Source organism: Saccopteryx bilineata, chromosome 1 (genome assembly GCF_036850765.1).
Source record: "Saccopteryx bilineata isolate mSacBil1 chromosome 1, mSacBil1_pri_phased_curated, whole genome shotgun sequence".
Lineage (NCBI taxonomy): Eukaryota > Metazoa > Chordata > Mammalia > Chiroptera > Emballonuridae > Saccopteryx > Saccopteryx bilineata.
This window is the reverse complement of record NC_089490.1, coordinates 382,259,053-382,331,141: the sequence shown is the minus strand read 5'-3', so window position 1 is coordinate 382,331,141 and position 72,089 is coordinate 382,259,053. Positions and strand designations below refer to the sequence as shown.

Sequence of the window (72,089 nt, the reverse complement as noted above, 5' to 3'; positions counted from 1 at the left end):
CCACATCTACCCCTTCTCTTTTAATTAAGGCCAATTGGACTTGATGAATGACAACTTGCTGTCCTTGTAGCTTCTGAATTCTATGCATTATGCAATGGAACCCTAGTAGAACTAAAACAACTATAATACCTACTATACTATATGCTAATAGATTAGCTGGATTAAACAATGAAGCAAGCTTCTATAATGTTTGACTAGTTAGGAAATACAACAGGGGTCTTAACAGGGGATTCCTCCTAGGGGTCGTGATGTCATTATCCTCCCATTGTGTTACAGAGAACTTCTGGGTACTGTTAAACACAGTTCCATTTCGGTTGTAAAAAATGGACGTAGGTCAATGCACATCCCCTTCCCACAAAGGTCCCAGCATCCAAACACAGAACAGATGGCTTGTCATGGGCTGCGTATTGCATATGGTTGCAAGGCACATTACACAAATTACAACATGACAAGTCATACAATTTCAACAATTACAAAGGTACACTTCACCAGTCTCTGAGCACTTTGCCAAAAGCACAAAATGTCCTCAGCCTTCTTTCTAGCCATGGGAAAAGCTTCCTAGGGCAGGGGATGGCCTTTAGCTAAGCTGCTCCCCACCCCCATCAGGATATTTCACATTGTCCAAAATCTGTAAGTCCATCCAACAAAGGACCAGTGCTCAGTTGGGTCGTAGTCCAGGAAATCAGTCCATGCACATAAGGCCTCAGCCACCCCCCTCATTCCTGCCATCTTGGCAGGTCTTACACTGTCCCAAAGAGGAACATGTGGTGATGGCAGTCAGCATTTTCATCTCTTCTCCGGAGAGCATGATGGCTTCCACCTTTAAGTCCCACAATGTCAGTGAACCCACCATCAGTTTAGCATGCACTCCCTGCTGTTCCAGCAGCCACTCAGCAATGCAAGCCTGGCTTCCGTTCATCCTCCCACCACAGCTGCCACCGTTTACCTTCTGGAGTCTGTGAATCGCAACTCTGGCCCTATTCCCCTCATCCTCCAAAGATGAACTGAAAACACCAGCTCGCACTGCTGGGCTTGAGCCCCGGGCTGCTGCCGCCTGCATCTGGGAGTCAGCAGTTACTATAGCACACATAAGCAAGAACACAGCACCAGGGCCTGGGGTCTCCTCAGGAGCAATTCTCTGGGCCTGCCCTACCAAAGCCTCCACATCCCCCCAGGTGATGGGGCATGCATGCTGGCCACTAGGTCTTCTTCTGGAATGCTGAGGACCTCCTCCCTTCAGGCATAGTCGGTGTGGAGAAGGCCAGGGCTGTGGCTTTGGAAGAGTGAAGACTGAACCATTCAGTGGGTGCCCAAGAAACCCTGTCAAGCAGGTTGGCTAAAAAACACAAGCATAACCTCTCTCTTGCATTGTCAAACTTGGAAGCTAAACTACTTTCCTCCTCAGTGGAGGGAGATGAATAGGGAGCTAGGGGCTCCTCTGAAAGAGGAGTAGCCTCTAGTACCTTAGGGACCAGTGGAGGGTCCCCAGCAGGAACACCGGTCAAGCAGGTGTGTATTGCCAATAAGGCAGGAGTGAGGCCAAGAGAGAAGGCCCATCCCTCATGTACCTCGGCCGAACAAATGCGTAAAAGAGCTCCAGCCCAAATACCCAGGTCCCAGAGGGGCGTGTCCTCAATCCAGGGATTGAGACTAGAAAGAATCTCCCAGTAAGTACAGAGATCCTTTTCACAAACTTCAACTTGCCTACTCTGCACTAGGGCATGCAAGGCTTGAGCCTGCAGGGCTCGAGAGTGGGGGAAAAGGTTTCCCATTGCAGAGGGTGACTCACCCGTCCCTTGGATGCTGGTTAGGTCCCTGACCCACGTTGGGCACCAGTTGTGGACAAGTCGTGCCAGGGGTGAGGACAATGGAGACGCAAAGACCCGACTCCGGGGACCAGGTTCAGTGACACAGATCCACTTTATTCAGGAAGTACGCAAGCTTATATAGATGAGTTCAGCCTATAGGGTGTTACAGTGTGTTCCTCAAAGCCAATGGCTGAAAAGATCAGGGAGCTGCGTGGCTGGCACTAAGTCATTTTCTTATAGCGGGCGAGCTTCCTTCCTAGGTATGCCCAGGAGGCTTCTGAGAGCTGGAGTATTCTCACAGCATTGCATCAGCCACAGCTACTAGGCATGTGCTCTACGCTCCACCCACACATATTGTGGAATGTCCATGAGAGAATATTTTATTTATCCAAAAAAGAATAAACTATGATATGAACGATGACATGGATGGATCCAGTTATCACTGGGATGAATGAAAGGTATCAGACTCAAAATAGTAAAAGCTATATGCTTTCCTTATTTGAAACTCTGAAGAATACATATCAATTCTATAATGGCATGAAAACTTAGATTAGATTAATGGTTACATGGATAGGGTGGGATTTGGGAAGCAGGGATGTCATTAAATATGAAATTCACAGATAAACATTTTAGTGTGGAAAAAATATTTTGTATCTTGTTATGTGATAACTGCTAAACAATTGTACAAATTTTCAACACTGTCAAAAGTGTTTATATTTGCTTTAACTGTATCTGAGTGAAGTTGACTAAAAATAAAATATAAATAACATGCATCTAAAAAGAGAGTGTGTCATTTAACCGTTAATTATGGAATATTTTAGTTCCCTTAGCATTAGAGAACATGTGTTTTGTGACTCAAGTCATTGTACTTCCTTTTCTCTTCAAACAGTGCAATTTGATATATTCTGCCCATTGAACTCATTGCCATTTTAGTGGAGCCACATTCTCCAAATGAAAAATTAAGCAACAGCTTTTTCCCTCCTACTTTATTTGTATCACAAAAGTAAAATAGTATACTTGAAGTGCACATAGTATTTTTAGTAATCATTAAGAGCAGAATTAACTTGTCCATCAGAACAGTTAGTTCTTTAAGAGCATAATGTACCAGAACTTAACATCAGTAAAAGCCAAATAACACACTCACCTGTGTATCAGCCAAGATTATATTTCTTATAATTATATACAGATTATGTTTGTGAAATGTCTAGGGTATACCTATTAGACTCTCACATTATAATTTTGATTATTTTCCCTTAGTTTGAGATATACAGCTTGTTTTCTTTTTTTAATGTGACTGTCACCTCATGTTTATATCATTTCTGTTATTTTATAATTTTAGTAGCATTTTTCTTAAAATGGAAGGATAGAAAGTCAATTCATAGGCAAATGAAAAGGAAAAAAGATAATTACAATTTGAGTGGAATAAACTAAAAAAATATGATTATTTTATAGCTAATTCTAAAATCACAATGTTCTGATAGAGTTTGCCCCAAGCTGTCATCCATTTTAAAGCCAATTTACTAACAGTCTATCCAAATGGATGCATCAACCCACTATAAATATCTTATGTTCACAACATGTAAACTTTTTTAGGTGAGAGGAAGGGAGATAGTGAGGCAGACTTCCACTTATGCCCCAATCAGTATCCACCCAGCAACCCCATGTGGGGCTGATGCTCGAGTACTGAGCTATTTTTAGCACCTGAGGTTAATTTGCCTCAATGACTGGAGCAATGCTCAGACAAATTAAGCCACTGGCTGTGAGAGAGGAAGAGGGAGAGATGGAGAGACAGAGACAGGAAGAAGCAGAGGGTTGATTCTCCTGTGTTCCCACCTTTTCTTCTCTTTTTTTTTCTTTTTTTATTTATTTATTCATTTTAGAGAGGAGAGAGAGAGAGAGGAGAGAGAGAGAGGAGAGAGAGACAGGGGGGAGGAGCTGGAAGCATCAACTCCCATATGTGCCTGACCAGGCAAGCCCAGGGTTTCGAACCTGCGACCTCAGCATTTCCAGGTTGATGCTTTATCCACTGCGCCACCACAGGTCAGGCTCCTGTGTTCCCTGACTGGGCATCAAACCCCAGATGTCCATACACCCAACTGATGCTCTGTCCACTGAACAACCTGACAGAGCCTGAAATTTTTTATTAACATGTTCCCTCCACTATTGAAAAACTTACTTACACTTGCTTAGGCTGACTAACTTTCTGACTACCTCTTCCCCATTTTATGTATTTAATTTTCTAGTCTTATAGTCACAGAACACTAGTGTCTGGTGGAATGCAGTTGGGTGTTTGTTAAGTACCGTATTTCCCATGTATAAGATGCACCTTAATTTGGGGGCTTAAAATTTGAAAAAAAATGTATACATAAAGTTATTGAACTCAATTTTACTCATCATAGATTTCATACAACTTCTCAACAAGAGCAAAAAAGGGGGAAATTCAAATCAAAAATAATCTACAGCCCTGGCCGGTTGGCTCAGTAGTAGAGCATCAGCCTGGCATGAGGAGTCCTGGGTTCGATTCCTAGCCAGGGCACACAAGAGAAGTGCCCATCTGCTTCTCCACCCCTCCCCCTCTGTTTTCTCTCTGTCTCTCTCTTCCCCTCCATCAGTCAGGGCTCCATTGGAGCAAAGTTGGCCCGGGCTTTGAGATGGCTCTATGGCCTCTGCCTCAGGTGCTAGAATGGCTCTGGTTGCAACAGAGCAATGCCCCAGAGGGGCAGAGCATCGCCCCCTGGTGGGCATGCTGGGTGGATCCCGGTCGGGTGCATGTGGAGTCTGTCTGACTGCCTCCCGTTTCCAACTTCAGAAAAAAAAAAATAATAATAATAATCTACAGCCACTGTATAAAACATCCGGTTTTTAGACCCCAAAGTTTTCCAAAAAGGGTGTGTCTTATACATGAGGAAATATGGTAGTAGTCATGATGAAACAATTGGGATATTTAAAATAGTACTAATGGTAAACAAGTTTCTTTGTATCACAGATTCTTACTTTTTTTTTCATGCTTCTGTACATTATAAAACTTTCAAGTGAGAGATATTACATAAAGCTATACTTTTCAAATGCTAATTTAGATATGAATCAGTAGGCAATTTTGTTAAAATGTAGACTTTTTCATTATCCTATGGAAACTGATGAATGTCCTCATCATTTCTGTTAGCCAGGCTATTAGGTGGAAGGAGTGAACCGTTCCTGAAATCCAGGAGATGGTGAAGATGAGGTGTTAAAATAGTGAACAAGATATTAGATAGCTCTACTTTAACAAATTAAAAAGTGAACCTTTTGGTCTTTCAATTTTTTTTCTAAGTCTGGACCTTTAAGAAACTAGATATACTTGTGAAAGCTCCAGGTTGGTGTAGTATGGTAGCCTTTGATAAATGGAGCAAGCCAGAAGCTAGACAGAAGGGAAAAAAATTTTTTTAATAAGAATTAGAAAATATACTAACAAGTATGCACAAGCTCTGGAATTATTTCTCTATTTTTACCCCCAGCCCTTCCATTGACAAAATCTTTTGATATATAATAAAGAATTAAATAATTATTTCTTTTCTTCATTGGGATAGTCTTTTTAATAAGTGAGAGAATTATAATTTTTGGTGTTGAAATTAGTAGTTAATGGAAGAGTTCCAAAGGATAAGAAATATGGAGTGGACAGAAACTTTCTAGATACAACCAAGCTACCAAACCTGCTTTATATTTTTATATGTACAGTGGACTCTTTAACAAGTCAAGGGTTAGGGGGTACTGACCTACCTCCCCTCGCCACTCTGTTGCTGTTGAAAATCTAAATATAATTTTTGATTCTCCCAAAACTTAGTTTCCCCATGTTATGAGTGGGTGATTGGTTACAAAAACTCCCATGAATATCAAAATCCAAATATGCTCAAGTCCCCTCTATAAAATGGCATAGATTTTATGTGCATATGGTCAATTTTCCTAATTTGCAGATGGAATACAGTAAGGGTATTTATTTAAAAAACAAAACAAAACAGATATTGAAACTGGTTCTGATGCTGGTGGAAATGTGGTTCTGTTACATTGCCAAGAGAAAGGGATTTCAAAAGACCCATATTTAGAGGAGCTTAGGCTATTTCAGTAAAATTTATTTGGGGTTGAAATAGAAAGTTGTCTTTATTCAGCCCAGTATAAAGACCAAAGTCAAGATATTCTGCTCCATGATTTAATCCATATCAAAACTTAATTCAGTCCAGGCACTGCTCAAAGTCCAGCAGGTTGCCATGCTGCCAGCCCACTCAGCATGGGACCAAGCAGGGCTAGTGTACATCTCCAAGCAGGAAGGCAAAGAGGGCCAAAAAGGGCTGCTCTGTTAAGCCTGTGTTTATATTTTTGAGGTAGAAGGTGTTTTCCTTAAATCAACCAATCAATTTCTTTAAAATTTCACAGACTTGTGTTAGTTCATCCACTAACCAATCAAATCCTTCTTCTAAGCTAGACTTACAGGTTTCCATGGTCCCCATTCCGGTTTTCACTATGCATACCTTAAAGTGGAAGCTAGGAAGCACCTCCCCCTCACCCCCACCACCAGTCTAGGGTTGATTCGTTTAATCCTGGGGAACTGAAAAAAAAGTTCATTTCTTAACCAGCTCAGTCCCAAGGTTGAGGGCCCAATGGACTAATTAGTCCGTGAATGCTAAAGTTTCCTAGGAAATGAAATGCTAAAACTGAGGAGCCACTGTGCCACCTCACTCGCAGGTGTTGTAAAGTACCAAAAGCTACAGAATCAATATTAATATTTTAAGAGGCTTAAAGAACATTTTATTAATTTGGGTTAAAGTGTGCAGAGAAATTTTGAGAATAATCTCTGTACTGTGTGATTAGCATAAAACCAGGATGGCCCTTGGCATTGTATCGTGAATGCAAAGGGAAGGAAAACATGGATTCCCAGACATTCCACCACACCTGTGGGGAAAGGGGTGAATGGCTAGCCAGGTGCAGGAAGAGAAAAGCCAAAATAAACCTTTTCTTATAGCAATGAGCCATTTGCAGGCATTTGTCCCCATAGAAACTACCTCTCCTATGTAAATGCGTGTGGTTAATACGTGTGACTCTGGACAGAGAGATGGTGGATAAACACTAGAAAATATAGGAATGCCTTTTAATATGTAAAGAGACATCTTCCTACCATTGTGTTGACTTGTAAATTTTGTTTTCTCCAAAATGATGTATGGCTTGCAAATTGAACATGGTCCTACCATGTTAAGGACATATGACTATAACCAATAGTGGTAAAGGGCACCTAATTGCAATTTTTGCTTCTGTACTTCCCACTACAAAACTATAAAAACTAGGTAGAACAAAGGGCCGGTGCACTCTCCCTCAGATTTCTGTCGGAGTTGCTGCCGCTTGGCCAAGCTAGACAATAAAGGTTTGATGTGTAATCGATGGATTTTGTTCATGTCTTCAACGTTTCGAGTCCCTCTGGATTAGGCTTAACATTTGGGGTCTCGTCCGGGATTTTAGAGATTAGAATTTGGCCTGCTTGATCTTTATGCAGGGCTACTATAATAGGAACAAAAGGATAGAAACTAAACAGAACTCTCTCGAAAAGTTTCGAGAACAGCCGTTTATGAGATTCTGTTTAGCCACATCCAAACAGGAATTCCCTTCACTTTCATTTCAGGCATAGAACAGTAAAGAAATAAAATGAGTTTAGAGAAAGAGAATAATTGGAATAAATCTGTATTTTCCGCAAACTCTTAAGTATTTCTACGTACTAAAGAAAATCAGATAATAACACAACTTTAAAAAGTATCTTAGTCTTCTAATCATTCATAAATTCTAATAGCTGCTACAACCAGCAGCCAAAATCCCTCCATTTCAACCCCTGCAGAAAGGCAGGTTTAGATTATCTGGGAGGGGAATATTTTCCCGCTCCTCTTCTGGGGCTGAGACCCCCTGGCAGAGCTGAACCTCACTCGCACAAAGGTCAGCCTGCCGTAGAGCCGCCGCCACCGCCACGGGGATTTGGGGCCCCGGGCCTTGGAGGCACTTCCTCTGCTACTGCACCTCGAGCTCGTAGGAGCTGCACATTTCAGCAAAGGAGGCTGCACTGTGCACATGGCCTGCACCACCCATGAGACACATCCCGTCTGCCACCAGCGCACACTCGCGGGACATGCTTTCTTTGCCACCCACGCGAGTGGCCACCTGCGCGTCCAAAAGGGGACCATGGCCGGGCTGCACAGGCAGCTGCTGGGACTCAAGGTGGTGGCTGCCATAGTTTCTTGCGCTTGTGCTACCAGAAACTTGGCAGCTTTCGGAGCCTTGTGTTTGTGGTGCGCCTTCCCTGCTGCACACCTTTTGTATGTGGATTTTGAGCACTGGTCTGAGCTCTCTCCTGCCCCATTTGTGTCTTTTTTGCCCCGCTGACCTGGGAAGCCACCGCTTTTGCCTGCGCTGTCACCTGCTTGCTTCACCCTGGAGGCACAGGGCAGGGCAAGCCGTGAGGCCAGCACGAACCCTTGTCCGTGGGCAGCCTTGTCCTTGCCACTTTACCGGCTCTCAGCTCATCGCTCCTGCCTGGGGAGGTCAGCCTTCTGCTCTTTGGAGCCAAGATTTCCAAGGGCCTGAGACAAAGGCTTTGGGAGCAGAGGGCTGCAGAGCTGCAAAGTTTAAAATGGCCATAGCCGTGATATTCCCATCTTCTGAGTTACTCTCAGATTCCAAGCTCTTACATTTACATTCCTCTGTTTCTACCTCATTCTGATTAAACAACTTATTCTAAAATAAAAACATTTGTACAAAAAGAAAAAGGTTCCTCACTTTTGAACCTAGTACTCCCATAGTTATTTACTCCCAAATTATTACTATACTCTCCCCCCACACTGTACTTACAGCTTCACTCTCTAAAAGCTTGAACTCACTTCGTGTGCTCACTTCTGGGGGAGTTCCATTACCTCTCCACTTTCCCTTCTGCCACCCATGTCTGGCTGTGGGTAGAATAGGGCCAAGACGAATGCAGTGACAAAAACAGATAGATAAACAGCAAAAAACAAACAAACAGACAAACAGCAAAAATAAATAGAAAAATAGGCGCCACTCTTTCCTCGAGCTCAAAATATCTAAACTCAAACGGGGTTCCCTAAAAGCAGGATGCCCTCCCAAATCTCCCAACCTCACGTCCAAGGGGAAATGGCCACCGCCCCTTTCCGGCTCGTCAGCCAGTGCTCGCGTGGCAACCAAACATTGCGACCTTGTTCTACTTACCCAGGGTTGAACAAGAAAGCTTCGGTGTGCAGACCGATGGCGGTCCCTCGATCCCAGAAGAGCCCCCAAATGTTAAGCCTAATCCAGAGGGACTCGAAACGTTGAAGACACGAACAAAATCCGTCGATTACAAATCAAAGCTTTATTGCAGCGGTTCTCAACCTGTGGGTTGCGACCCCGGAGGGGGTCGAATGACCAAAACACAGGGTCACCTAAAGCCATCGGAAATACATATTTTATTTAAAAATGTATTGTATAATTGGTTTTATGCCAATCACACAGTACATTTTATTGTAAAATATTTAAGAAAAGGTTTATTTTGGCTTTTCTCTTCCTGCATCTGGCTAGCCATTCACTCCTTTCCCCACAGGTGTGGTGAAATGTCTGGGAATCCATGTTTTCCTTCCCTTTGCATTCACAATACAATGCCAAGGGCCATACTGGTTTTATGCTAATCACACAGTACATTTTATTTAAAAATACTTTATTTAAAAATGGATTGTGCCCTGGCCAGTTGGCTCAGCGGTAGAGCGTCGGCCTGGTGTGCGGGGGACCCGGGTTCAATTCCCAGCCAGGGCACATAGGAGAAGCACCCATTTGCTTCTCCACCCCCACCCCCTCCTCCCTCTCTGTCTCTCTCTTCCCCTCCCGCAGCCAAGGCTCCATTGGAGCAAAGATGGCCCGGGCGCTGGGGATGGCTCCTTGGCCTCTGCCCCAGGCGCTAGAGTGGCTCTGGTTGCGGCAGAGCGACGCCCCGGAGGGGCAGAGCATCGCCCCCTGGTGGGCAGAACTTCGCCCCTGGTGGGCCTGCCGGGTGGATCCCGGTTGGGCGCATGTGGGAGTCTGTCTGACTGTCTCTCCCCGTTTCCTGCTTCAGAAAGAAAAAAAAATTGATTGTATAATAAATATATATTTTCCGATGGCTTTAGGCTACCCCTGTGTTTTGGTTGTTCAACCCCCACCGGGGTCACGACCCACAGGTTGAGAACCGCTGCTTTATTGTCTAGCTTGGCCAAGCAGTAGCAATTCCAACAGGAATCTGAGGAAGAGTGTGCTGGCCTTTTGTTCTACTTAGTTTTTATAGTTTTGTAGTGGGAAGTACAGAAGCAAAAATTGCAATTAGGTGCCCTTTACCACTATTGGTTATAGTCATATGTCCTTAACATGGTAGGACCATGTACAATTTGCAAGCCATACATCATTTTGGAGAAAACAAAATTTATAAGTCAACACAATGGTAGGAAGATGTCTCTTTACATATTAAAAGGCATTCCTATATTTTCTAGTGTTTATCCACCATCTCTCTGTCCAGAGTCACACGTATTAACCACACGCATTTACATAGGAGAGGTAGTTTCTGTGGGGACAAATGCCCGCAAATGGCTCATTGCTATAAGAAAAGGTTTATTTTGGCTTTTCTCTTCCTGCACCTGGCTAGCCATTCACTCCTTTCCCCACAGGTGTGGTGGAATGTCTGGGAATCCATGTTTTCCTTCCCTTTGCATTCACGATACAATGCCAAGGGCCATCCTGGTTTTATGTCAATCACAGTATAGAGACTATTCTCAAAATTTCTCTGCACACCTTAACCCAAATTAATAAAACGTTCTTTAAGCCTCTTAAAATATTAATATTGATTCTGTAGCTTTTGGTACTTTACAACACCTGCGGGTGAGGTGGCACAGTGGCTCCTCAAAAACTATTTACTAAAAAACATTTTCCAGGTTTTGTGGAGGTTTTTTTTTTTTTTGTATTTTTCTGAAGCTGGAAACGGGGAGGCAGTCAGACAGACTCCCGCATGCGCCTGACCGGGATCCACTTGGCATGCCCACCAGGGGGCGATGCTCTGCCCATCCTGGGCATCTCTCTGTCACGACCAGAGCCACTCTAGCACCTGGGGCAGAGGCCAAGGAGCCATCCCCAGTGCCCGGGCCATCTTTTGCTCCAATGGAGCCTTGGCTGCGGGAGGGGAAGAGAGAGACAGAGAGGAAGGAGAGGGGGAGGGGTGGAGAAGCAGATGGGCACTTCTCCTGTGTGCCCTGGCCAGAAATTGAACCCGGGACTTCAGCACGCCAGGCCGACGCTCTACCACTGAGCCAACTGGCCAGGGCCAACATTTTCCAATTTTATAAAATATAATGTCCATCTCCCTTTGCTCTCTTTCTCTTATCAATATCTAGCTACCTGTCTAAATTAACAGTTTGAGTTGACCTGTGCAGTTCAAACCCACGTTCAAGGGTCAACTGTATACAGATTTTGTTTTTCTCTACTGACAACTCGATGGACTTGGATGTGATTTATTAACACATTACTTATCCTGAACATTCTAATCTTCTATATTCCTAAATTCACATCTTATTCTCTGCCTCTCTCATTCACCCTAGAGATTTACAACCTGTGTCAGAGACACCAATAAACTCACCGAATCTTTAACACTGGTCACAGAGCTAGACCATATTTCCAGCCTTCCTTGTAGTTTTAGGGGGGTCCTGGTGACTGAGTCATCATTGCAATGTGAGCAGAAGTGATGGATTACATTTTCTTACCAGGCATCTAAAAAATACTGGAGATCCTTTCCATCTGTTGTCTGAATGCAGACAATTCAGTAGAGGACTTCAGGACCCAAGGAAGGGCATGGGGTTAGAAACAGGAAGATGCAGAATCCCTGAGTCATCACTTAAAAGCAGGTGCTAAGGATATGGAACAGTTCCATGTGAATTGGCTTTTTATAATGGTAATCTGGATGTGTGTGTGTGTGACAACAGACATTAAGCTGTTTTCAGTTTACATTTGTTTTACAATTTATTTTGTGAAATAATGCCATTAGACTTTTTCATAACTTTGTCCAACTATAAATTAGAAACTTAGAGAATTAAAACCATTGCTTCCATTGTTATAAGGTACCAAAAGCTACAGAATTTAAATTAATATTTTAGAAAGTTTAAAGAACATTTTATTAGTTTGGGCTAGGCATGCAGAGAGATTTTGTAAATGATCTTTGTACTTGTGTGATTAGTATCAAACTAGGGTGGCCGATAGCATGATAGCATTGTATTGTATATGAAGAGGGGAAGGAGATTTGGATTCTTTGACACCCCCCACCCCGCAGCTATAAGAAAATAGGTGAATAGCTGGCCAGGTGCAGGAATAGAACGATTAAAATAAGCCTTTACTTATATTGATGGGCCATTTACAGGCATTTGTCCCCATGGAAACTACCCCTCCCCTCCTGAAAGTATATAATTAATATATATATATATATATATATATATATATATATATATCTTTAAACAAAGGAATGGCAGGTAGGTGAATACTAGAAAATATAGGAATATCTTTTAATATGTAGAGTGACATTTTTACTATTGTGTTATCTTGTAAGTTTTAATGTATAGAGACGTTTTTTATGACTCCTATAGACAAATGTTATAAACTTGCTAATGAATTGTGTCCTATCCCCCGTTCATCCTTTTCCCAAACCTGTATAGGTGAAAACAAAGGTTATAAATTTATGCCTTGATGTCAGGCTTTTTCTCCTCCCCTGTATAATTAAAGGTATATAACCAGCCTCTAGAATATTATAGGGACACATGATTTGGGACTGCTGCCCCGTGTGAACTCTATGCAGTCGATATATTTCATAAATTTCCTCCTTTAATAAAACTCTTCAAAATTCATCTGGACTTGGTGTCTCTACAAAACCTGTGGAATTGTGGATTGGGTACTTTACACACCATAACTAAGGTTTCTTTACAACTTAGAAAAGAACAAATAATTTTTTTCTAAGTAGGTTTATGTTTATAGTCACGTATTTTTAAAAATACTGTTACCTTAGATGGTTATACAGTCAATATTGCATGTCTAATCACATTATAAGAGAAAAGAAAAATCAAAAAACATATTCTTTCTTATTGAAAAGACATTTCTTAACCCTTTTGTGATACAATTTAACAGACTAACATTCATTATAGACAGATTCATCTCAAATGCTGTCACTTTCATGTAAGGTAACTATAGCTATTAGATTCTGAGGAGCCACTGCGCCACTTCAGCCGCAGGTGTTGTAAAGTACCAAAAACTACAGAATTAATATTAATACTTTAAGAGGCTTGAAGAAAATTTTATTAATTTGGGTTAAGGTGTGCAGAGAAATTGTGAGAATAGTCTCTGTTCTGTTTGATTGGCCTAACCAGGATGGCCCTTGGCATTGTATTGTAAATGCAAAGGGAAGGAAAACATGGATTCCCAGACATTCCACCACACCTGTGGGGTGCAGGAAGAGAAAAGCCAAAATAAACCTTTTCTTATAGCAATGAGCCATTTGCGGGCATTTGTCCCCACGGAAACTACCTCTCTTATGTAAATGAATGTGATTAATACGTGTGACTCTGGACAGAGAGATGGCAGATGAACACTAGAAAATATAGGAATGCTTTTTAATATGTAAATAGACATCTTTCTACCATTGTGTTGACTTGTAAATTTTGTTTTCTCCAAAATGATGTATGGCTTGCAAATTGTACATGGTCCTATCATGTTAAGGACATATGACTATAACCAATAGTGGTAAGGGCTCCTAATTGCAATTTTTGCTTCTGTACTTCCCACTACAAAACTATAAAAACTAGGTAGAACAAAGGGCCAGCACGCTCTCACTCAGATTTCTGTCGGAGTTGCCGCCGCTTGGCCAAGCTAGACAATAAAGCTCTGGTGTGAAATCAATGGATTTTGTTTGTGTCTTCAATGTTTCGAGTCCCTCCGGATTAGGCTTAACAGATCCAAATATAATGTTATAAGGCTCCAGTGTAATTTAAAAAAATGAACTTCACCTATTTCTACCATTTACATCCTGAATGTAAACTGTTAATTGTCCAGCTAGCCTTTTAGATTAGATTTATGTGTTTAAAAATGTCCTCACAAAATGGCCATACTTAAATTAAAAGAATAAAATAAGATTGAAAATAAATTTGTAAACATGATCAAGGTAAAAATGACTCTTTTTGACCAGAAGTGTTTTTTTTTTATTTTTGAGAGATTATGATATGCTCTTGTCAGTCAAGATTTGTTTCTTGTACAGAATTCAAATCTTCAAATACAGTTTCATCTTTAAATGCATTTAAAATTTTAATTCTTCTCAATTTTTAATTTGAAAATTTTATTAAGTACTGCCTATAGAACAAAAAATTTTATATGGCTGTAATAAAGTGACCAATGATAATATGAACATGATAATTACTAAAATAGATATTTCCCTGGTTCTCTCTTTTATCTCTTTATGATTATATATAAAATAAAGTGTGTGTTAGTATCTTGTACACAATAACTTAAAACACTAAATTATTCCATTTTGAGATATTCATATATATAATATATATATTATATATGTATATATATATATATATATATATATCCTAATACAAATTTCACATGTAAGAAAAGAAGACCTCCTATTTCTCAGGATACCAGCAGTGTGTTACAAAGAAAGACTTTTTAAATGTATTTTCTAGAATGCATTGTTTATCAACATTAATATTTATATTTAAAACTTTAAAATCACTTTAATTTTCAAAGCATCCTGACCATTAGAATTTTCTCCAAATATGAACCTAGTAACCTTTCTACAGATATTCTCCATTAAAAATGATGAAATACATGTAATTTTAAAAACTGAAATAATTATAAGATACAAATTTAAACAGTTCTTTCAAATAAAATAACCCAATATTTTTTTATTTTTCTCACACTAGAGTTCAGGTATTTACTATTTAAAGCCTGAAAGTCTTTATTTATTTATTATTATTATTATTTTCTGCAGATGTTCTGAGTTCTCAATTCATTGTTTGTTTGATCTACTAGCTAAAATAAATTATGTTTCATCAAGGTTGATAAAATTGTACATATTCAGATATGTTTTATTTCTTTATTGCTACATTACCTTCATAAATGTGCACCATTACTGCTTTATAGAATGAGCAAGCCGAGGTAAGGAAATTGCCCAATGACAGATAACCAGGGCATCTGAAGGTCTAGAGCAGACTGGCAAAATCACATCTAGCTTCTCAGATGATAAAAATATAATGTCTTATTACTTCTGCAATACTAAGAAAATTTCTTTCTTGGCATTAAAATACACATACACAAATTCAGACCACATATGACCACGTGCACTTCAAACCCCCTGATTCCAGATACTAGCTTCTATTAAGAGGATTACTGCAGGATCCTCCTTCTTCAATTTCCAGCTTCTCCTGTGTCTACCTTTGCCTCCTTGCAATACATACCGAGTATCCATAAAGATCACATTAAAATGAAAGCGAAAACATTTTCCTTCTTAGTTCAAAATCTTTTGTTTCTCTCATTTCACCCCAGGTGAAGTCAGATTCCTTACAGTGGACACCCATTCTGTGCACCACCCTTTGCCTATTTTATTTTCACCTGCTCAACTCATTCTGCTCTGTTACATTCGTTCCCTTGCTGTTTGTGTAATATTCCACACACCCTCCTGCCTCAGAGTATTTCACAGGTTTTGTTTCAGGCCAGAAACCATATTGCCCCTATATCAGCACTCTGATCACTTCCATAAAGTCTTGGCTCAAATATCTCCTTAATGAGACCCAACCTGAACACCTTAATGAAAATTACATCTGTATGCTGCCAATCCCCCAGATCACTATTTTCTTACATTTCCTTTATTTTTTTAAGTAATAGGTTTACTGAAATAGAATTAAAACCATAAAATTTATCTGTTTTAAGTTTGCAATTCAACGATTTAAAAATATTTACAAGCCCTGGCTGGTGACTCAGTAGATAGAGTGTCAGTCCAGCATATGGATATTCTGGGTTCAATTTTGATCAGGGCACAGAGAAGAAGTGACTATCTGCTTCTCTCCCTTCCCTCTTTCCCTGCTCCAGCCAGTGGCTCCATTAGTTCGAGCATGGCCCCAGGCACAGAGGGTAGCTCCTTTGGAACACATCAGCCTCAGGTACTAAAAACAGCTGAGTACTTGAGCATTGGCCCCTGATAGGGTTGCTGGGTGGATCTGAGTCTGGGTGCATGCAGAGGTCTGTCTTACTATCACCCCTCCTCTCATAAAAATGAAAACTATTTAAAGATGTCTGCAACCATAATCATCATCTAATTGTAAGATTGTAAGGCATTTCTATTTTCTATAACCCCCAAAAGAAACATTATGTCTATGTACAGTCCTTTTCGGTTACCAAACCCAGCCCCAGGCAATTACTAATCTCATCTGTCTCTATAAACTTGTCTTTTTTGGACATTTCATATAGATGAAATCTTAAAATATGTTCTCTTTGTGTGTGTGGCTTTTTATCACGTTTTGTGTTTCATCTGCCTTTTAGCATATAACAATTTTTTTTTTCATTGCATGATTATATGACATATTCTTTATCTGTTCACCGCTTGATGGACATTTGGGTTGTTTCCAGTTATTGGCTACTATGAACAATGATGCTATGATTGTTCATGTGCAAGTTATTTTTTTAATTCAGTGAGAGGAGGGTAGGCAGAGAGAGACTCCCACGTGTGCTAGGACTGGGATACACCTGTAAAGCCCACTAGGGGGCAATGCTCTGCCCATCTGGAGCCTTGCTCTGTTGCTCAGCAACTGAGCTTTTGTATAGCTCCTAAGGCAGAGGTCATGGAGCCATCCTCAGCACCTGGGACCAACTCGCTCCAATCGAGCTATGGCTACGGGAAGGGAAGAGAGAGAGAGAAAGAGAGAGAGAGAAATGAAAGCAGGAAGAGTGGAGAAGCAGATAGGCATTTGTAGGAAAATGGGTAGGATAGAACATTATGTTCAACCATTCCACAATTGAATAATGGAGAAGTATGGTATATGTAAAGAAAAAATCACCAAATAATAAAAAGGAACTATAGTAGCTAGTCTATACCAAAGATGTCTATACACTAATCCTCAGAAATTGTGAATATATTGTGATACATGACAAGGATGAATTAAAGTTACAGATGAAGTCAAGTTTCTAATTTGTTGACCTTAAAATAAAGTATCCTGGATTATACAGGCAGGCTCAATGTAATACATTGGTCCTTTATAAATGAGAAATTCAGAAAAGTCTGAGTGAGAGTAGGAGGTAGATGATGGAAACTGAGTATCAGAATGATGTAATGTGAGAAACACACAATCTATTATCACTGCCTTTGAAGATGAAAGGGTCAAGGAATTGCACAACCTCTAGAAACTGGGAAATGTAAAAACATAGATTGTCCCCTAGAACTACAATGAAAAAAGCCCTAGCCGGTTGGCTCAGTGGTAGAGCGTTGGCCTGGCGTGTGGGAGTCCCGGGCTCGATTCCTGGCCAGGGCACACAGAAGACGTGCCCATCTGCTTCTCCACTCCTCCCCCTCTCCTTCCTCTCTGTCTCTCTCTTCCCCTCCCACAGCCAAGGCTCTATTGGAGCAAAGATGGCCCAGGCGCTGAGGATGCCTCTGTGGCCTCTGCCTCAGGCGCTAGAATGGCTCTGGTTGTGGCAGAGTGATGCCCCAGATGGGCAGAGCATTGCCCCCTGGTGGGCGTGCCGAGTGGATCCTGATCGGGTGCATGCGGGAGTCTGTCTGACTGCCTCCCCATTTCCAAGTTCAAAAAAATACAAAAAAAAAAAAAAGACAGCCCTGCTGATCTCTTTACTTTAGCCTAGTGAGATTCATTTTGAACTTCTGACCTCCAAAACCATAAGATAACATATTTATATTGTATTCAGCTACTAAGTTTGTAAAAGAGCATCAGTAGAAACCTAATAGAGGAATCATATATACTAGCTAGACAAGAGGATAAGAGGTGGGGCCTGAATCTCCATTATGTTTATCAAGCTCTTGTTCTTGAACTATATGCAGCACAAAATAAATTTTTCAAAGAAGTAGGAGTCATGGTCTCTGCTATTAAGGAAAAAGTTTACAAACTAGTCGGATTTTCCAATGGGAAAGCACCACCATATGGCAGAGATGTTAGAAGCACACAATTGTGCCAACAGGATAATCAACCGTCATTTACATGGCCAGCCATTCCAGAGAACTGGCAAGCAAGAAGTATCACTGTAGCAGCTGTTGCCATGGTCCCAAATCCTATGATAGTGACTGAAATAGAAACAAAACAAACAAGCAAATAGAAACCTTTGGAAATCTTGAACTCGTAAAATTGAGAGGCAGTATAGTAGCTCCTAAGGGAGCTACCTTAGGCCATATGGAGACTAACCTATAGTATACTCCACAATAAGCTTGTGACCTTGTGCAAGTTACCTAAGCATCACCTTTTTCTTTATATCTAAAATGAAGCTGAGCCTTTCCAACTACTCTCCGGGAACTGGCTGACATCGCTTCCAAAATAAGCCAAATATTCTTTCTTTATTTTTTTTATATAGAACAGATACAATCAAGGACTTTACTATAGAAAAAAAATGTATGTGCATGACTTACTTAAAAATATTCAAATTTATTTATTGGTTACTTATTTTATGCCAATCTGTTTTACACCTTTGCAAATAGATACAACAATACCTGCATATATATGTAATTTATCTAGAGAATGTGTACATTTATATAGAGCAGTGTTTTTCAACTGCTGGTCCATGGATCAGTGTCCATCTGCAAAAGAGTTAACCACCCTGATGTTGTGTGAAGATTATAAACCCAATGACCTTAGTTGAATTCATTTATGTTCAGGGTGATTTCTGCCTTAGAAGTCCCCCAAATTATTCAATTTTCCCCTGTCCCTAAGTGTAAAAGTGTTGAAAACCACAGATAAAGAGAATATATAAAGAAAATATACTTAGTGAAGCACCATGAGTTTATAACTAAGCCAGTGTATTTTGGGGATTCTGAATACATAATGGAAAAAATAAAGAAATTTGACATGGCTACAGTATTAGTCAGGGCTCTCTAGAGAAACAGTCTATACATATATAAAAATAAGGAACTATATCAAATGAGTATGAAGGCTGAGAAATCCCAAGCTCTTTGGTCAGCACACTGGTAACTCAAGAGAGGTGATGTTGTATTTCCAAGCAGAGCCCCAAAGCCTGAGAACCAGGGGCCGATTACATATGTTCCAATAGGAAAGTAGGCAGGCTCAAGACTCAACAAGAGTGGTGTTTTTGTTTGAGTCCAAAGACAGAAAGAGACCAATGTTGCAACTCAAGGCAGTCATGCCGGAAAATTATCTTTTTGGGAGTCCATTAGTGATCAAAAGCTATTTCATGGAACTCTCTATAGTGGTCTCAGGAATACCCAGGAGAGAACTATCCCTGTCACAATAATCCTCTTCCATTATTGACCCAAACTCTCGTGGTCAATTATCCATAGTGATGAAAAACATTTTGTAATGTCAGTTAGGCCACAGGGTGGATAAGAGAAAGAATGGATAAGAAGCATAATACCTAAACACTTGAATTAGACAGAACTTGCAAATATGGATAAGTGCATGACATGAAAAATTGAATCTGGGTCCTGGCTGGTTGGCTCAGTGCATAAAGCATAGTCTCAGTATGCAGAAGTCCCAGGTTCTATCTCTGGTTATGGCACACATGAGAAGCGATCATCTGCTTCTCTTCCCCTCCCTCTCCCCCCTTCTCTCTTTCTCTTCTCCTCTCACAGCCAATGGCTTGATTGATTCAAGCATCATCCCAGGCACTGAGAATAGCTTGGCTGGTCCAAGAATGGGCCTCATGTGCTGAGGATAGCTAGCTGATTCGAGCATCGGCCCCAGATGAGGGTTGCTAGGTAGTTTCCTGTCAGGGTACATATGAGAGTCTATTTCTGCTCACTTAAAAAATAAATTGAATATGTTTAAAATCCCACAGTTGTCATTAGTATCACTTTAAGACATTGTCAACCTCATGTGACAGATACAGGTCTTCCAAAATTCGAATTCTCACTTGAAATATTGAATTAAATCATTGGTAACAAATTGTCTACTGTTTTCATTACAGTGATAAGCTTATTTTGTCTTTTTTTGGAGAAAAGTCCACAAAAGCCTGTCTTAATATTGATCTTCAGCTATACACTTTTCCAAGTAAAACTGACGTTGCCTGTAAAACCCAGAAGATTGAGCAAAACTCAATCATACAAGCCTAGATGCAACAGGTACAACCATTTACTATGATTGTGGCTGCTGTACTCACCATTTTGCAATGAAGACCACTAAAGTGTACCAAAGAATTGATATTTAATAAAGCTAATATGAACATTCTTGTGTATAAATGGCATTGTTTTTATTGTTTATGTGTGGTGGTGAAGAACTGAACGATTACTTAATACAGTCTGGTGTCATTGCCTTTATTCTATGCCATTAATAATTTTAACATTTTTGCTTTCATAGCATCAGTACACTTTGTAAAAAGGCCAATAATATCTTAGTATTATTATGAAAATAATACAGATACCCAAAAAAGTATGTTAAGGATGTCCAAAGTTCCCTAAACTCCACTTTGAGATCACTATACTAACAGGTAGCCAACATGTAACTTGCCATAAATGCACAGTATACTATGAGCATCACTCAGGTTCTTTTCTAAAATTCCTCTTAGTTCTCAATTAGTTGATCAGTTAGTTTGGTTAAGAGAGTCTCAGCTATTTATTTGAGTAATATAGAAAATGACATATAATTTTCTTCTTAAATGTAATTACTCTCAATTTTATTCTCTTTAGCATTTTTCTAACATTTTAAAGGGTATTATTAGTCCATTTTACAGATTAAAAAATTGGGACTATTGTTTAATAGATCTTAGTTCATATAACTTGGATTTAGTTTTAAAATGTCTTAGTCTCACATGAGAATTGGAATTCAGCAAAAAATACTGTCTTAGGTCTATTTTTAAAAAGAAATATATTTACACGTATAAGCTCATTATCCCTTACTGATCAACATGAATGACAGCAAAATATCCAGGAGACCTCAGTTTAAACGAACAAGTAACTCTACTTAACTGAAGGAGGTAATTGTTAATCCTAGGCACTGAGATGGCTAACAGATAATCCCTTTTTAAAGATACCAACTCAAATGTGGTCTTTAAAATGGCATTTTCCCTTGAAAAATCTATAAAGACAAAAGAAGAAATTAAATTTTTTTTCTTTACTTTTAAACTTAAAGCAACCAATTCTGTTACTAAATTTCTTTAATGTGGTTTTTTCTGGTATAATGTATTACTTCATTAATCTCATTGTTTGCTATTCTAAACCAATGTATTATTATTAGGTTTGTTTGTTCTAGTACCTGCTACGTACAGAAAATTAGTTCTTGAACAAATTCAATATATCTAGAAAAAAATTAAATGTCCTAAATTACCATTCTATTTTTTGTTTTTAGTTTTTAATAAACATAAACAAAAAAGCTCTTATTTAAAAATAAAATCCCAGATCACACAGATGTTTATGATTACATTTATCTAAGCAACATACATACATGTTCAATTTTAAGATGTTAAATTTTCACAAATGTGCTTTTTGTATATACCAAAAACATTATAAAGTTAGAGCAGAGTCCTAGGGATAATCTAGTAGTCACTAAGATTTTCTTAAGTCTTCACTTTAGATGTTATTCCTAGCAAAGGAAAGTAGGCAGTCTTTCACATACCCAAACACTGGAATCTTTGGTTGGTACCGTATCAACTGGCTTGCATAAAAGGAGCCAACCATTTTAAGAATGTTTTAGGTGAACAACTTGCAAACCCCAGGACTGGGATAAATTCTAAGAATGCACAATTGTGAGCACTGACAACCATACAACACTGACTGAAGACCGTTCATGCCGTTCTTCTGAAATGAGATCTCAAAGCTGTATCTAGTTCACAGTAAAAGATTTTAACAAAAAAATTGGTATATGCACAATTTGTCCACCAATTTATGTGTTGAGTATTTAGTTAACTTTTTCACTTGAAAAAAATGCAATCGAAAATTGGACACCATGTTTCACTATCTCAGTTAATATCCACAATTTCGGTGGCTACAATGTAGAACACAGCATCACCAATGCTGCCAGAGGCAGTTTATATTGAAATTAAGATCTTTATACCAAATAAATGGTTGCCCACAACCACTGGCTAGTGTATACATGTACTACAATTTCTAGATTTGGGGAGAAACAAATGCTGATGGGTTCATCTGCACTGCTTCTTTTGTTGCTTAGTTCAAATTTAGAAACCTGTGGAGAGTCAGGCTTGCTGATCCTGCCCACTTGAAGAAACTGCATGTACTTCTTTCTGCTTTAACACTGTCCAGTCAAATGTGTAATCATATTGGTGGTTCAGGGTCCTAAAAAGAATGCGGAATAGCTGCCTGAGGTACATGTAATCTGGGATTTCCTCAAAGTGCAGCCCACGACAATAGTTTAAGTAGATGGCAAATTCTGCAGGAAATCCTTTACATAAAACTTCAACAGGAATAGACATCTTCTTTTCACTGATCTTTTCATATTTTTGTTTCTTTGTTGTAGCTTTTAGTCCTTGCCATGGCAGACTGGTTCTATTAAAATACATCAAAACATATCCTAACGATTCCATGTCATCTCGGCGACTCTGTTCAGCACCAAGATGTGCCTGGAGGCTAGCATATCGGGCAGTGCCAGTGAGATTTTTATCGTCTCGGTATGGTATGTGTTGCCTGGTCTTACTGTCTCTGTACTTTTTGGCCAACCCAAAATCGATAAGGAATAACTTCTTACAGTGACGCCCAATACCCATTAGGAAGTTATCTGGTTTAATGTCTCTGTGTACAAAATTCTTTGTATGCACGTATTCAATTCTACTGATCATCTGGTCAGCTAACATAAGTACAGTTTTCATGGTGAAACTTCTGGAACAGAAATTGAAGAGGTCTTCGAGGCTAGGTCCCAGAAGATCCATGACCAGCACATTTTGGTCCTTTTCCTTACCATACCACCGTATGCGTGGGATGCCCACCCCACCCTGAAGAATCTTATAGACTCTGCTCTCGTACAGCAACTGGGGATGCCTGGCCTTCTGCGACTCGAGCTTCACTGCCACTTCCTCGCCACTGGTGATGTGGACTGCCAGATAAATGTCCCCGAAGGAGCCAGACCCGATCTTCCGTATCAGTTTATATCTCCCTCGGACAATGAATTCTTCCTTGGACCCGCTGTTGCTGCTCGCCATCCTGGGGAACCAAGACGGAGGCTGAGGCCTATCCTGAAAACTCGAAGACGAGGGGAGAGGTCTTTAGGGTCCTCCCCGAGCAAGGTTGTGGGGGAGGGCGGCAGGAAACGGAAAGCGTTGGCTTTTGGCGTCACAGGGCCAAGATTCCGCCAAGCGGAACCTGATAGCCACCCTCAGTCAGGTTTCCTTTTGCTGGGGCGCAGTTTGTGTGGGGCATTCCGGTTCCTAGGCTGGGCCTCTTGGTTTCAGGGTGGGCGCCTTTGCGGTGAGACCGTTGCCGCCAGTGCTGCCAGTTTCCACCAAGAGGGTCCACTGTCACTCTGCTGACACCGCCACCTTGTTACTGTAATAACGCCACCATCTTGGTATTCCCACTGCAGTCCACGCAAAATGCCGCCAGTGCACGGAAGCCACTTCTTTGTAGAGAGCATCTGGAAAAGGGATCTCAGGCGCCAGCGCTGGAGGGAACCCTCTTTTGGCCAATGCTGCCATCTTGTTATTCCGCTGGTTCCGCCTTCTGGTTGCTTGGCTCCAGTCGACCCCACGTGATCCCAGTCCTCGCAGTTCCTTCTTCACAGCACAGAGCACTCTGGACAAGTTATCGCAGGTCCCGGCCCAAGAGGGTCACACCCTCAAGAATCACAGCCCATAGTCTGGGCGTCACCCCATCACCAACAAACAGTTCATGCATATTCTTACAGCATTTAATTTTTCTTCAGGTAAACTGTTTAAGTATCAGTGTCCTTACACATAAACATTTATGGCGTATTTACAGCCCCTTCCTCTGGAAAGTGATAGTTCACAGAAGTAAATACTTCTTCATTGGTTAGAATTTTGGCATTTTGTTCTAACTTTCATTTTCTTCTCTCTCTCTTTTTTTAACCTAACAATCAGGTTTTTGTTGCTGTTGTTTTTGAAAAGAAGGAAATGTCTCCTTGCTTTTCTCTGTGCTTCTTTCAACATGAGTGATACAGCTCCCTCCTCCACTGAAGCATTAAAAGCCACACCCTGAAGGCAGCTGGGACAGTCTTAAGGTCTCATGCTGGACCTTATCTAATATTCTGACCTAAGGAGTGGAGTGGGAGAGACCAAGTCAAAGCAGCAGCCACCAACACACCAGAGATGTGGTAGTTGGCTTTGTCACAGAGTGCTTTACTAATGTGTGGTAACCATTGAGCATATACTGATCAATCAGTACCAGAGTAAAAACATACAGTTTACAGAAGCTTGACTATTGTCTAGTTCAGTGCTTTTTATCTGCTTTCACAGCCTCATCAAACTTCAGTGGCAGCCCTTAACATTTTACTTAGACGAGGTGATTTGTTTCAGTAAATCATAAATGCAACAGTGCCATCAATTGCTTTCAGTATTCTTTTATTATTTTGAAGTTAAAATACTTCGTTCATTTTAAAAATGGTTTGATTCATTCATTTGTTACATTAATAATCTCTCAGACACTGAAACCTATGGGTATAATGAATATACTATGGATATACAAGAAAAAGGAGGCACCAACTCACAAAGGTTTAATCTAATCAGGTAAACCATGGATAATGTAAGTGCTAAATGAAAATGAAATTGTGCCAAATAGCATTTTTTATTTTTATTTTTGTCAGATTCAACCTTTGGTAATCATGTCTATAAATTTACCTAATTAACTTGCATTAGTTACAAAAAAAAAGAAATTTCTAAATCATTATTGTCAATCTATCCATAATAGTGGATTTAGCTCCCTGAAAGTACCTTCAGTTTTTAAAAATGTGCTGAAATGCACCCTTTTAATAAGTCATTCAACCTCCCTATATCCACCTTCAACACCTGAAAAACTACAAGGAACAAATTACTGAACAATCTCCTTGACAGTTCCATATATTTCTGAAGAATAGATTCTTCCGAGTTCCCATTGTTTGTCATGTCCATAGACAGGATTCAGTTAATGAAATGGCTAATTAGATTTCTGTAATCCTGTAGTCATTGTGTTTGAGGTGACATTTTGTCGGTATTTCTCTTGTGGTTGCTTTATGTGATGGGAAGCATTTTCACTTAGCCAACTTGGCTCTTGTTATTTTGTTGGAATGGCAGTTCCTTCTGTTGGTATAATAAAATCATTACCCTCCCAAATACAGCTCTGCCACTCAACATTTAAATAGAAAAGAATAGGAAAATGGTCATTGATTAGTCAAACAGGCCCATGTTCAAAATCCATTTCTGAAATCAAATAATAGAATTGGATTAAGTTCAGAGGGAGGAATGACTTAGGTATTATTACATACTATAATGAATACATATTCATTGACTAGCAGGAATGTAGAAGGATTTAAAGTTCTAAATTCTTATGATCCATAATATCCAAATTTTTGAAAAAGTAGGGCCATGGGGAGCTATTTTAGACAGCTTTTATAGACCTTAATAACAGTATTATAGCCAAAAAATAAAAGATTATGACCAAAGCCACAATTCAGGTACCAAAAACAAGTTATTTAAAATACTGGAATGATAATACTTCAATTTAGAATTTGATAATTATTTTGTATAAAAATAAAAATGATTTTATATATTTAAATTTTAATTAATATTAGGATATTTTCTAAAAATTCTACTAATTTCATTTTGAGCCACCTATCATAAATTTAGAATTATTCATTTTTAGAGTCATCTCTACAGTTTTCCAGGAGATTGTATCTATGTTTATGCTTTTTAACTTGATTTGAAGATTGAAGTTGGCCATAGTTCTCAAAGCCAGCAATCACTCAATCTTCCACCAAGGTGTCTTCAGTCCACCCAGAATTCAAGTGTATGTCCACATAAGTCACACCTGAGATACTCCTTTAGGTCCAAGAATGTCTTTTGCTACTTCTGTGCTATTGAGGTACATGAGGTCATTTATTATTCTAAGAAACCATATGTACCTAGTACACAATAGACTGTTTTCCCATCCCAGATGTTTTAGTTTATCTGCACAGCATTATTTGAAATGGAAGACAGAACGTCTCTTTCATCTTAAACTAATATAGGGTTAAGCTAGATTTTCACTACTGTACCCTGCATTCCTTCTGTCTTGCAGTTACCTTGCTTACACACTCATCACTTCTACTTAGAGTCTCTATTTACATTTCTTGTTTACTCCTAACTATTGATCTATAATGTAGCCTAAAGATAGAAGTAAGGTAAGGTGATGTACAGAAATGAAGCTTTGATCATGTACATAATATTAGATACCTTCTCTAATATTACTCTGTCTTTTGTAATGCTTTCCATTCTCCAAAGGGCCTTGGAAAGAAAATCCAGCAATAAAGTACTGTATACTTCCTTTCTGTTATGCCACAGGCACTCCCTGATGCATTAAGTCAAGAACAGCAAAAGCAGTAAGTTATGAGTAAAGGGGGAAATAGAGAAAAGAAACAGTGGGAAAGATTAGTGACAATAGCAAAAGTTCCTACTGATTTTTGTGGCCAGAGAAAACTTGTGAGATAAGTTTATATCATCTGGGATAAATCAAACTTCTTTCTCCAGAATTTCTTTCCTTGTATGTTTCTGGACAGGGGTGGGTACAGGAGAGATTGTCTCACAAAAGTTAGAGGAATGAGGGGAAGAAGCAGATAGTTATAGCATACTCATGCCTTTCCCGCCTTATCCAATCACACACTAATCTAGGTGTTGCTGTGAAGGAATTTTACAGATGTAATAAAATCCATAAAAATTAACATTACAAATACACGTTGATGGAAAATGATTTGACTTTGGGTAGTGGGCTACAAAGATGCTTACCAAAACTCTATGTACTCTTGTTGGTCAATGTCATCCTAGTAAATTTAATTTCAAAATTAAAAAAAATTGACATTAAAATTGAAATATTTTCCTGAGTGGGCATGTGAGTATGACTTAATCAGAAGATCTTAAAAGAGGGACTTAGGTATTTCCTAGGGAGAAAAAGAGACTCTCACATATGAAGTAGTATGGGTATGTATATTCTTTGCGTGTGTATGTGCTGATTATGCTTTTCTAGTTGAACCCTAAAAAATATAACCTATTCAATAAACACATTTTTAATGTAACCAATTGGTTTTATTCCCTTACTTCTGAAAGTCATAAAATCAAAAGCTAACTCTAAAAAATACTCTGCTGAATGCCAAAGTCAACAATAGTCTCCACGATTATAGTAACCACGATTCTACAGATTATGCTTACCTAGTTATACCTTTAGAGATAAAGTTAGCAAATCCCTGAACACCATGTTTCCCTGAACCCTTATATAAGATCAATGGTCTGCTCTGCTCAGAGACTGTGCCTGACTAGCATAGCTCTCCTTTATTTACATGAACAATAAAATCTGCTTTGTCTTTTCATTTCAGATATGGAGTGGTAATTTTATCATCCTTCAAACCCCCACTACACACACACACATTATAAGTCTCCAGAGATATAGAGCCAGAAAACATATCTATCTATATTTATATAGCTAGATTGATCTGTCTATATATAGATATAAATGTATATGTAAATATATATTTACATACATATTTTATCTTTATATATGTATATATAAGTATAGGTATCCTAAAATACATCTTACTTTCACACTTATCACTTCCATTTAGTCTCCATTTCCAAATCTAGTTTACTCTTAATAAATGACCTATATTGTAACCCAATGATAGAGTAATGATGGGAAGTAATGAAGCCTTGATCATACACAATATCTTCCCTAACATGACATGTGTCCCGTATAGTGCTTTTCATTTTACAAAAGACCTCTGCTGAGCTCATCCTTAGGTGAAGATTGACATAGGGCACAAATATCTTCAATTTTTATTTATTTTTTTTACCACTTCAGAGTTCTCTATCCACATATCTTTTCTCCAGATTTATTTATCACTAATATTCCAATCATGTTCCATCCAAGTCCCTGACCATCAGCCCAACAGTTGGCTACAGCATGAATCAGTATATAATTAATTGCATGTATAGCTATTTTGTCTTTCACACAAAGTGAAAAACCAGGGGTTCTGTCCACTAAGGGAAGTTCCATTCATCACACTCCTTCAAGAATGTCCCAGAGAGGGGCTGTAGTGGTGCTTCTGTCCACTTTCAGGTGGTGCCTTTATATTCTACAGAACCATCTGCAAACCTGGCCTACTCTTCCTCTGTGAAGTGAAGAGAAGGAATTTACCATGAGACCATAGATGCAGGCTAGAAGAGAGAAGCAGAATGAAAACCATGATTATTTGGCCCACATCTTCATGTAACTAATCTTGTGCCTTCAGAATCTTTTTAGATCTGTTCATATGGAGATGAAGATGTTCCATGATCTGCTGTCTGGAAGCTGGAGGACAGGAAAGCTAGTTATATAACTTTTTCTGAGTCTAAACACTTGAAGATCATGAGAGCCTCAGTCCAGGTTGAAGGTAAAGGCCTAAGAACCAGAAGCACCAGTGTTCCAAAGCAGAAGATGATAGATGCCCCAGCTCACACAGAAACCAAAAAATGCTTTTTCTCTCCCTCTGTGTTCTATTCAGTCTATTAATTCAAATGTTAATGTCATCCAGAAATATCCTCACAGACATACCCAGAAGTAATGTTTTACTAAGCCCAGTCAAAATGACACATAAAATTAACCATCACAAAACATAAAAATGTTTTCAAAATCTAGCCAGTTCTCATAATTTGTATTGGGTAGCCAAAGATGGCATCACATTGCCTGGATTACATAATTATTTGCCCATAAATCCTCTATGTGTTCTTTTTCCATATTATTAATTTTTTTGTTTGTTTGTTTTTAGGGACAGAGTCAGAGAGAGAGTGACAGATAGCAACAGACAGACAGGAAGGGAGAGAGATGAGAAGCATCAATTATTTGTAGCGGCACCTTAGTTGTTCAATGATTGCTTTCTCATATGTGCCTTGACTGGAGGGCTAGAGCAGAGTAAATGATTCTTTGCTTAAACCAGTGACTTTGGGCTCAAGCCAGAGACCTTGGGCTTCAGGTCAGCAACCTTTGGGCTCAAGCCAGTGACCATGGGGTAATGTCTATGATCCCACGCACAAGTCAGTTACCCCGCGCTCAAGCTGGTGAGCTCCTGCTCAAGCTGTATGAGCCCATACTCAAGCAGGCGACCTCCAGGTTTTGAACCTGAGTCTTCCGCATCCCAGTCCAATGCTCTATCCACTGTGCCGCTTCTTGATCAGGCCATGTTATTAATTTTTTAAAATATTTCCACCTATTTTAAGACTTTTTAAAAGAAATTCACTTGAAAATAATCTAGTACACATTTGTTAAGTAGATTCTCACAGAATATTTGGCCATTATTGTCACCTTATACAGCCATTCATATAAATATCTTCTTGGTATGATGACTTAGAAAACTGTAGAACCAAACAATGAAGGAAATAATTGATGTAAAGGAGCTTAGTAAAATGCTAAAAACAAAGCAATCACCCAATAAATATTAATACATAATAAAAGTATTTTTATAAGCATAATTTTAAGCCCTGGCCGGTTGGCTCAGCGGTAGAGCATCGGCCTGGCGTGCGGGAGACCCGGGTTCGATTCCCGGCCAGGGCACATAGGAGAAGCGCCCCTTTGCTTCTCCACACCCCCCTCCTTCCTCTCTGTCTCTCTCTTCCCCTCCCACAGCCAAGGCTCCATTGGAGCAAAGATGGCCCGGGTGCTGGGGATGGCTCCTTGGCCTCTGCCCCAGGTGCTAGAGTGGCTCTGGTCGCGGCAGAGCAACGCCCCGGAGGGGCAGAGCATCACCCCCTGGTGGGCAGAGCATCGCCCCTGGTGGGCGTGCCAGGTGGATCCCGGTCGGGCGCATGCGGGAGTCTGTCTGTCTCTCCCCGTTTCCAGCTTCAGAAAAATACAAAAAAAAGAATAATTTTAATGAAGAAAGCCACTATAGTTCAAATTTTGACAGAGAAAAGTCATTGAGGACATTTCATTTCACATTATCAAGGAGAGAGAAAGAATAGGAATAAAGATTTTTTTAAATGAACATATTTATCCTAAGAGATCTATCAAAATAGCTTTAAATTCCAAACGGAATTTTCAACATAGTCAATGAGTGAAATGTACCCATTTACTTTATAAGGGAGTAAATATAATGTGTGAGATACTTGAGAAAATTACTTCATAATTCTAGTATGCCACTGAAGAAAGTAAATGACTTCAGTTAAGAACATGGATATTCTATTCAAGTTCAGGAGTCAACACATTTATTTGGTTCTAGTATTTGATTCACTTGTAATATTTCTGAATATGTTTAAATAAACCTGCAAGTAGCACAAAAGTAAAGCTAATATAGTAGCTGAAGAAGAGGCAAATTTTTAAATGCCCAACTAAGTGATTATTAAATGTTTTAATTTCTCTGAAATCATATTCTCAATTCACATATGCTACACTGTGAACAATAAAGAAAACTTACCATTTGACAATCTTTCTGAGCCATAGATAGCATTTTCCTGTTCATCTTACTCCCATCACAATGGGGAAAACAATATTTGAAAATAAATAAACCTGTGTTGCTGTGCAGTTTAGGATAAGGAAATAAAGAACTTAAAACTATCAATGGGTCTCTACTAGATCTTATTTCAGCTAAATTTCATTTCTTGCAAAGAGTTTTCTGATTTCTCTTAGGATAGTTTTAAAAAACATGAGTATCTTTTTTATTAGTGACAAAGTCATCTGTCAAGAAGTATCCTCGATGACAGCATGTACATTGAATACCTTAAAAATAGATCAGCAGTAAAAGCACAAGTACTAACTTCTTTTTTAAATGAGCTTCATTTTAACTAACTTATCTTCCTCCCTTGATGCAGTGGCTTTTAAAGAGCTTTTAAAAAGTGAATAATTGGTCTTGTTCTCCTTGAAATTTCTTAAGAGCATTAGTCTCCTCTTTATTTGGGCTCATCCATAAGAAAGTAGATGGGAAAATGTGCTAATATGAAAAATTATTGATGCATTTTTTGGCCCTAAATATGGAGAAATTTCAGGTTTAGCCACTTTTATGATTTAAATACTCAGAGTATGCATTAAAATTGTTAACCTTCCTTTCCACTGATCCAGACCCAGATAATGAATTAAAATAAGAGAGCATAAAGAATACAAGAGAATAATAGAGAAAGGAAAACAAATGTACTTGGTATTAAGTAACATTGAACTTATTCTAGTCATCTTTTTAAGGTGTACTCTACCCAACTCTTTTATATAAATTTTATATTTGGGTTAACGGAATGAACAGAAGCTATGGACCAACACAAAGCTGAATTTAAACATACTTTAGCCAAATACTGCACAAAGTAATTATCCCCAGAAGCCTAGCTTTTCTTATCTACAAAATGAGTAAAATAATAGCTATCTTATATACTTGTCATTAACATGCATGAACTAAGCATAAAAGTCTTAAAAAAATATTAATTAAACAGATATAGCTCAGATACTGATTCACATAATACAATCACTTGATCTTTAACAATAAAGAGCAATACAGAGTGGGGGAAAGGTACATTTTTATGGAAAATACTACAATAATTAATGCAAGAATAAATTTTGTGTTTTCCACGCTCATGGCTGTAAACCTACCATGGCTCACACTATAAAATAGAGAAAAGATAATCTTTTCAACAAATGATGCTGAAACAACTGAACAGCCACATATAACAAGATATAAATAAATCTAGACAGAGACTTGTATAAAATTAACTCAAAATAGATTGTAGACCTAACTGTAAAATTCAAAACTATAAAACTTCTAGAAAATAACAAAAGAAATATAGATAACCTTTGTATTGACAAAGAAATTTTAGATACCACACAAAAGCACTTCATTGAACTAAATAATTGAATAGCTCAACTTTATTAAAATTAAGAACTGCTCTATAAAAGACAAAGTCAAGAAAATGAAAAGATAAGCCATAGACTGAGAAAAAATATTTGCAAGAGACATATCTAATAAAGAACTGATATCTAAAATATACAAAGAATACTTGACCCTGGCTGGGGAGCTTAGTTGGATAGAGTGTCATCCTGTGTGCCTAGGTTGTGGGTTTGATCTCGGGTCAGGACACAAGCAATAATCAAATAATAAGTGCATATATAAGTGGAGCAACAAATCATTATTTCTCTCTCTCTTTCTGTCTTTTTCACCTCTCTCTAAAAATCAATACATAAAAATTTTAAAAATAAGCAAAACATTTTTATACACATCTCAGCCAAAGATATACTGATAATAAGAATATGAAAAGATAATCCACATCATATATCAATTAAAAAATCAAAAATTAAAATAACAATGAAATATCACTACACATTTAGTAAAATGACCAAAACAGAAAACACTGACAACGCTAAATACAGATGAGGACGTGAGCAACAGATACTCTCATTTATTGCTTGTTAGAATACAAAATGATACAGCCATTTTGGAAGACAGCCTGGCAGTTTCCCACAAAATGAAACATACTTTAATCAATCAATTCAGCAGTCAAACTCATTGACATTTACCCAAATGAGCTGAAAACTTATGTCCACACACTAAACTACTCAGAAATGTTTATAGTACTTTTATTTTATTTATTTATTTATTTATTTATTTATTTATTTTTGTATTTTTCTGAAGCTGGAAATGGGGTGAGATAGTCAGACAGACTCCCGCATGCGCCCGACCGGGATCCACCCGGCACGCCCACCAGGGGCGACGCTCTGCCCACCAGGGGGCGATGCTCTGCCCCTCCGGGGCGTCGCTCTGCCGTGACCAGAGCCACTCTAGCGCCTGGGGCAGAGACCAAGGAGCCATCCCCAGCGCCCAGGCCATCTTTGCTCCAATGGAGCCTTGGCTGTGGGAGGGGAAGAGAGAGACAGAGAGGAAGGAGGGGGGTGTGGAGAAGCAAAGGGGCGCTTCTCCTATGTGCCCTGGCCGGGAATCGAACCCAGGTCCCCCGCACGCCAGGCCGACACTCTACCGCTGAGCCAACCGACCAGGGCCAGTACTTTTATTTATAATTGTGAAAACTCACAATCTACTGATATATCCTTCGGTACATGAAGAGATAAATAAAATGCAGTCTATCCAGACAATGCTAAAAAGCAATGAGCTTACAAGCCAGGAAAAGATGTCAGGAAATTTTGATGTATATATCTAAGTGAAAGAAGCCAATATGAAAAGGCTAGGTACTGTTTGATTACAACTACATGATGTTCTAGAAAAGGCAAAAACTATGCAGACAGTAAAATTTTCAGTGGTTTCCATGGGTTAAGGAAGACTGAACAGTATAAGAAATAATGTGGAAGAAATGATGTGGTTGAGAAGCCAGGGGTTACAGCTAGAAAACAGTGGAGGGAACCAAAGCAATGGTTTCTAAGCAAGAAGATTGTCCAATATAACAAAACATCTTTGTCTAAGTGAGGCTGAGTAAGAATGCTAAAATATACCCACCTACATATTATAATTAATAATCCCAAGAGGTAGTAAAATTACAGTCCTATATGTAAACCAAGAGAGTGCTTATGTACCCCGAGTCTCACCCAATTTTAGTTTCCCTGAGATTGAGACAAATGTCATACAACCCTATTCTGCAACTTCCTGCCAATCCCTGAGTGCCAAATCCCTGTGTCTTCCAGATAGAGGCATAAATAATAAGCAAAAAGGCTCAGACCTTTTAATAGGAGTTTAGAAGTTTACCTGTGAATAATGGAGCACTTGATACTATTTGTGAGAATACAGATACCAGGCAAAGAAACAGCACAGGACCTACATAAGAGCTCACATAGTATAACCAACTCTGTATGGAGCAGAAAATAGCTCTAGAAAATGGTGATATAAACATGCGTAAGAAATTGTGGTCTTTGGAAATGTTCATTGTACATGGATTGAAATTCCAGTTGCAAAATGTATTAATTAATGTCTTTATGTATCCATTCATTCAAAAAAGCATATTCATTTTTCTAGTCACTACATATATGACTTTGAGTTATTATCTTTCTGATCTTTACTTTTGTCACTCATAAGGTTAATAATAATTGCTTACCTTAATCAAGATAATTGAAAATGTAAATATATGTCAGTATTTGAAAAGCATGCCTTATGCACATGAATAATATTATGCACATAACTACAGAAGTAGTTATTAAATAATTAGTAAAAACTCATTTTATTGTGGTACAAACACAATTCACATCTAACCTTTTCTTTCTTTACTTGTATACTACACATAGAAACCTCCTTTTTTCCCCCAAAATCATGTAAACACACTCTACAATTAACTGGAATTGAAAGACTCTTACTACATTTTGATATTCAGAGTTTAGCCAAGGTTCTTTTAATTTCTTGTGAGATTGAGGTGGTGTCAGATGTTTATTTGTGTCTGAGACCAAATATTATACATTAAAATACCACAGTTGGAATCTGAAGTTCCATTCTTAGGCTCTTGGTAGACACAAAAGAAAGTGAAATTAAGGATGAAGGGTTCCCAATACTAAGCTGCAGAACACTCATTGTACTAAAGATGAAATGATTCAATTCAATTCCACTGCAGAATGATGTGAAAATAAAACTGATGAGAGAGCAAATGGAAACAGCTGTGTTTTACTGCAACACAGACAGTCTGCACATTTTGCTACTTATTTATAATGAAAACGGAAATTGTAAGTGACAGGCTGAGGGTAGTTTATAAAGCAAACATTTTGAAGGCTTGGAGGTGCTATGGCTTTATGAAAGGCAACCAGATGACCTACCTTTCCATTGTGCATAGTCACTGAATTCCGTTACAATAATGCAAGCACACATTTCCATATGAAAAGTGCTTAAGACTAGACTAAAATGAAGTTTCATAGATCTCCAAATATGTGTTATTATTTTCTAAAATCTAGTCTAGAATTGGTTATTGATCAGAATATATCTAGTTTAGAGGTGTTGGGCACTGGATCATTGGATAACAGGGTGTTTTATGCACAGGAAACCATCCAAAAATAGGCAGAGCATAGCAATGCCAATGCTATGGGTCAATGTTTTGAGTAGTGATCTAGGACCTTTCTGTGTTCTTTTTCTCCCATATAGATTATCCCTTCATGTCACCAATTTGTTACTGTACCTCCCGTCTTGTACCCTAGATGAAGATGACTGGGGAAGAAGGGTTGAATTTGAGTGGAGTCAGCAATCAAACAGGACCTACCTTACTGTCAGTAAAAGTAATAATATTATTTGCATGTCAGAGATACTATCTATATGCCTAAGTAACTTTGGCACATAAAAAGTTTGGTTGGATAGCACATCTTTATTTCGCCCTGGCATCACGTTATTTTCCATTACGTGGCCCTTCTATTCCATGAGTACATAGAGAGGCAATTCGATTCAGAGGTTGGTCAACTATAACCTTGCACTATAACTGCCAATGATTTTCTCTAATAGTAAGTTTTACAGCAAAATCTAAAAGATGTATTCTTCCAGACCTTTACTTTTCTACATGATTTGTTCTCTAAATAGGCCTATTTATTCCTTTCTGCTCTGGTAAGACACATAGAAAATGTTTCTGGCCCTGGTCGCTTGGCACAGTGGTAGAGCGTCGGCCTGGAGTGCAGGAGTCCTGGGTTCGATTCCCAGCCAGGGCACACAGGAGTAGCGCCCATCTGCTTCTCCACCCCTCCCCCTCTCCTTCCTCTCTGTCTCTCTCTTCCCCTCCCGTAGCCAAGGCTCCACTGTAACAAAGTTTGCCCAGGCGCTGAGGATGGCTCTGTGGCCTCTGCCTCAGGCACTAGAATGGCTCTGATTGCAGCAGAGCGACGCCCCAAGATGGGCAGAGCATTGCCCCCTGGTGGGCATGCCGGGTGGATCCCGGTCAGGCGCATATGGGAGCCTGTCTGACTGCCTCCCTGTTTCCAGCTTCAGAAAAATACAAAAAACAACAACAACAACAAAAAATGTTTCTGACCACCATCTTATATACAGTCTAGTGGATAAGTACCTACTCACACACCAGCACAATGTGAGCCTATCTCATGACACCCTGAGAAAGACTATGTTCTATGCATTTAGAATATTTGGGGTGGGGAGCATAGAGGCTTCTGCAAAAGATCTTTTATCTTAGTTATCTTAGTTGTATGATCATTCAAGCCTGGCTCATTACAAGTGTCCATAATGAAGTTACTTTTCATACTTAAAAATAAACTGGCAAAATATTATAGTAAGCTCAGTTGGGAAGGAGGGTGTATTCATCTAATTATTTTTCCTCTGTGTCAGCCTAGCTATTGTGAGAAGTGAAGAGCAAATATTTCATATCTTAAGCAGGAGGCAGACTCACACAGAAATAATTACAATATAGGGTGATGGTAGGCTGGATTAGCCACGATGTGCTAGGATAGGAAAACAAAGGTGGTACTGAATAAAAATCCCTTGAGGAGTAAAGGGATCCTTCACAGTCTAGAAAGCATTTGCATTGAAATTTGAAACAAAACTGGAATCTAATTATAAGACAGGCAGAGAGTGATGGCATTAGCAAGATAATAAAACTAGAAATCCCAGTTATTTTTACTCCCACAGGAAGCATGATTTAACAACCATAAACAAACCAAAATATTTTATCAGAAGTCCATAACCTGATTAAGATGATACAGTACCCCAGACAAGCACACAATTAAGAATAACTACATTGGAGTGACGTCACGGAAATGGCGCCATGAGCAGCGCGTCCGACAGCTCTCCCCTAAATCACAACAAATTTATCAACTAGAAACAGAAAAATTTATCCTCGGAGCATTCCGGAGTTCCACACAAACTGATAGCGAAAGGACTGTTATTACTTGAATCTGAGAGACGAGGGTGTGGAGGAATCTACCACAGGGACGTTCTTTCAAACCGCGAGGAAGTGCGCCAGTGGTGAGTCAGCCCATACTTGGGAGCCGTGAGCCACCGCCGCGAGCCGCCGCTGCGAGCTGCCGCGAGCAGCCGCGCGCGCGCCCAGGCCGGTTGAGCACCGCTGACGTTCCCAGCGGCCCGCACACTGCGAGTGGGGGTCGCCGGCCACCGGTGCCCGGAGCGCCCCATTCGCGCGCGTGCCTTGGGCATTCCACGCGCCCAGGGCGCCCTGCTGGCCCGCACACCCAGGGTGCTCCATTATCCTGCGCCTGGTGCGGTCCAGCTGCCAGTGGCGGGGCGAGCAGGAGAGGCTTGGGAGATTCTCTTCGTGGGCAGGGCACCTCACCCAGCCATTCAAGCTAACAATCAAGCATTGGGGGAGGGGCGCGTGCAGGCAGCCTAAAATACCTTTGGAAGCACAGCTGCGACCCAATCACTGAAATTAGCTTAACCCATGAAATCTGCGCACCCTCGGTTCTAATTGATAAGATCTCTCTCAGTTCAGCGATCCAAGACAAGAGGCGTGATATTTTTTAGTGCCTCTCGCTAAAGGGGCGGGGGCAACTTCTGATTGATAGAGCCTCCATATTCAGGGATAAACGCTAACAAGAAGGACTTGGCAGATAATAAGATCTATACTACACTAGTCGCAAGCAGAGACTAGTGCCTCTTCTTCCCTGCAAAAACAGGCTACAAAGTGTGGAAAGCCTCGGTTGAGAAGTCCAACTAAATGATAGGCGCTGAACAGTCACCTTGACAACAATTGACTCCCACCCCCGCCTGATTACACTGGAGGCCCTGACTGTCAGAGCCTTTCCCAAAGCCTTGCACTGAGTGGGGATAGAGTGGGGATTTCCCAGCTCTTTGAGCCTCTTACTCCCCAGGCAGAAGCAGTTGCAGCCTTATAGCTGGATCACCAGGCTGCTAATTCAGAAAGGGGGGACTAGGAGAGAGAATCCAGGAAAGCAAACTCTCTCATCGTTGGACCCTGCAAACGCCAACAAGCCTTGACTACCAGCAAGACTAAAGCCAATTATATGACATTGCCATAGAATCCCATCAATTGCAAATCCGTACCTAAGTGTGACACAGGGGCAGAGCCTGGGGTACAGAGTCACCGACCAGGAAGAGAGAGAGAAAAGAAAAAGGAAGAAGTTAACCTCTCAAAATCAAGAAAAATCCACAGACTTTACAACTTGATCCACTAATTTTTTTTTGTTGTTGTTTGTTTCTTCTATCTTATTGCCTTTATTTCCTCCACCTTGGTCCTTCTATTCTCTGCCCATCTTATGCTTCCCCTTTCTTGAACTACACTACCCATGAGTGTTGCATTTTATTTCTCTTCTTCATCCTCACCCTCCTTTAAGGTTATACTCCAAAACACTTAACTCTCACTCTCTCCTCTTTTGTTTTTTTTTTGTCTTGCTTTATTTTGTTTTTTCTCTTCCTATTTTATTTCTTCCTTCGTTTTTCTCTTTTTCTTATTTTTTCCTTTCTATTCGTTTTTTCTTTTCTCATTTTACTTTCCTCCCATATAATCCTCAATCACGAACAAATTAGTTAATTTGGGACTCAAGGCTTTTTTTTGGCTTTATTTCTCTTTTTTGCTTTTGTTTTTATTTTTTTTTCTTGTTTGTTTATTTTTGTGGCATTTTCGGTCCTCCCAACCCAAGGTCTCCATTGTATTTAGTCTTCGCTCCACTTAATACAACAGATTTTTACTTATTATTTTTATTTTTTCTTCTTTATTATTCTTTTTTGGTCCTTTTTTCTGGTTCCCTCTTATCCCTCTCATTATATCTCTTAGTGGACCATCACTTACAAGCAAATCTTCCTATGCTTGTCTAAGATTTTCTTCCTTTTTTTTTTTTTTTTTTTTGCATTTAGTAGGTCCCTACTCCCTTTTTTTTGCCCCTTGAACTCTTCACCCCAAATCAGGCCCTCCATTATAGGCACGATATTTCCCTGAGGAGGGGAGAGGAGGGAAAGAGAAGAGAGAAAAAAGGGGGAAATAATAAATTATTACTGTTTTTTTTTTGTGGGGTGTTTTACCTTTTTTTTTTTTTTTTTTTTTTTTTTACTTTTTACTCTTTATTAATTCTAATTAGTGCTATCAACAAGACCACCCTCAGATGCCAATAAGAAAGAGGAAATCAAATATTATGGATACAAAAGAAAGAGAGGTAACACAAATAGATGTGGAAAAATCTATAGAGAAAAGACTTAACATATTGGAAGCCTTAGAGCTAAATGACAGAGAATTTAAACTAGAAATCTAAAAAATACTCAGAGATATACAAGAAAACACAGAAAGGCAATATAGGGAGATCAGAAAACAACTCAATGAACACAAAGAATATATTACCAAGGAAATTGAAACTATAAAAACAAATCAAACAGAAATGAAAAACTCAATTCACGAGCTGAAAAACGAGGTAACAAGCTTAGCTAACAGAACAGCCCAGATTGAAGATAGGATTAGTGAAATAGAAGACAAACAACTTGAGGCACAACAGAGAGAAGAAGAAAGAGACTCAAAAATAATAAAAAACGAGAAAGCCCTACAGGAATTGTCTGACTCCATCAGAAAGAATAACATAAGAATAATAGGTATATCAGAGGGAGAAGAGAAAGAAAATGGAATGGAGAATATACTCAAACAAATAATAGACGAGAACTTCCCAAGCCTGTGGAAAGAACTAAGGCCTCAAATTCAAGAAGCAAACAGAACACCGAGTTTTCTTAACCCCAAAAAACCCACTCCAAGGCACATCATAATAAAGATGACACAAACCAATGACAAAGAAAAAATTCTCAAGGCAGCCAGGGAAAAGAAGAGTACAACATATAAAGGAAGGCCTATTAGATTATCATCAGATTTCTCAGCAGAAACTCTACAAGCTAGAAGAGAGTGGACCCCAATATTTAAAGCCCTGAAAGAGAGGAACTTTCAGCCAAGAATACTATACCCATCAAAGCTATCCTTCAAGTATGAAGGAGATATAAAAACATTCACAAATACAGAAAAGATGAGAGAATTTATCAACAGAAAGCCCCCACTCCAGGAAATACTAAAGGGGGTTTTCCAACCAGATTCAAAGAACAAAAGAAAACAACACCACAAGTAACAGCTCCACCAAGAACACAATAAAACCAAACTTAAACTGTGACAACAAAGGAAAAAAAAGGGGGAGAGGATGAAGATTAACAGTAGCAAAGGACGATGAAGTGCAGAAATACTTATAAGATAGGGTACTACAATGAATATGGTAGGTACCCTTTTCATTACTTAATGGTAACCACCCTTGAAAAAAACACCACAAAAACACTTGACTTAAAAAAGGTAGCAACAGAGGAAAGAAGTATGGAACACAAACAAACAAAAACAAATGGTAGAAAAACAAAAGAGAAGAATCAAACTAGATACAAAACTAACAGAAAGCAATTTATAAAATGGCAGTAGGGAACCCACAAGTGTCAATAATTACACTAAATGTAAATGGATTAAACTTACCAATAAAAAGACACAGAGTAGCAGAATGGATTAAAAAAGAAAATCCAACTATATGCTGCCTACAAGAAACACATCTAAGCAACAAGGATAAAAACAAGTTCAAAGTGAAAGGCTGGAAAACAATACTCCAAGCAAACAACACCCAAAAAAAGGCAGGTGTAGCAATTCTTATATCTAATAATGCTGACTACAAGACAGAAAAAGTACTCAGAGACAAAAATGGTCATTTCATAATGATTAAGGGGAAGTTGTATCAAGAAGACATAACAATCCTTAATATATATGCACCAAACCAAGGAGCACCAAAATATATAAGACAGCTACTTATTGACCTTAAAACAAAAACTAACAAAAATACAATCATACTTGGAGACCTCAATACACCGCTGACGGCTCTAGATCGGTCATCCAAACAGAGAATCAACAAAGACATAGTGGCCTTAAACAAAATACTAGAACACCTGGATATGATAGACATCTACAGGACACTTCATCCCAAAGCGACAGAGTATACATTTTTCTCTAGTGTACATGGAACATTCTCAAGAATTGACCATATGTTGGGCCACAAAGACAATATCAGCAAATTTAGAAAAATTGAAATTGTACCAAGCATATTTTCTGATCATAAAGCCTTGAAACTAGAATTCAACTGCAAAAAAGAGGGGAAAAAACCCACAAAAATGTGGAAACTAAACAACATACTTCTAAAAAATGAATGGGTCAAAGAAGAAATAAGCGCAGAGATCAAAAGATATATACAGACAAATGAAAATGAAAATACGACATATCAGAATCTATGGGATGCAGCAAAAGCAGTAATAAGAGGAAAGTTCATATCACTTCAGGCCTATATGAACAAACAAGAGAGAGCCGAAGTAAACCACTTAACTTCACACCTTAAGGAACTAGAAAAAGAAGAACAAAGACAACCCAAAACCAGCCAAAGAAAGGAGATAATAAAAATCAGAGCAGAAATAAATGAAATAGAGAACAGAAAAACTATAGAAAAAATCAATAAAACAAGGAGCTGGTTCTTTGACAAGATCAACAAAATTGAAAAACCCTTGGCAAGACTCACCAAGGAAAAAAGGCACAGGACTCAAATAAATTTAATCCAAAATGAAAGAGGAGAGATCACCACAGACATCATAGATATACAAAGAATTATTGTAGAATACTATGAAAAATTATATGCCACCAAATACAACAATCTAGAAGAAATGGATAAATTCCTAGAACAATACAACCTTCCTAGACTGAGTCATGAAGAAGCAGAAAGCCTGAACAGACCAATCAGCAGGGAGGAAATAGAAAAAACTATTAAAAACCTCCCCAAGGCCCTGGCCGGTTGGCTCAGCAGTAGAGCGTCGACCTAGCGTGCGGAGGACCCGGGTTTGATTCCCGGCCAGGGCACACAGGAGAAGCGCCCATTTGCTTCTCCACCCCTCCGCCGCGCTTTCCTCTCTGTCTCTCTCTTCCCCTCCCGCAGCCAAGGTTCCATTGGAGCAAAGATGGCCCGGGCGCTGGGGATGGCTCTGTGGCCTCTGCCTCAGGCGCTAGAGTGGTTCTGGTCGCAACATGGTGACGCCCAGGATGGGCAGAGCATCGTCCCCTGGTGGGCAGAGCGTCGCCCCATGGTGGGCGTGCCGGGTGGATCCCAGTCGGGCGCATGTGGGAGTCTGTCTGACTGTCTCTCCCTGTTTCCAGCTTTAGAAAAATGCAAAAAAAAAAAAAAAAAACCTCCCCAAAAATAAAAGTCCAGGCCCAGACGGTTATACTAGTGAATTCTATCAAACATTCAAAGAAGACTTGGTTCCTATTCTACTCAAAGTCTTCCAAAAAATTGAAGAAGAAGCAATACTTCCAAACACATTCTATGAGGCCAACATAACCCTCATACCAAAACCTGGCAAGGATGGCACAAAGAAAGAAAACTACAGACCAATATCTCTAATGAATACAGATGCTAAAATACTAAACAAAATACTGGCAAACCGAATACAACAACATATTAAAAAAATAATACATCATGATCAAGTGGGATTCATCCCAGAATCTCAAGGATGGTTCAACATACGCAAAACGGTTAACGTAATACACCATATCAACAAAACAAAGAACAAAAACCACATGATCTTATCAATAGATGCAGAAAAGGCTTTTGATAAAATACAACACAACTTTATGTTTAAGACTCTCAACAACATGGGTATAGAAGGAAAATATCTCAACATGATAAAGGCCATATATGATAAACCATCAGCCAACATCCTATTAAACGGCATAAAACTGAGGACTTTCTACCTTAAATCAGGAACAAGACAGGGTTGTCCACTCTCTCCACTCTTATTTAACGTGGTGCTAGAAGTTCTGGCCAGAGCAATCAGACAAGACAAAGAAATAAAAGGCATCCATATCGGAAAAGAAGAAGTAAAGCTATCACTTTTTGCTGATGATATGATCCTATTCATCGAAAACCCGAAGGACTCCACAAAAAGATCATTAGAAACAATAAACCAATACAGTAAGGTCGCAGGATACAAAATTAACATACAAAAGTCCATAGCCTTTCTATATGCCAACAATGAAATATTAGAAAACGAACTCAAAAAAATAATCCCCTTCACGATTGCAACAAAAAAAATAAAATACCTAGGAATAAACATAACAAAGAACGTAAAGGACCTTTATAATGAAAATTACAAAGCATTGTTAAGGGAAATCGAAAAAGATACAATGAGATGGAAAAATATTCCTTGTTCTTGGATAGGAAGAATAAATATAATCAAAATGGCCATATTACCCAAAGCAATATACAAATTTAATGCAATTCCCATCAAAATCCCTATGAGATTTTTTAAAGAAATGGAACAAAAAATCATCAGATTTATATGGAACTATAAAAAACCCCGAATAGCCAAAACAATCCTAAGGAAAAAGAATGAAGCTGTGGGCATTACAATACCTGACTTCAAACTCTATTATAGGGCCACAATAATCAAAACAGCATGGTATTGGCAGAAAAATAGACACTCAGACCAATGGAACAGAATAGAAAGCCCAGAAATAAAACCACATATATATGGTCAAATAATCTTTGATAAAGGGGCCAACAACATACAATGGAGAAAAGAAAGCCTCTTCAACAAATGGTGTTGGGAAAACTGAAAAGCCACATGCAAAAGAATGAAACTCGACTACAGCCTGTCCCCGTGTACTAAAATTAATTCAAAATGGATCAAAGACCTAAATATAAGACCTGAAACAATAAAGTACATAGAAGAAGACATAGGTACTAAAATCATGGACCTGGGTTTTAAAGAACATTTATGAACTTGACTCCAATGGCAAGAGAAGTGAAGGCAAAGATAAATGAATGGGACTACATCAGAATTAAAAGTTTTTGCTCAGCAAGAGAAACTGATATCAAAATAAACAGACAGCCAACTATATGGGAACTGATATTTTCAAACGACAGCTCAGATAAGGGCCTAATATCCAAAATTTACAAAGAACTCATAAAATTCAACAACAAACAAACAAACAATCCAATAAAAAAATGGGAAGAGGACATGAACAGACACTTCTCCCAGGAAGAGATACAAATGGCCAACAGATATATGAAAAGATGCTCATCTTCTTTAGTTATTAGAGAAATGCAAATCAAAACTACAATGAGATACCACCTCACTTCTGTTAGATTAGTTATTATCAACAAGACGGGTAATAGCAAATGTTGGAGAGGCTGTGGAGAAAAAGGAACCCTCATTCACTGTTGGTGGGACTGTAAAGTAGTACAACCATTATGGAGGAAAGTATGGTTGTTCCTCAAAAAACTGCAAATAGAACTACCTTATGACCCAGCAATCCCTCTACTGGGTATATACCCCAAAACCTCAGAAACATTGATACGTGAAGACACATGTAGCCCCATGTTCATTGCAGCACTGTCCACAGTGGCCAAGACATGGAAACAACCAAAAAGCCCTTCAATAGAAGACTGGATAAAGAAGATGTGGCACATATACACTATGGAATACTACTCAGCCATAAGAAATGATGACATCAGATCATTTACAGCAAAATGGTGGGATCTTGATAACATTATAAGAAGTGGAATAAGTGAATCAGAAAAAAACAAGAACTACATGATTCCATACATTGGTGGAACATAAAAATGAGACTAAGAGACATGGACAAGAGTGTGGTGGTTACCAAGGGTGGGGGGGAGGGAGGACATGGGAGGGAGGGAGGGAGAGAGTTAGGGGGAGGGGGAGGGGCACAGAGAACTAGATAGAGGGTGACGGAGGACAATCTGACTTTGGGCGAGGGGTATGCAACATAATTTAATGACAAAATAACCTAGACATATTTTCTTTGAATATATGTACCCTGATTTATTAATGTCATCCCATTACCATTAATAAAAATTTATTATAAAAAAAAAAAAAAAGAATAACTACATTGAAAGAAATAGGAAGAGCCCTGGCCGGTTGGCTCAGTGGTAGAGCGTCGGCCTAGCGTGCGGAGGACCTGGGTTCGATTCCCGGCCAGGGCACACAGGAGAAGCGCCCATTTGCTTCTCCACCCCTCCGTCGCGCTTTCCTCTCTGTCTCTCTCTTCCCCTCCCGCAGCTAAGGCTCCATTGGAGCAAAGATGGCCCGGGCGCTGGGGATGGCTCCTTGGCCTCTGCCCCAGGCGCTAGAGTGGCTCTGGTCGCAACATGGCGACACCCAGGATGGGCAGAGCATCGCCCCCTGGTGGGCAGAGCGTCGCCCCATGGTGGGCGTGCCGGGTGGATCCCGGTGGGGCGCATGCGGGAGTCTGTCTGACTGTCTCTCCCTGTTTCCAGCTTCAGAAAAATGAAAAAAAAAAAAAAATAGGAAGAAAAATTCCCTTCTCTTTTGTCAGTCCAAACTGTTTCAACCAGTTAATCACTTTAATTGGTAACCTATAAACACAAGTTTAGAGAAGACAAATCTATAGGCAATCTTTTAGAGGCTCTCAGAATATCCATTCAGATATTTTGGTAAAGATCATACCTTGTCAAAGCCAGTTCTTAAAGATTGGGAGGGGTGACTATTTATTCAAATATCCAGACACTAACACAAAGTTTATTGTAATGTATATACAACATAAAAAGATGCAAATGCTACTATTTATTATAATAAACATATAAGATTATAATTTAATAACATAAAGTGTGGTGTGAAAGGAGTAGAAGTTTAAGTTTTTTGTGCAATTAAATTTATTACCATCTGAAAACAGACTGTTATAAATATAACATGTGTTATAGAAGCCTCGTAGTAACCACAAAGAAAACACCTATAGAAAATAGTCAAAGAAAAAAAAAAGAAATCAAAGCATACCACTATTAAAAACAACAGCAACAACAATAACAAAAACAAATAAAGGAAGACTGCAAAAGAGATAAAGAGGGACAAAAAACTACAAGACATATAGAAAACAATGAATAAAATGGCATTAATAAGCTCTTACCTATCAATAACTATTTAAAATATAAATGAGTTAAGCTCTCTAATCAAAAGGCATAGGTAGAGTGGCTGACTGGTCTAAAAAAAACAAAACAAAACAGATCCAACTATATGAAAGTCACTTTAAATTTAAGGACACAAAGGCTAAAAGCGAAGGAATGGAAAAAAATGATATTCTTTGAAAATGTTAACCAAAAGAGAGAAATAGCAGGTAAAATTCTATCATACAAAATAGACTTTAAGTCAAAAAGTATCTCAAAAGACAAAGAAAGACATTATGTAACAATGATAAGGTCAATTCACCAGAAAGTTATAACAGTTATAAAAATACATAAACTTGACATCAGAGCATTCAGTTTTATAAAACAAACATTGAGGGGTCTGAAGGGAGAAATATAAAAATATTAAGAGACTTTAATACTTACTTTCAATAATGGACAGAGGAACTAGACAGAAAATACATAAGGAAACAAAAGATTTAACACTAAAAACAAGTGCATATAATGGAAATATAAACATCATACCATACAAAAGCAGGAGAATATACATACATTCTCCTCAAGTACCAAGAAATACTATCCAGGATACATTACATGTTAAAATAAAAATAAGTTTTAATAAGTTGAAACATGGCCAAATATCATTTTTCAACCACATGGACTAAAACCAGAAAATAATAGCAGTGGAAGACTAGAAACCTCACAAATTAGTAGATGTTAAATAACACTATTGAGAAAGCATTGGATCCAAAAAAATTAAAAAAAAACATTTAGTAGAAGGAAGGGAATAATGATTAAAGCATAGATAAAGAAAATAAAATAGAAAAACAATGAAAACACAAAAAATATAATTTGGTTTTTGAAAAGATAATCAAAGTAGGTAAACTTTAGCTAAACTGGGATAAATGAAGCTCAAACTCAAATAAATAAAATCACAAATGAAGGAATAAACATAACAGCTGATACACCACAGAAATAAATAGTGCCATAAGAGACTAATACAAATAATTATTCACCAAAAAATTGGATAGCCTTGAGGAAATGGATAAATTCCTGAAAAGATACAACTCATAGAGAATAAATTATAAAAAAAACAGAAAATCTGAACAGACATGTAACTAGCAAGGGTATTTGATCAATAATAAAAAAATATGCTAACAAAGAAAAGCCCAGGAACAGATGGCTTTACTGACAAAATCTTCCAAACTTTTAAAAAATTAAAGCCAATCTTTGTTAAACTCTTCCAAATATTGAAAAGGAGATAACACTTCCAAATCTATTTTATGAGGCAAACATGATCCTAGTACCAAAGCAAGACAAAGATATCTCAAGAAGGGAGAACTGAAGCCTATTATCCCCGATGAACACAGGTGTAAAAATCCTCAACAAAACATCAAAAGAACAATTTCCATAGCACAGCAAAAGTATCATTCACCATGACCAAGGAGGATCTATCCCAATAAAAGAATAATTTCACATGAAAATCAAAGTGAGACAACACATTAACATATAAAATATAAAAAAAAGCACACGATCATCTCATTATATGCAGAAAAAGGCATTTGACAAAATTCAATACCCTTTCATGATAAAAACTCTCTATAAGGATAAAAGGAAATTACTTTAACATAATTAAAACCATATGTGGCAAGCACACATTTCACATCATACTCAAGGATGAAAACTGAAAATTTTCCTCTAACATATGAAAAAAAATAAAGATGCCCGCTCTTATCACTTCTATTAAATATAATACTAAAGTTCTAGTCAGAACAATTATGCAGAGAATAAAAATAAAAGGCCTCTATATTAGAAAGAAGTAAAGTAGTCTGTTGGAAGAAGACATTATTTTATATGTAGAAAACCCTAAAGATCTCACACAAAAAGAATTATTAGAACCAATAAATTCAGTAAAGTTGCAAGATACAAAATCAATATACAAAAACTACTTGCATTTCTATGCTAACAAGAACTATCTAAAAAGTAAATTAAGAAAACAATCACATTTGCCTGACCAGGCAGTGGCGCAGTGGATAGAGCGTCGGACTTGAAGTGGAGGACCCAGGTTCATAGACCCCGAGGTCGCCAGCTTAAGCACAGGTTCATCTGGTTTGAGCAAGGCTCACCAACTTGAGTTCAAGGTCTCTGGCTTGAGCAAGGAGTCACTTGGTCTGCTGTAGCCCCCACCCCTGCTCAAGGCACATGTGAGAAATCAATCAATGAACAACTAAGAAACCACAGCAAAGAATTGATGTTTCTCATCTCTCTCCCTTCCTATCTGTCTGTCCCTATCTGTCCCTCTCTCTGACTCTCTCTGTCTCTGCTAAAAAAAAAAAAAAAAAAAAAAAAAGAAAACAATCACATTTAAAATAGCATCTAAAAGAATAAATAGCATCTAAAAGAATAAATAGGAATAAATTTAACCAAGGAGATAAAAAAGACTTGTACCCTGAAAACTATAAGATATTGATCAACGAAATTATAGTTATTAACAAATAGATCTCATAGTAATGAATTGATAGACTTCATATTGTTAAAATGTCCATACTACTCAAAAAAATCTAGAGTCAATGTAATCCTCATCAAAATTCCAATGGTGTATCTTTTTTACAATAATAGAAAAAACAACCTTAAAATTCAGATGGAAACACAAAGGAATTTAAATATCCAAAATAAACTTGAAAAGAACAATACTGAAGGCATATCACTTTCTGATCTCAAGACATATTAATTACAAACCTATAGCACTGAAACAGTATGATAAAGATAAATGTATACACCAATGAAACAGAATTCACAGCCCAGAAATAAATCCACTTACTTACAGCATATCCACCTTCAGTAGTAAGGCAAGACCACATAATGTGGAATAGTTCATCTTTTCAACAAATGGTGTGGAAAAAACACGATACTCACATGTAAGGGAGTGAAATAGGACTCTTATCTTACATCGCACACAAAAATTTAAATAAAATATTTAAATAGTTAAAGGTAGGATCTGAAACTGCACAATTGCTAGATGAAAACATAGGGGGAAAGCTTTATGACATTGTTCTTGGCAATGATTTCTTGTATATAACACCAAAAGCATAAGCAACATAAGCAAAAATTGACAAGCAGGGCTTCTCCAAGCATATCAAAGAAAAAAAATCAACAAAACAAAAAGAAAACTGACAGAATGGAAGAAAATATTTCCAAACCTTCTATTTGATAATTAATCAATATCCATAATATATGAGATCCTTACAATTACAAATAAGTGAAATTAAACTTTAAATATTTCTGTAAAGACATACGGATGACCAACAGGTTAATTAGAAGATGCTCAATTTTACTAATTATCAGGGAAATGCATATCAAAATTACAATGAAATATCCTCTCAGATCTGTTCAGATGGCTATCATAAAAAATAAATTGTCAAGTGTCAAGGATGTAGGGAAATTGGAACCCTTTCCATAATTGATAGCAGTGCAAAATTGAAAAAACAGAATTACCAGATTATCCAGCAATCCAAATCTTGATATTTCACTAAAATAATTGAAAGCAGAATCTTAAAGATATATTTGCACTTTCATGTTTATTACAACATTAGCCATATCAGACAAGATATTAAAACAACTGAAGTGTCCATTGATGGATAAAGAAAATGTGCTATATACATTAAATGGACTATTATGCAACCTTTAAAAAAGAAGGAAAATATTAAAGTAGGACATTATGTTGAATAAAATAAGCCAGTCACAGAAGGACAAATACTGTACAATTCCACTTAATGTGATGTATCTAAAATAGTTAAGTTAAATTCATAGAAACAGAAAGAAGAATGTTGGTTGCTAGGAGCTGAGGAAAGGAAACATGGGGAGTTGCTATTAAAGTTTTAGTTACAGGTGATACGTACTAGAGATTTGCTATATAACCCTGTGCTTATAATTAACAATTGTACACAGTCAAGGTTTAAAACATAAAAACAGAAAAAGGATAAGAATAACATTCTGTGTGACTAGCTTAAAAAAGTTTTGGGGAAAAGTGACTAAGAAGAAGTAAAATGGAGATTCTGAAAGATTTGAAGATACGTCAGACTGGGAGGATCAGGGCCAGATACTAATGCAATTTTTATTCTATGCAAATGCATTTTACTACCAAACTCTTCCCTCAGAGAAATGAAAAGAATCTGTGTGCTTCTGTCAGTTATGAGATTGGATTCATTATAATTAGATGATCCCGAATTGTATATATTTTATATGCATTATAGCCCAAAGTTGTAAAATATGTCTGCAGCTCAGTCCCATGGGGATAGAAAGACAAGATTTATTTTTGCTCAAGAGAAGATAAAGTAACAACAACAAATCAAAGAAAGGTAATACAAAAGATTGAGGATTAATGCTGATGGCGGTTGGAAAATATTTTGAAGTTTCTAATTAGTGTCCTATTGGTAATAATGAAAAACTACACTTAAATTTTAATTTGGAAGATAATATAATCAAACTCGGATATTTGAGTGTAGTCTCCTAACACAAAGTGGAGGGTAGTTTAGAAGGGATCTGTGTTTAGAGTTGGAGTATTTGTTAGGTGAGTGTTCCCAATGAATCATTTTTTTGGAGAGTCACTGTTCTAAAAAGGAAGCATTTAAAACATGGGATATAAAATTTTTATCCACACATCTTTTCAATTTAGTCTTCTGTAATTAGAAACATAATTCTGTAAGAGTGGTTTCTAAAAGGGATGCTTTTGTGAATTACAATTTTTACCCCACCGTACTCAACATCTTTTATACACTGAAAGGACTGAACTGTTCTTTTGTTGTTGTTGTTGTTGTTACTATCTCTTCCTATATTTCTTAGCTAATGAAGTAAACAGCCTTATATCTTAAAAGTTTTAATGCAGGTACACATTGTGTTTTTCTTGTAAATGAAAAGTTATTTTTACTTTGGTTTTTGTATTTTGGGGGGGGGACTAAATTATTAGGATTGAAAATGAGAGAGTAAAGCTTTTATCAAGAAAAAAAGATTTCAAACGAATTCATTTGTTTCATAAATATAGGGCAAATAATGTTATAGCATAAACTGAATAATATTATACAAGTAATTAGGGAAGCTGAGTTTCCATAAAAAGACTGTTCCTAACTGGCTGTGAGACTTTGCATAACTCATTTAACTTCAATTAACCCATGTTTCTTCATTTGTAAAATGCGAGCTTGGAACTTCAGAGCTCACAAAGTAGAAGCTTAGCCAAATTGCAGAAGATTTTCCCTCTGAGGCCAGAGATAGTTTTACAACTTTTCCACATGCTCTTGCTCCATGTATTCAAGGCAAATAAAGTTGGCAATTTTAAACCAAAACAAAACAGGTTTCTTTTCCTATTCTAGATAGGTTCTAAGGAAATCTGTAATTTAAAATATGTAACTCATTCTAGCAAACTTGTTTCATTCTAGTAAACCTTATTGATTTAGTTAAACATTTATTTAAAACTAATCATTATACAAAATAAGCAGGGCACCAAGATTAAAAAAAAGATTGCTTTCTTTCAAAGAAATTTCAGACAGAAGCAGAGAGTGACCACACAACTTCCAAAGAGAGTGTTTTTTTCAAGTATCCATATTATTTCTTCCTTTAAAGATTTATCCTGTTCAGTTTTGTTTTGACTTCTAAGTCACAACCTATTTAGTACATACTGCAGTCTTTTTTCTTACAACGTATGGTATAATATTTAACAATTATCAAAAGAATCAGGTAGAAGAATGTTTACATGGCAAATGCTAGCATCTATCTGCATGACTTGTCTACTATTGTGAAGATTGTCTCAAATATTAAGCCATATATCATATAGAAAAACGATTTCCACCATGTCTAGCAAAACAAAACAATCAGGAGTGAATAAAAAAAAAGGATAGAGGAGCCTGAGGTTTATTTGTGGCAGAGACAGAAGCATATTTCTAAACCAATTAAATTAGTATGGGGCACAAGTGAATTAGAGCACTGCCAACAGCTAACTACATATTAAAGTGCAGAGCAAGAACTGGTGGAGCAACAGTTCAAACTAAAAAAAAATTAAGAATGTAAACCAGAAATTCTTTTTTTTTTTTTTTTTTTTAATTTTTCTGAAGCTGGAAACGGGGAGAGACAGTCAGACAGACTCCCGCATGCGCCCTACCGGGATCCACCTGGCACACCCACCAGGGGGCGACGCTCTGCCCACCAGGGGGCGATGCTCTGCCCCTCCGGGGCGTCGCTCTGCCGAGACCAGAGCCACTCCAGTGCCTGGGGCAGAGGCCAAGAAGCCATTCCCAGCGGCCGGGGCCATCTTTGCTCCAATGGAGCCTCGCTGAGGGAGGGGAAGAGAGAGACAGAGAGGAAGGAGAGGGGGAGGGGTGGAGAGGCAGATGAGTGCCCCTCCTGTGTGCCCTGGCCGGGAATCGAACCCGGGACTTCTGCACGCCAGGCCGACGCTCTACCACTGAGCCAACCGGCCAGGGCCGAAACCAGAAATTCTTAATAAAGAGATATAAAAATTACCTAGTCAATATTTTTTAAAAACATATGTCTTCATACACTTACTTGTGCTTAGAATCAATTGTGATAAACCATGTTGGATTGGGGGAAAGTAGAGGTATCTATATATTTGATCTGTGCCATTTTTAGGTCTCTCTAACCAAACTCATTCACACATTGAACTGACAAAGCAATAATATTAAAATCTTCATAATTATTGTATTTTGCTTAGAGAATAGTTTATTGGATAATTTTGTTTGTGTTTACGGTGATTAAATTTTGTATTTTTAAAATTTTATTTTTATTAAATTTTATAGGGTACTACTGGTTAATAGGATCATGTAGGTTTCCCATCTACATTTCTAAGATACATGGTTTGTATATTGTGTTGTGCACCCGTCACTCAAAGTCCAAACGTCTTTCATTATAATCACCCAGTCTTAATAGTTTTGTCTTTGGAATTATGAGGCATTTTTCTTTGTGGAATGCTGGTGGAAATAAGTGACATTAAATATGTTATAAAGATCTGTTGAGCTATCTGACTACTGCAAAAGAGACGAAAAGGGGAAAATCAAAAGAAAAATGAATGGTAAATGAGATATGCAATCAGAGGATATGTAGTCATTAAAAGTTCAAGTTTTAAAGTTAGATATCATTTACTAATTGTATGATCAAACTAATTACTCAAATACTACAAATTTGAATTTTCTTATGTGTAAATGGAGATAATCACATCAACCCCATAAATTTTTTAATGAAGTTTACAGGATATACTGTAAGGGAGTTAAATTACAATAATTTCTTGTAAGGGCTGAGTCACAGAATTTCCTGTAGAGAGTTAAGGCACTGTAGATAACTAGATGCTTAGTTCACGAATCTTAATTTTTACTTTATTTCCTAAAGAATGCAGGGAGTCTTTTTTGCAGATGCGGGGAGTCTCTCTTGTGGATGGTTCCCAGAGGCACAGATGCCTCCCAGAGGTGACAGACACTGGCAGTTTGGAGCAACATCAAGGACACTGTATAGACCTGTGCCAGTGTCAGAAAGCCATTCCAGGGAAACATCCCTGCAAACTGGACTCCCACCTCCCGCACTCTGCTACATGATTAAGTTCATGCTCTATAATGAATTACTAACTTCCCAAGGTATATAAACCAGCCAGTCAGCTGAGACTATTAGAGCAGGCTTTGGATGCTGTGAGGCCCCCTGCCTTCTCAGGTTACTGACAATTTGATTAAAGACACTCAGATTCCACTAGGTACTCGTCTCTGTGCTTGGCTCTGTGGTGATAAGCAACTCGAACCCCAGCTTGTTTTGGTAACAATACTGTGTATAAAGTATCAATGCAGTGTGTCTTGAAAAGAGGGGTTACTGTAAATTGCCCACCAATAATGCACCTCCCAGTAATAGAAATTAGGGCATAACACAAGTAGTATTTGGCTTTCATTTTCTACAATTACTCAAAATGACCAGGTCATCAACTTTGACAATGCACAGCGTGTGACTGAGTGAATGCACCTGAATTGCAATCAGGTTGGCAGGCTTTTACTTCATGCTATGTCCACTGTAGTCAGGAGACTACGTTCACTTAGCTCTATCTTGAACAATGCATTTTTGGGCAAAATATCTAATAGTTCTGATATCATTTCTTCATCTAAAAAGTGGAAAAAATCACCCTTAATAAACCCAGCTGAGCTACATAATACCTGATATAATTATTTTACCAACAACTCCACTTTAGAGCAAATGACAGTAACTTTCCAATAACATTTTTCACTGTGAAAAGACTTGCTGTGGATTCTTGGATTTATAGCAAGACTAATTAGTCATCTTAGCACATAGGAAGTGTTAACAAGTTAAAAGGACAATATCAGCATTGTACCTCATTTAGCAGCTGGTATCTTGCTGCTGTACAAAAAGAAAAAAAAAATGTTTTAGCTTTGCTAGATTCCCAAGAGAATTTTGTAGATCCAGTCTGCTTTAACTTTTGCTGAAGTTTGCTCTCCAAACACATAAAAGATGACTCCATCAAAATTCCTGGCGTAGAGCTCCATGGTTTCCGTAGCCTTCCCATTAAAAATAGTACAGGTGACAGAAGGCTGAAATAACTAGCATGTCAAAAAACACTACTGATTAGGAAGTTATTCAGTCTTTTAAAAATGTATCTTTCTATAATTTAAAGTCATATATTCTGACAGATTTTTTTAGTCCTTCTAGATATATTTGCATATTCATCAAAGAATTAATATCCCCCTGTTATTTTTCATATTTATCTAATCCAGTGATACCATTACCATAGTGCCTATACCAGGTTGATTAGAGCAGCTGTGGTAACCCACCATCTATTTCTTTCTCATTTTAAATTTACTGATTCAGCCAACCACACTGTATAATTCAGAAAAGAAAAATACCATATGATGGGTCTAAGAATGCTTCACAAACATCATTGCAATTCTAAGAATGCCTTTACTGTCTGTTTTATATCAGCCTCTGCCAAGAATACCTGTAGAGCAGATTTAATATATTATGGTATAATCTTTAACCTCAAAACAATGGGAGAAATGCTACAGCTTAATATCCAATGAAGCAATATTTGATTCTCTGTGTCTATGACAATGCACTTTTCTACCATTGCATGATGCTTAAGTTTTATTTCACGTTGGGGCCTTTTAGATAAAGAGATTCTAATTGTTTTCCCCTTTAGATACAGAAACATTTTTACCTGTACTATTTCAGCTAGTAATTCAAAATATTCTTTAAAAAAACTGAAACTTTCAGAGGAAGAAATGGGGAATTCAAGATAAGGGTAATAATAACTGAGGTTAGGGACATTCTTAAAAAAATAAACACAAAAATATACTTTATTTTTTGCTTTATTAAAGCCTTACTCTTCAACATCATTAGGTATTGAATTTTCTACAGATATACTCAAAATTTAGTTCATTGTTCTTATAAATTATGATATTAGGAAAGTAATATTACTATGAAATAGAAATATAAAAGTTACTGCTGATTAATATTATTGTTTTTTCCTTAATTTCCCCATAAAATAGCTCTTCATTTTACTCTTTTTTATTATTTAAGTGCTTATTAAATCCTATTTTATACTAGATGCTACATAAGATCCTAAACATAGATAATAATAAAAAAAGGAATTTTTTTTATTCCTCTGATGTTTTATTCCTTGGTAGAGTACACAAATATTAATCTAATAATCACAGACATATGTAAATATATATAGTAGAAAATTGTATGAAGAAAGTAATCAGTTTCATAGAAACATTTAACAAAGGAGCCCGACCATAGCATGAAACAGTTCACCAAAGGAAAATTGAGGATATCAAAGGAGAGAAGTAGATGTCAGTCAAAAAGACAGAGAAGTGGTATGTGCAGAAATCCTGTAGACTTAAATATTTAATGCCTTGGATAACAGCACTGATAGTTTTAAAGGAATGAGAGATGGTTAGCATGAAGCTTGAGGAAGAGACTACCCATATATAATTTGAGAAGGTGACAGAAAGTCAATCATGTAGAAGCTCAAAGTCCATAGTAAAAACATTGTGTTTATTCTCTATGCATGAAAACACTGAGAGGTTGTATGAGAGGGCCCTATCAAGGTGATCGGTGCATATCCATTATATCTGATTTTTTTTGGTGAAGATTCTTCTGTTTCAGTAAGGAGAATATATTTCTTCCTTATAAATGTATGAAAGTTTTTGGTTTCTGTTCACATTTCAAAGCTCTATTAAAATTGTTTTTTAATTGAAAATGTTTTTTAAAATGCAGTATGACTTTTTTTTTTTTGTATTTTTCTGAAGCTGGAAACGGGGAGAGACAGTCAGACAGACTCCCGCATGCGCCCGACCGGGATCCACCCAGCACGCCCACCAGGGGCGTCGCTCTGCCCACCAGGGGGCGATGCTCTGCCCCTCCGGGGGGTCGCTCTGCCGCGACCAGAGCCACTCTAGCGCCTGGGGCAGAGGCCAAGGAGCCATCCCCAGCACCCGGGCCATCTTTGCTCCAATGGAGCCTTGGCTGCGGGAGGGGAAGAGAGAGACAAAGAGGAAGGCGCGGCGGAGGTGTGGAGAAGCAAATGGGCGCTTCTCCTGTGTGCCCTGGCCAGGAATCGAATCTGGATCCCCTGCACGCCAGGCTGATGCTCTACCGCTGAGCCAAGCGGCCAGGGCCGCAATATAACATTATTTTAAAGACAAATATATAATAATATGAATTAGTACATTATAACCTGCCAGTATGCAAAGCACCAAGCCCATATGGTTTCAGAGATAAATTTTACCAAAAATTTAAGGAAGATTATATTAAGTGTTTACAGGAAACTGAAGCAGAAAGAAGACTTCCAATTGATTTCATGAAGCTAGCATTATCCTTATACCCAAAACAAGGTAAAATATTATAAGAAAGGGCACTACAGAACAACATCTCTTATGCATAATAGGTGCAAAAATCTCAGAGAAAAGATTAGCAAATTGAATCCAACAATAATGAAAAGATTTATATTAGACCAAGTGGGATTTATTCTAGGCATGCAACGATAGATCGACATTTGAAAATCAATTGATATAATCCATCACATCAACAGCCTCAAGGAAATCAAAAGAACTTCTGCTCTTGAAGGTGACTTTTGAAAAAATAAAAAGATAAGTCACATACTGGGAGAAAAATCTTTGCAAAACACATATCTGATAAAGGACCACTATTTCAAATATACAAAGTACCCTGAAAATTCAAAAATAAGAAAACAAAAGCCAATTAAAAATTAAGCAAAATATCTGAACAGACACTTCATCAATGAAAATATACAGACAGGCTGACCAGGAGGTGGCGCAGCAGATTAAGTGTCAGACTTGGACACGGCGGACCCAGGTTCGAAGCCCTGAAGTCACCAGCTTGAGCGCACGCTCATCTGGTTTGAGCAAGGCTCACCAGCTTGAACCCAAGGTCGCTGGCTTGAGCAAGGGGCCACTCGGTCTTCTGTAGCCCCCTGATCAAGGCACATATGAGAGATCATCAATGAACAACAAAGATGCCGCAACAAAGAATTGATGTTTCTCATATCTCTCCCTTCCTGTCTGTCCCTATCTGTCCCTCTCTCTGTCTCTGTCTCTGTCACACACACACAAAAAAAAAGAAGAATGAAAATATACAGACGGCAATTACTCATATGAAAGATGTTCGTTATCATATGGAACTAGGAAATTACCAATAAAAACAATGAGATACCACTGCACACGTATTTCAATGACTAACATACAAAATACTGATAGCATATATTTAATGCAAAATAGTACAACCACTTTGGAAGACACTTTGGTAATTTCTTATAAAACTAAACATACTCTTACAATATGATCCAGTGTTCACATTCTTTGATATTTACCCAATGAGTTGAAACCTTATGTCCACATCAAAACCCACATACAAATGTTGATAGTAGGCTTATTCATAATTATTCAACATTGGAAATAACCAATATGCTCTTAAACAAGTAGTTTTAAAAAAATATCATTTATTTTTTTCTAAAAAAGTAAAAAGGAAAAAATAACTTGAATTTGGAAAGAGATGAGCAAATATCTTGAATTTCATCGTTGTGATCAAAGTCATTAATATGCAAGTGGTTTTCTAGAATATGAACATTAAAACTTAAAATTGAATTGCTTATAGAAAATATCAATGTGCTTAAACATTAAATGTATATATTTTGTCAGTAAAACTAAAGCTTTTAAAATTATGTTACTATGTTATATAATGCCCTTTACACCTCATTTTTCTGAGACGATAATACCTACATTTTAGAGTTATCTTCCTGAATAAAAATGAAACAGTGCATCTAAATTGTTCTTGGTTAAGTATTGGCTCCTTTCACTTCTCCTATGTGTGCTCAAATATACATGCAGAAACACACGTTCACACCTCAACACAAGCTAATATGTATTTATTACAGTTTCAGAACTGTGGTTAGGAAAGAAATACAACCCTTATCTGAAGTGGGTATCAGCTAAGTATACATGTGCTAGTAGTTAGACTGAAATCTCTTAGCTCTGGAACAATCATCTGTAGAGAGAGGTTGTAAAACAAGGCACTCGAAAAATGTGAGACACTTCACAGTGCCACACGAGGTACAAACATTGTGAAATCAGCTCCTGACATTCTTCTATTCACAGAGGCTTCAGAGAAGTAGGGGCAGGAGAGGGTGTTGAGGATGACAGAAAGCAAGAGGAGAGATCCGCACGGGGAATAGTCACACACTTTCATTTCCCAGAACTGTATAAAAGATTTTACACTCTAGATAAGCTTCTTTTCATAGATTGAATCCTCTCCAAAGGGCATGTGAACTGGTGATAGCCATCAATTCCCCCAGCCAATTTCTTTTCTTAATCTTAATGCCTGTGTGTCTAATATCCACTTTCATTTTCTACTCTTAGTGGAAATAATGCTTATATTGTTCTGCTGTCAGTAAAAATGTGTAAATGGAGGACTTTTAGGAAATTTGTTCTGATGCATTTACATACGGTAAATGATTTTATTCTGTTTATACTGATAAGGAAACTGATGTGTGGTCCTTGTCATTTCTCTCTTTCTCTGCTGTTATTACTAGATTCTGATTTCGAAAGCACAGTCTGTAAAAAATGATAGTGGTTGATGGCATGTTTTTAGGAGAGGTCAGTTTTCCATTTTAATAAGTCATAGACACCAGGTTTGCAGATAGCTTGATGCTATTGCAAGGTATCATCTAGCCTTTGCCTTCTGGAATATGAAGTAGCAGCCCTCTCATTTATAAATCCAATTTTTTAAATTTTATTTTACACTTTATCTGCTGAAAATCTCTTCTCTACTTGTCCCCTCACCCCATGTATTTAGATAAAAATAATGACGGGAACTTCACCTCAGGATAAATATACACTTTGTGAGCTCCATTAATTTATTCAACACTGAACAAATGTTTTTTTCTGCATCAACTACTAGACAAGCAATGGCTTTAGCATCAGAGGCACAGCAATGAAGAAGGATGATCTAAAAAGATAAAATTTGCAGTTTAGAGACAAAAGTAGAGAATAAATGGATTATTGATACAATGGTTATATATTTTATAAATTTTATAAAGAAGAATACAAAGTGTTAGAGTAGACAGAAACAGCATAAAATGGGTAAGATTTAATTTAGACAAGGGCTTACTAAAATCTGTTAAGTAACCTGTAAGTTGAAACAGACTGTAGAGCAAATGAGTTGTAAAATCTGTGTTTTCTGGTTTTGTTCACTCTTTTTGTTAAAGATGGTGCTGCCCATCACCCAGGTGATAATATTAATGCCCTTCTTGCTTGAGAAGGGGCTTGGTTATACTATTGTGTGTTGGGGGAGGGCTTTTGCGGCAAAAGGTTTTAAAAGGTGGAGCTAAGAGGCCATTTTAGGAGGAGTGGCCACGTTCTTGTAGAGAGGAGGAGCCCATGCTGTGGAGGAGAGAGAGAAGCCATGTGGAGAGGAGGAGGTGGCCAAAATGGCGGAATGGGGGAAGGAGAAGACAGTTCGTGGATGAGAGAAGATGCGGAAGAGAGGTGAATAAGTCTGGTGAGGTGGAAGCCTTTGATTCTAGAAAACTCTGTTGAGTCAGTGGCTTTGGGATCCCAAATAAAAAGGGAAGTGTTTCCCGCTCTGTGTATTTTCTCACTTGCCAGGTGTGAGCTAGGATTTAAAGGTAATGGCTCACCAGTTATTGGCTCCATTGTTTCATTACCATCTTTTCAAATCAAATGTGAACCTGCATGGGCCGAGCGGCTGTGATGGTGGCCGTGGATACTGACTTTACATTTGGCGTAGTCTTGGCAGAATTTGGATCAATTTGGTATGGAGCCACCACCACCTTTGAGTGGTGGAGTAGAGGACTGGCTGCTGTTATGGTTCCCCATGGCTGTCCTTTTGGGGACCGTAGGCTGGCTGACTTTTACAGCCATGCGTGAGGAAACTGAGAGCTCTGTGGCAGAAGCTTCCTGGGACCTGCAAACTGAGCAGTGGAAGGAGGTGGAGCAAACATGGGAGAAAGAGATGCTGACCCTGGAGCTGGAGCAAGCACCAGAGGAGGCTGACCAGGTTCACAAGATTCGCCTGGAAATGCAGTAGCCACTGGAGAAGGAATCACAGGTTCATGAGTTGCAGATTGTCCTGGACATTGTGGAGAGCCAACAGCAGCGGGAGGTTGAGGCTGGGGATGAGGCTGAGGCTGCAAGACCTGCAGAACAGAAGGCAGCAGCAGTCCGGGGCTCAAGCCCAGCAGCAGGAGCTGGTGTTTCCAGTTCCTCTTTGGAGGATGAGGAGAATCGGGCTGAAGTTGTGATCCGCAGTCTCCAGAAGATTAGAGCCCAGCAGCAAGGAGTACTGTTGGTCAAATAAGTTTGTAACTATGATATATAGGTTTGCTCGCTTATAGTTTGCATTGGGTGTGGGGGACAGGCTGTAAGCAGGCAGGGTCATTATGCCCATTTCCCACTTTAAGTGACTTTGTATCAGAGACTTTCTTGTTTGTTTATTGGATTAAAGGTTTTGATTTCTACACTATAAAATGGGGCAGACCAGGAGTTTGCTCTCTCTCTCTCGGTTCCTGACATTAGCATTAGAGAGGAGAGCAGAAAAAGGCCACATGGAGGAGGAGAAGCAGCCAAGATGGTGGAGTGCTGAAGGAGAAGCCAGTTTGTACAGAGTTTGTGCAGAGAGAAGGAGATGGGGAACAGAGGTGAATGAGGCTAGTGAGGTAGAAACCTTTGATTCTAAGAAGCTCGGATGAGTCAGTGGCTTTGGGAGCCCTGAATGGAAAGGGAAGTGTTTTCCTATTGTGTGTATTTCTTGTCTGCAGGGTGAGAACTAGGATTAAAGGTAATGGCCCACCAGTTCTTGGCTCCATTGTTTCATTACCGTCAGTCCAAATCAAATGTGAACTTGCATGGGCCAGGCAGCTGTGATAGTGGCCGTGGCTACTGGCCATACCCAGACAAAATAGCAAAACAGACAAACAAAACAAAAACATCTTCTAAGCAGAGGAAACATCAGGTAAATGATTTCTGAGCCAGAGAAGAGTTTTGTATACTTCAAAAACTACAGAAAGACAAATAAGGCTAGATAGAGTCTAGGAGTGAGGGTGGAAATTATGCAACACAAGGTTGAAAAAATATTGGGTCATGTCATTGGGTCAACTTGAAAGTTTAGGAATAAATTTTTATGCTTTTTCTTATTGCACTGGTTGACCTTGAAAATATTTAAACAGGGAACAATGGACTTACATTTACATTTTCAAAATGTAGTTCTTGTTACTAAGTGTTAAATGAATTAAGGTGAGATTTGGATAAGTGTAAGAAAATATTCACTTGCATTATGATAGATAGTGGGGGTACAGAGAGGAGGACCCTTACAAGACCCATTTTAAACATTGAATTGATAAGAATTTGCTGATGGATAGTAAGTGAAAATGAGAAAAATAAAATAATTGAAATTGATAATTTTTTTACAAAAACTCCAGAAATAGCAAATTTACAACCAAATTAGCAAATAGTATTTAGTAAGTGTTTGCTGTGCATCTCAGAACAGTTCACAAACTGGGAACTTTCAGATTTAAAACCAATATGAAACTTAAGGGCATGACATTACATGATGGCTTGTATGGTCAAGATAAGGTAGTTGTTAACCTTTAAAATGACTGGTTATTGCAATAGGGGTTTCCAGAAGGCAGAAGATTGATTAAAAGTAATTATACTGTTTTTTTAGGGAAGATGACTGAGATGACTTACCATTCCTTTATGATTATCAGAGGCATTGATATGAAATTAAATTTCCCTTATGTTGATGAAATAAGCTAAATTCAGTTTTACTTATAGGGCTTAAATGATTTTGTATGCTCAGGAATTCTAAAGTCCAGTCTCCATGTGTATTTCATTTTAACGATGTCTAAATTTCTAGTCTCAGCAGCTGGGATATGGTCGTGCCATTTCCCCAAGTAGGAGAGCTTAGAGCAGAGGCAGTGGGAATCAAAGTCATTTCATAGTCAAATTAAATCTGAGGTATCTCGGAGACATCAATTAGAATAACCTTTGTAACTCAGACATAAAGTTGAATAATGTAAAAGAGATTATTTATTTAGTAGAGGAGGAGATTGCCTTGAGAGGGAGCAGAAAAGGAAAAAAATACATGATGATACTCCAAGCAACTCAACATTAAGTGTTTGAAAATAGTTTAAGTTCTATGTCTTTTTGATTTACCCAGGTACATATGACAGAGAATGCTTTTGTGAATATGATAAAGTGCCTTTTGATTTAGCTTATATTTATCTTGTATTGCTGTTGAAATGCTATAGACAGATGCCACCCTAAATTTAAACCCACATTTCTTTAAGGAAAGAAAAAAAAATCATATTTTATAAAATTATGGCACCGTGCAGATTTTTCTATTCCACACTTGAATTTTCATTGAATAATTGCATAATGTTTAGTTTCCTTTGGCTAGTAGAGGCAAAAATTGAAATTTTAAAAGCACAGGAGAAGAGAGGTGTTCTTTCCCCAGAAAAATATGCACAAACCTAATTTTGCTTTACAATTTCTATTTGCCTCTGCCAAAGGCACACTTCTCAGGAATAATGCTGTATATAATAATCCTTTTATAATGCTAGTGCTTGAGGTAAGGATGTTCCAGCAAGATAAGTAGCAGGAGCCAACCTTGTGAGGAGATCAGTGTGTTATAGCAGCTTTTGACTGAATATGGTAGTTGTGTTTTGGGGAAAAATAGCATGTGAATGGTTTTAAAGATAAAGGAAACTTTACAGTCCATCTAATCTCAATTCTACAGAAGAAACTGAAGTTTACAAAGGTAAAGTTGGCTTCTCAAGGTCATACAACTAGTGGCAGATGTGGAACTTGAACTCACATCTCCAGACAGGAGCTCCTATAATGTACAACCTCATTTGATTCAGCATGCATATTTATCTGATGGATAAACCATTTCCATCAATACCTGTAACTGAGCCTGTCTGATTTGGGGCAATACAGTTGTTTAATTGGAGTTATAATTCTTGCTACAATCAAAATAGCTTTTATGGGCTAAGAGAAGTATCTTTGGAGTATAGGATCACCTTTGGGGAAGGGACAGATCCAAAAACATTTTTACTTTCTTCAATTTCACTAGTTTCCATTCCTTCCAGGTTTTGAGCAATTGCCTTTGACATTGTAACACTGATGTTAAGAACTCTAGGGTTTAGAAAGGCTCAAAAATTGATTGTCTCCACTTCATTCATTGCTGTGAATTCTCTGTGAAAGTGCTTTTGAGTTGAACTTTGTTTTTCTTTCCCTAAAGAAAATCTAGAATTGTTAATCTCATGAATATTTAATTCAATCATTCATTCTCTCATGTATTCAGCATTACTTTATCCAACTAATATTGTTAAGCATGGCCATGTGATAAACTTAATATAGAAATACAGAGAATACATGGATACAGAAGAGAGAAAGCCAGGTCTAGGTAGCTTAGAGTATAAAATGAAAAAGAGAAACTCATAGTTAAGTGTATAATTATAAGTTCATAATTACCATATTTTTCAGTCCCTAAGGCACACCTGATCATAAGATGCACTTTGGATTTTAAGGAGAAAAATAAGAAAAAAAAATATTCTGAACCAAATGGTGTGTTAAAATATTTAATAAAATATACCACAGTAATATTTTAACAATGTAAACTCAACAGCAGTATTAACAACCATTAGTACTGTTATTACCAAATGAGAAGAGACTTGAATGTTCAAATACTCTTCTAGTTGTCTGGGAACACCAGGAACTCATCATCGCTAGTGTCAGAATTTAAGAAGCTCAGTTGCTCACAATCACTGGTATCACTTTCTTCACTATTTTCATATATGATACCATCTTCAGTGCCATCTGAGACATTGCTAATGCCACATTTTTTGAATGACTGTACCACGGTTTTTTTCTTCACTGACTGCTGTGATGTTTTCACCCATTCACAAACTTGAGTGATAATGGGTCTCTTCATTCCTCCAGTTGGTGTCAGATCATGATTACCAGCAGCCATTCATTTGTTCCACTCTTCTCCCATAAAGACTTTAAATGGTTTGTTGATGGAAATGTTGAGAGGTTGCAACTATCTGGTAAGACCACCAGGAATTACACCTAGATGAGCCTTCACTTCTTTAAAGTTGTTTTCTTTGTGTGTGGTTTCTCTAATATGTGCTTTAAACTGGTCAAGCACTAATAGGGCAGATTTTTTTCAGAAGCCCTCTAGCACCCTCAGCCCCTCCTCTAGATGCCAGCCAATGAGCCAAAGGAATGCTATTAGGGCCCTGGCCAGTTGGCTCAGTGGTAGCGCATCGGCCTGGTGTGCAGGAGTCCTGGGTTTGATTCCCGGCCAGGGCACACAAGAGAAGCGCCCATCTGCTTCTCCACCCCTCCCCCTCTCCTTTTTCTCTGTCTCTCTCCTCCCCTCCCGCAGCTGAGGCTCCATTGGAGCAAAGTTGGAGCAAAGTTGGCCTGGGCGCTGAGGATGGCTCCATGGCCTCTGCCTCAGGCACTAGAATAGCTCTGGTTGCAACGGAGCAGCACCCCAGATGGGCAGAGCATCACCCCCTGGTGGGCATGCTGGGTGGATTCCGGTTGGGTGCATGCGGAGTCTGTCTGACTGCTTCCCTGTTTCCAACTTCAGAAAAACATAACAAAAAAAAAAAAAGGAAAGAAATTCTATTAGGCCAGCAACAAGTGACATCAGCATTCCACACAGAGCTACAGCGGCTGCTGCACAGCCCTCCACAGCTGCAGCATGTCTCTCACATCTGCCCTCTATGATGCCAGATGAATGTGCCCACAAAACAGCCCTTGCCTTCCCTCCTGCGCTGCATGCAACTGTGGAAACCGGAACCAGGAGATCACTCAGCAGATACCCAGGTTCTGCACGCAGCTGTGGCGAGTATGATTACGCTCCTGCTGGCACTCATTCTACATATGTTCACCAGCACAGCGCCCCACAGCAGCTAAAAAAAAAAAGAACATTCTCTCCATAAGATGCACAGGCATTTTTTTCTCCACTTTTTGGGGGAAAATGTGTGTCTTATGGAGTGAAAAATATGGTACAAGTTTTGATATGTATTATTTTAGAAAGCCCCAAGAATTACATTGGAAATTATATTTAGGTAGTAAGTTAGTGACCATGTGGGTACACAGGGAGGTTAGGGGGAACAAATACACTAAGCATACAAGCAATTGATTAAACAAATTATTTTGAAGAAAAGATACAACATTCATTACTAAAGGGAATCACATTGTAGAATGTCAGAAACAAATATAGGTTTTGTAATCAAGATAAATTTTTAAGATTTTTTTATAAAAATGCAATTCTTCAAATGACAAACTTCTTACACATATAAACACACACACACTGTTAATTCTTTTCTTATGATTTATACATTTGCCTGAAACAGTGAGCTGTCAATTCCATAATATAATACTGATCACTAAAGCAAATAGTTATATATTATTTGTCAAAAACTGGAAGTTGTTTTTCTAGACGAGATTTCTTTTTAATTTGCATATTCTCTGCTTTTTGAAACATCAATGACTTTCCTCAACACATAGGCTTTTGAATTAAAAAGAAACAAAAACTATTCTTGAATTATGGCTACTTGACAGGATACAGATATCTTTCAGTCTAAGTATCGTTATATTTATAAATTGCATTTATTTTAACTTTTAATTTTCTTTTGAGAGAGAGAGAGAGATGGAGAAGAGAGAGTGAGAGGCATTAATTCATAATTTCTTTTACTTTAGTTGTGGACTGATAGCTTCTTGTACGTGTCTTGACCTGGGATTGAACCTTGAGCTCAAGTCAGTGACCTTAGGTTTTCATGATAGCAATCTTTTGGGCTCAAGTTGGTGACTTTAGAGGGATCTTGAAGACAATCTCCCCCCACTCAAGCCAGAAAGCTTGCACTCAAGCTGACCAGCCTGTGCTAAGAGCAGGCGACCTTGGGTTTTCAAACCAATGAGCTCATTATTCCTAGTCCATCCTTTATACAATGTGCCACCATGGTCAGGCAAAAAAATGCACTAATTGTATAAGGTTTTTTAGAGGTGTCATAATGCATTAAGACAAAGAGCATGTAGGCTAAAACATCCTAACCACAAAATATATAATAAGTAATATCGTATCACCACCGTTAAAGAAGTTATCCCGTTGCATTGTATTATTATTTACTCATTTTTCTCCTCAACTGGCCTGTGAGAGACTGGAGGGTTAGAGCGACTTTTACATATTAATGTCTTTGTTTTCAATTAAGTACCACAAATTAAAAAATGTAGCCATTTTAGAGTTGCTAAAAATATTAAACATTTTCCTTTTTATATACAATACAGTGGACTGAACCAATCTTACAATATGTCCAGCCTTTTGTGAATATCTGCTCTTTCTAAATATGTTCAGTATCTCCATGCTTTCTGAGTTCTTTGATTCATTTTTCTGGTTTTTGTTTTGCTTCTGTCTTTTCTCTTGTTATATGCTATTACTTCTTTCTACTGTACTAATGTACCTGCATATTTCAACCATTTTTACTTCATGATCATTTGTAATGTCTAATCTGCTTTACTCAAACAAAACATTATTAATCTTGCCTATATTACCTGGACTATGTGTGTAAATATTCATATATATACTGAAAGCAAGAGTTTTAATAGTATGATATTTTAGACATCTCATTTTGCAATCATTATGCCCTGATATTGCTTTCTTTATATAATTCTCATTTGTTATAGGCTTACCATTTAGTTTAGAAAGTTGGTATAGTAAAAATGAGATGCTTATTATTTATGCCATAATTTTAGTAAAATCAACATATTTTTACGCACTCAATTATGGCATGGCATGGCATGTATTGACCCTAGGAAGTATCTCAAGTATCATCTAATCCAACTTCATTATTTTAGACATGAAGAAACAGACTAGTTAATTATCTTCTGAAAAATTATTCAACTGGTTATGAGCAAATGTGAAACCCTAATTGATTTCAGTTAATGCTGAATAATTTTTGTGTTATATATCATACCATTTTCTAGTACCAGAAGATTTCTTTAATCTCAATTTTTAATTGTATATGATGGTGATTAAAACATACTGGTAAAAAAAAATCAAAGGAAATATAAGTTGGCAATAATATGTAGCAATGATTTAGATAACTACCAAAATAACTATAAAAGATGAATTCTTAAACTTATTTAATTTATTTATTTGTGTTTTCCCCTTTATTCTAAGTTCAAGCCAGTCATATTTCTCTACAGCAAATAAAATCTTCTTCATTTTACAGTCTATAAATATTTTCCAATTCTTGGTTGTTCCTAGGTTAGTAAACTATGGGAACTGGAAAAGGAGGAAAGGCTCTTAACGAATGTCTGTTAATTTTTGACCCATGGGCTTAGCATTCAGAGCTACTCACATTTAAAGTATATTCTTTTGTGATGTCATTGGTTTAAACTCACTGAGATTTCAAGGGGCTTCCTTTTGCCTCCCAACTTAGGTCACAGCCATCAATGATAAGGAATTAAAACCTTCCACTTACGAAGATTCATTTCCTGCTCACTTTCCTTCACAGTATTCAATGTGTGCTGTTCCATTCTGTGGCATTATTATGTGATTTGTAGTTAGTACTGTATAAAATTTATATTTAATGCATCAATATACTACTTCCAAATAAGTTCTGAAAGGTGAAGGATATTATATAGGCATACAAACATGAGTTTTCAGAACAAATTATGGACTAGTAAATCTCATTTCCTATAAGGGCAGCTGATCACTTAATGGGCAGAGAAAATAATTTTTGAAGGTACAGTATGATACACCATAATGACCCTTTTATAGGATTTTTACATAATGTTGGCTTTTAGACAGTTAAGAAAAACAATGCTCTATATTTTCGATAACTATTCTAGAGAAATTTTTCAGAAACCAATGATAGCAGAAATCATTAGCAAATACAAAGGACTAACCAAAATGTATTAGCATACATTAATAATTACTATCTAAAGAAAACCAGTGATAAGCATTTATTATGAACGCATACCAGATTGTTCTAAAACAGCTGAAGCCTTGAAAATCAAGTACACCAGAATTAATGATTAAATGTAGAAAATGGACAATATAAACATAAATTGTATAGGCAGCATGAATGAACTTATCAAGAGAGGAATGTAGTAACTTACAGTAGTCTCTGTCATCAATTATATAACTTTAAGTTTTTACTAGAATGTAAATCATAGTAGTTCTTCCACTTCTAAAATCTAAAAAAAAAAATTAGCTTTAATAGATTTGATTTCTACAATGATGTTACATTTTTCAATGGCAGCTTAGCATCCTCATATTATCAATATTTTCAAACAACGGATATCTATCTAGAACTGGTTGATGCACAATCTGAACCTGGGTCCTTTGGATTCAGAGCTCTCACTACTATATTACACTGGGGAACAATTTTTTTTTATTTTCTGTTGCATGAGGTTTTAGAACTTTTTCTATATATCTCTGCATCGCTGATTGCAAATATAAAATCCGTTTTTTGGTGCATGCTCTAGTTTTTATGCAGCTTTAATTTTTTTCTTATAATTAATGGCACGCATTGGTTTCAAATTGGAGTTAAAGGGCAATGACTCTTGGATTGAACATAACCACAAGGCAATTAATGTTTTACAAACACTACTTTTAAATAATTATAGTTGTTTTTTAATGTAAAAAAAAATATTATCTGATAAAAACGCCCTCTTATTTTGGTTTAAGATGGAATCATGGCTTCTTTGAGTTGGCAGAAATTTATGAATAGTCCTGACACCTTCTGTTATATATGTGGCTGTTATACACTTCAACGTCAAAGGCGCAATATTTCATAATTTCTGACACATGCATATATTACCTGTTTTCAAGTTCCCCTAGGCAATCAAGACAAGAATTGGGTTCCTCCTATTGTGTGTCATAATTGTGAGGAAATGCTTCGTGGCTGGAAAAAGGAAAATACAAAGGAATGCCTTTTGGTATTCTCATGGTTTGGTTTCAACCTAAGCACCACAGCAGTGACTGTTATTTCTGTCTGATTTATACAAAGGGCATCGGCAAGAAAAAATGGCATATGATTGCATATCCTAATATTCCTTCAGCAATATGACCTAACCCACACTCTGAGACACTCCAGTTCCAGTTTTCAATGGTTTTATTTCTTCTAAGGATGAAGAAAGTGAACATGGTGAGCAAGTGTATTTTGATAAGATGCATGAGGAAATGGTTGTAGAATCTGAAGGGTCTTCTTCTGAGGCCAAACAGTCATTAACTCCTCAGCAGTTTAGCCAACCCGAATTGAATGACTTAGTAAGAATGACAAAAATTGTCCTCGACTTTCTGAAGTATGAAGAGCATAACTGGATCATTTGTGTGGATCTTAAAATGGTAAATTTCCTGTTAGGACAACAGAGAGGTTTCACGAAGTATTCTTACTTTCTGTGTTTGTGGAACAGCCAAGCTCAGGAGAAACACTGGACACAGAAGGAGTGGCCTAAATGTGAAGATCTAGAATTAGGGATGCAAAATAATGTGAATGAAACTGCAGTTAATCGAGACAGGATCATTTTTCCCCCACTTTACATCAAACTTGGCTTAATGAAGCAGTTTGTTCAAGCTTTAAATAGAGAAAGTGAATGCTTTCAACATATTATTTCTGCGTTTTCTGCCTTGTCTTTCAAGAAGATAAAAGCAGGTGTTCGATGGACCTCAAACTTGAACCATCATACGTGACAAAGAATTTGCCAGGAAGATGAATAAGGAGCAGAAAGCAGCATGGCAGTCTTGTGGCAGTTACAGAAAACTTCCTTGGCAACAAAAAAAGCAGAAAACTATGAACTTCTGGTTCAAAGGATGCTGTTGGCTTTCTACGACATTGGATGGACCATGAGTGTTAAAATTCACTTCCTGAACAGTCACCTTGATAAGTTTCCCCAAAATATTGGAGTTGTTAGTAATGAGCAGACTACTGATGGAGCATCAAACAAGATTGTCCTCAACAAGTACACCAAACACAAGAGCTACAAATGCAAATTTTTACCTGAATAAAATTTAAATAAGTTTTGTGCAAATTTTATGATTTAAATAAGTGTTTTAATATGTTCTATTTCAAAATTGTAGACACATTCTGATGCAATCATATCTTTTAGTGTATTAGTGTATTTACTGCATTACATAAATTATTATATTTTCACAAAGATGATGCCCAAGAAGACATCTTACTTCATTATGTTAAACTAAATGTTGAAAATTTTACAATAAAATGAAAACCTAAAATCTTGAATTGCAAAAAACCTGTAGCTAACAGAGAAAAACTAATGTCAGATTTGAGATCAGCACACTCGAATTAAGTACGAACTAGTGTTTTTGTGAATGCAACAAAAATTTTGTTCCCCAGTGTTATAGTTTACTATTTCAAGAGAACAGTAACTCTCTCCATTTAATTCACATTAAATAATCAAATTTAACTTCTTATGATTTATAATATTGGGTACACATGTTTTTTTCCAATAAATTAAATTTTATTTTATTTTTTTATTTTATTTTATTTTTTTTTACAGAGACAGAGAGTCAGTGAGAGGGATAGACAGGGACAGACAGACAGGAACGGAGAGATGAGAAGCATCAATCATTAGTTTTTCATTGCACATTGCGGCACCTTAGTTGTTCATTGATTGTTTTCTCATATGTGCTTTGACCGCGGGCCTACAACAGACCAAGTAACCCCTTGCTCGAGCCAGTGACCTTGGGCTCAAGCTGGTGAGCTTTTGCTCAAACCAGATGAGCCTGCGCTCAAGCTGGCAACCTTGAGGTCTCGAACCTGGGTCCTCAGCATCCCAGTCTGACACTCTATCCACTGTGCCACCGCCTGGTCAGTCTAATAAATTAAATTTTAAATAGAAAATATTTTTTTTCCTTTTTTTTTTTTTTTTTGTATTTTCTAAAGTTGGAAACGGGGAGGCAGTCAGACAGACTCCCTCATGCACCTGACTGGGATCCACCTGGCATGGACAGCAGGGGGCGATGCTCTGCCCATCTGGGGCATCGCTGTGTTATGACCAGAGCCATTCTAGCACCTGAGGCAGAGGCCACAGAACCATCCTCAGTGCCTGGGCCAACTTTTGTTCCAGTGGAGCCTCGGCTGTGGGAGGGGAAGAGAGAGACAGAGAGAAAGGAGAGGGGGAGGGGTGGAGAAGCAGATGGGTGCTTTTCCTGTGTGCCCTGGCCGGGAATTGAACCCAGGACTCCTGCATGCCAGGCTAACGCTCTACCACTGAGCCAACTGGCCAGGGCCTGGAAAATATTTTAATGTGAAGGTTAAAAATATCAACTAGCACCATAAAGATTTAACATTGAACTCTCCAGTCCCTTGATTCTCCTTTTGCCAGTTTTGTTTCTCAGAGGCAAATGCTTCTAGCCATTTTAGTTAACTGTTTTATTCTTCCCCCTCTTTGCAGGGTGAATTTTCATTCAAG

General features: G+C 37.9%; 1 protein-coding gene across 1 annotated transcript; it reads right to left on the bottom strand.

The window, feature by feature from the left end:
• Window positions 1-22,223: 22,223 nt before the first annotated feature.
• LOC136320739 (casein kinase I-like) lies at window positions 22,224-23,183 on the bottom strand. The gene has a single exon (XM_066253891.1). It carries the CDS (start codon window positions 23,181-23,183, stop codon window positions 22,224-22,226), a length of 960 nt encoding a protein of 319 aa, XP_066109988.1.
• Between the last annotated feature and the right edge of the window lie 48,906 nt (window positions 23,184-72,089).

Excerpts from the sequence above, each read along its gene's own strand:
- LOC136320739 (XM_066253891.1), bottom strand. The coding sequence starts at position 23,183 with ATGGCGAGCAGCAACAGCGGGTCCAAGGAAGAATTCATTGTCCGAGGG.